We start from the raw sequence: 66,327 nt of genomic DNA on the forward strand, positions 1-66,327 counted from the left end.
ACTTATCATAAAAGGATATACATATGCTCATAAATGAAAAAGTAAAATACATGTCGTCCTCCTTTGTTCTGAGGAGTAGGACAAAAGTGGGTGTTTATAAGAGCACTTCTAGCAGCTAAGGCTGGGCTCAGCTGGGGTTTGGGCAAAAAAAGATTTCCATCAGCAAGGGTCAGCCCTAACAGGATGTGGAGCCCATGAAACCAGCCCTCAAGCAAGATCACCTGAGTTTGTGACGCAAGAACAAAAAAATTAAAAAAATCTGCAAAAATACAAAAAAATTCAGATTTTTTTAAAAATAAATACCAAGTCATAGTTTTCACTTCCCACACCAAAACTCTTTGCTAACGTCAACAACAACAAATTTTTAAAAAATCTTTAAAAAATACAAAAACAATTCTTTTTAAAAAAATAAATAAATACCTAGTCATAGTTTTCATTTCCCACACCAAAACTCTATACAAATTTCTCACCTCATATTTCATGTAAATAGTTGTTGCCATGGCAATTGGTGGAAACACCACAACCTTTTGCAAAGGCAGAAACTATTCACGTGAATAGTAGCTGCCCTAACCCCCCCTCCCTTGTCATGGCAAAGGGACAAACTGCTGGAAGTGCTCTAAGACTTGAGGAAGGCTTTTACCAATTAATCAATGAAGACCAGAGGAAGACTTTTACCAATCAATCAATGAAGACTAGAGGAAGACTTAAATACCAATTAATGGCTCCTTTTTTGATTGGGGGAATGTGTATGTGGGTGTTAAAACTCATTGGAGAAAGACTAGAGGACTATACCACATCATGTGGTAGATAATGTGTCAATTTGCAAATAGCTTTAGTAGCAAGTGGACTATACTAGTCACCTATAGCTTTAAGCCTAATCATTCAGATAATGCTTGCATCCTCTATTTTACCGCGGCTGCTAGAACAGAGAAAACCGATGCTTTCTTTGCCTCTTCTACCTCTACGCGGCATTGCTCTGTCGGGCTTTCTCTCATTGCTGAGAATTCGCTACTACTGCCTTGGGTAGGAGTATAGGATGTGTCTCAATTGCTGTGGTTGATCTTCCTAATTGCCTTAGTTAGCTTTGCCTTACCAACTACCTAATCCGACACAAGGCCCCTCCTTAAAGAGAAAGTTACTATAGCATAACTATATAAGACTTTTAACAGTTGTCACATATGATTATGTGTGTTAAACTCCTTTCAACCTTAACCCTAGAATTACAGAGAGTAACAAGTATTATTTATTGAATATCAAGACAGTACAATATTCTCAACAACTCATTCTTGATACAATAATTGCCTAATATAGTTGTAAGCTCTCATTAACCAATTCGGCATTTATGCTGATACCATGATGCCAAAACATGGAATGGATTTCCATCGGACATTGTTATTGTTACCTAATCTTTTAACTTCAACATTTCGGTATGGATTAGATCGAATCGAAAGAATCAATAATAAAAACTAATAATTTAACTAAACCAAGATTTAAGTGTATATCATTATCAAGAGCCACAGCACAATGATTCATTATTGCCTAAATTATAAACACACCAGCCTATTATTTGGTATTTGATAAAGCTTTGTTTTTCTTTTCTATTTTAATTTTTTGGGATATAATGGTTGAAGTCATGTCAGATCCAAGAACGCCTAAATTATAGACAAAACCCAACCAGCCTATTTCCTCAATGAATTAGGGACTATCTAAGCTAGTGAACAATTTGCCAGCTCTAAGTAAAGGGATGAACTTGTGGATTTGATACATGTCCATTGGCCGGTGACAAATGTGGATTATTATATTGCTGACTAATTGTATAAAATGAGAGGCATATATATATGATAATTGGTGTCTGTTGGCCTTCAACCACCCTTTATTCTCAAGGTTTTTGTCTCATTAATTTGTAATTTAGCACAGACAGATATTGTTCAAAGTTGCAGATAGGTTGTGATCTTTGTAACTTGGAAAGCACCAAATGACACTGTCATTTTCCTATATATTTCCAAGCTTCCACACAACATATGCTTACTAAGCTAACTGGTAAATATATGGACAAAAAATTTACCTCAACACTTTAAATTTCAGAGCAGCATTTTAGATCACCTGTTTGTTTGGTTGCCAAAGTAATTGTGATGACAACCAAGCAACTGCTTGGAAAATGGTGGCAATTTACTCAATCTTTAAAGCCATCTTTCGGTCATTGAAGACTGAAAGTTAGAGAACTCTTGGCAACAGTTTTGTTCTAGATGATATCGTGAAGTCCATAGACATGTAGACAAAAACTGCATTATTGCATTCCATTATCAAAGCAAACATGGACACCATGAACTGTGAAGGGCATGATTTCAAACTTTACAATCATTTATGACTTCACTCTTAAGCCACGCCAGAGTTTACTTGGTCATCAAATTCCAATCACTTCTGGCATAATTCTTTGGCAAGTTTTTAGCCAAAGAATTAAAAAATAATAATCAAAACCATTTGTTTAAAAGTAGGGCAATGATTTCCCCACTCATATTTTATCCACTTACACTCTTTTTTTAGTTATAAAAAAGTCATTATTCATCAAGTAATAAGATTTAGGGGAGATGCCTCTGTTTTAAAAGGTATTATTATTCAGTTATATGTGTAAATTTTTGCATCATCATGATGGTGATTTGGTAGGTAAACCATGGTCAGCTAGTTGCTTTGAAAATACACGATTGTCAGTTTTGCTAAATTATCCAAAGCCATAACCTTCAGCTAAGCACATTATTATTGGACCCATTTATATATATTGCTTGAATCTATCTTGCCTCACAGTTCTCTTCTCCACCATGAAGTTTCATGCCATTGATCTCCCTAATGGAAAATACACACAACCCAACAACACCCACAAAAATCTTTTTCTGCTAGCCCTTACCTTAGTTCTGCTCACTACAATCCCTCTCTGTCTAAACATCCCAAATTCCCCATTGCCGTCTCCTAAGAGCAATCCCAGCGGTTCAAAAAGCATCGAAAAAGAAGATCAATGCCAAATATTTAGTGGGAACTGGGTTCCATATCCTGATGGACCTGCTTACTACACAAATGAAACTTGCAATCTGATCATTGATGAGCAAAACTGCATGAAGTTTGGGAGACCTGATACGGAGTTCATGAAATGGAGGTGGAAGCCTGATGCTTGTGAGTTGCCCTTGTTTGATGCAAGCTCAGTTCTTGGAGCTTGTTAGAGGCAAGTCATTGGCTTTCCTTGGTGACTCTGTGGGAAAGAATCAAATGCAGTCATTGCTTTGCCTCTTAGCCATTGTAAGCATTCAAATTAGCCTACAGAGACTTGAAACAGTCTAAGATTATAGTTTGTTCTAACAAGATTGTGTGTTTTTTGTTTTTCTTTCAGGTAGCTTATCCCGAGGACATTTCTCATAAATATTCCTCAAACACAGATTACTTCAAGCGCTATGTCTACAATGATTACAATTTCACCATAGCAACTCTCTGGTCCCCCTTCTTGGTTAAATCTAGAGACGCAGATCACAGAGGACACGACATCAACAGCCTCATGAGCCTCTACTTAGATGAGCCGGACGAGGCATGGCTAACTCAGGTCGAACAATTCGACTATGTGATCGTCTCAGCAGGACAATGGTTCTTCCGGCCACTGATATACCACGAAAATGGTCGAGTTATCGGGTGTCACAAGTGCGAACAAGACAACATGACGTCATTTGTCACCTCCTACGGATACAGAAAGGCCTTTCGAACGGTGTTTAGAACCCTTCGAAGCCTTAAAAACTACAAGGGGGTGACATTTCTGAGGACGTTTTCTCCCTCACACTTTGAAAACGGGGCATGGAACGAGGGAGGGAATTGTGTGAGGACAAGTCCTTTTACCAAAGAAGAAACGAAGCTAGACGGGTATGTTTTGGAAATGTACTTGACTCAAGTGGAGGAGCTAAAAGCAGCAGAAGAGCAAGGCCTGCAGAGAGGCCTGCAGTTTAGGTTGATGGACACAACAGAAGCTATGTTGCTGAGGCCTGATGGACACCCAAACTTCTATGGACACTCACCTCATAGGAATATGACTCTTGCCGACTGTGTTCACTGGTGCTTGCCAGGCCCCATTGATACGTGGAATGAGATCTTGCTGTATATGTTGAAGACAGGGTACAGGCTATCTCGATGAGAAGAAGCTATGGAGAAATGCTTCATCATGCAAACGTCATATACATGAATTTTTTATAATATATGTATTTATACACACATTATTAATTTTTATTATTTGCATCATACCAAAAAAAAGCGTTTGATGCATGTGAATAGTTGACTTTGAGTTGGAAGAATATTTGATTATGTTGGCAAAACGACAGCGTACTTGCATAAATTTGATTGTGTTTGCTGGCTACTAATAGATTTTAATAATTAATATGATTTATTTAGTGCCTAATTAAGAAAGAATATGGACCAATTGAAGACGACAGAAATTTCGTTGCTCATTCCAGTCTAGTTTCGGTGTATATGAATCTTCTCAAGTGCACCACCTGTTCTGACGGCTAAACAAATATTGAGACTTGCATTGCAAATATTGAAAATAATTCAGATGAGGATTTTAGTAAGCTGAAAATTTCTCACCTGTGGAGAAAGTGTATATGCGAAATCATTGTATGAATTATGGGATCTTGATTGACAGCCTTAACAATATCATTGTAAATGAGTAATTTCATTATGTACTTTCAATATCTGAAACAAAGAATATATCATACAACCACACTGACAACGCCTCTTACAATACAAGACACATCAGGTTGTTTGGCATACAAACAGAATTAGGAAAGACTGATAACATTCGTCAAAATGAGATCTTGATGAAGACCAGGATGTGTAAAGCTAAAATGTAAAGCACAAAACCCGACCTGAGCAGCATGAGCCTTTGCTGACTCTCTGTTCGGCCGTCGGCATATCTATGATGAGCATCAAGAATATAATCAGAGGAAGCAGATCCTTTAAAAGATGTGCTTCGTCCAAACCGGTTTCTAGCAGTATTCATCTCCATGTTGCTGCTTTCAAGCTTTCTCCACAACCCATTCACACTTTCTAGCTCCGTCTCTTTCAAATGAATTTCATTCACCAGGCCTTCTGCTTGTGCCTATAAATATAAGAGAAACAATGAAGAAATTTTCTCCCAAATATGCTCAACAGAGAATAATTTTAAATCCATTAGATAAATAAGAAAATTCAACTATTAATGAAAAGTTACAGAAAGACCTGTTTTGCTGCTAGCTGCTCAATTAAACTGTGAAGTTGTTTATCCAAAATCTTCTCTCTTTGAACTGCACCACCAAAAAAAAAACAAAAAAACAAAAAAAAAAAAAAAAAAAAAAAAAACTTACAGATTAGTCTTACCACTAGCTAGAATGCCCTATAATATGCATACATGGCATTTCAACTAACATTGCAAACAGTTTATGAGTTTATCCCATAGCCACATGCTGCACTATATGCATCACTGAGCAGCCACAAGGCAAGATCCCCTGAATACATGGCGTACAAGCACCTAGGTTTGACTCTACCATAAATTTCTTCCTCATCTGGGACATAATTTGAGGACCCCCTTCCCTTTTCTTTGTCAAAATTTAATGTTTTTAATTCCATACAAACCTTCTTTGGTTGAAACCCCAAGACCAATAAGATGTCTAATATAAAACAAACTGCATTGCTATTGTAAACTGGAAGTATAAATGCATTCGAAGAGCAAGCACACAGAATATACCAAATAAATAGTTTTGATGATGTAAGATTACCTGGAGAAGGGTGACTGAGTGCATTATCTTGAATTTCTGCCCAGCTCCTCTCTAAATGTTTCACTACTTCTTCCATTGAACTCTAAGATAATAAAACATTTTTTCAGCAATCAAGATAAAAAATTTCAAAACCACACAGACCCATACATTAAAAACGGGGAAGGCATGAAAGATCAGTGAGGTAAAAAGGAAAGGTGCAACGGACCAACTCTTTCTTCCTCTCCTCTAACTTGTCAAGTATAGCTTTCTTGGAGGCTTCAATGTCAGGTTCAGTTTCGATTGTCATCTTTGAGTCGCCAATGGAGTCATGTGATTCGCCAGAACGACTCACATCCAATGCAGTTTGTGCATTTTCAAGCTTAACTCTTAAATCCCTCTCAGTTTCCTCCATTTCCTGATAACAATAATCACCAAATTTCAGAAACAATTTAAGTGTGGATTTTCCATTAACCAAAATACAATATCCTTAATGTCATCATATAGAAGACCACAATACATGTATAAGATTAAATGTGAAGAAACTTCTCACCATTAACTTCCTTATAAGTAAATCTGCTTCTTGAATTTTCTCCTTTATTTTAGTTTCACAATTTGAAATAGCCCTTTCATATGCAACATTCTCTTCCTGCAATGTCACCTCTCTCAACTGGGCCTGTCCACAAGTATAAATGGAGACTTTTTAGAAACAAAAATAAACACATCAGCATATCTCCTCCTCCTGAGTACATGAAGCTTAAACTAGAAAGTTTCGTAGGCAACAATAAACAATCACATACACAGATAATTTTAAAAAGTTCCAAAATTTGAATTAAATATGCAACAATTCAGAGTTGTATATAAGAATTACAATCAAAACAAAAGACCCATATATAAAAACGTCCAATTCGAATCAAAATATCCAATTGCACAAGAACCACAATCAAAATCAAGGACCCGGATAAGAAAAAAGCCACATAAATTCAAGAACTAAAAGCCGAACCTGTTCGCGGGTAGTGGAATGGGCATTCAATTGGAGAGCAAGAGCGGCATTAGAAGCGACGGAGTGGGCATGGAGATCAGGGAGCCGTTGGGAGATATCAGAGGGAGGGAGTCTGAGCCGTAGATCTTGGATCGAACGGCTGAGAGAAGTTGCTTTGTGATCCAAGTCTAGAGCATACTTTTGCTGCTCCGGAGTGAATATAAGCGGGATCGAATTGGAACCGTCTTCTTCGTTACCTTGCCCGCCACCACCTCCTACTACGTCTGCTGCCCACGCTAGCAATCCAGCCATCTCTTCTCTCTCTCTCTCACTCTCTGAATTGCAGTGTTGCGGTTTCCGAATTAAAACCGGAAACGACGCGGGTTGGGAGCAATTCGCCAATTGGGTCTCTCTCTCTCTCCCTCCGAATTGCAGTGTTGCGGTTTCAGGAAACGAAGCGGGTCGGACGAACTTGAGGCCTATTCGGCTTTCTACCTTGCCTTGTAAAGTTGTAAGTGAAGTATTGGATTTAAATTTCTTACATTTTCTATTTTTTCTGACTTTTTTTGTTTAATTAAATTTAGCCACTTAGAGCATTTTCAGCCTTGAGATGAAAACTTGGGGATACAAAACCACTTTTTATATGCTCAATTTCATTTCTTGTGGGTGTAAATATGTTTTTGCTCCAATGAAAAGATGTACACTTTGTGATCTATATTGGACTTTCTATCTTACCTTGCAAAGAACCCAAAAACCAAAACAAAATAATAATAATAATAATAATAAAATATTGGATTTAAATTTCTTACATTTTCTATTTTTCTGATTATTTTTGTTTAAAGAATTTTAGCCACTTATAGCATTTTCACCCGTGAATTTGGAGATGTAAAGCCACCTTTATATCGAAGTTTAGAATGAGTCAAATACATCTCCAAGTTTACTTTCTTTGATATAAGTCCAATAACTTACCTAATTTTCTAATATCCCTGTTGTGTAGCTTAGGCACTAAGTAACTCTGTTAAGCTTAGATTCTCTGTATTGTACTGAAATCATTACAGAGATACTTCTTCTCTAAGTGAGCATCACCATTTTTAAAGGATCCTTTCTTCTTTGTGTCTATTTTCATATATACATGTACCACAAACTTTACCCTTTAGAGCAGCCTAAAAGTCATGTTCGTGACTATTTATTCGCTTGGTTTGATCAACAAGGAAGAACTAGACATGACACTGCAGCCATTTCCCGGCATTGCAAATGTTGGCAATTGCTTGCGCGTATGTCCTTCCATCTTCCCCTGTATAATCCTGCACAGCCGCATCACAGTTAAACTACTGTTAAACTAACAAACTAGCTAGAAACTGATATTAGATTAGGAAAATTAGACTTTGGGAACTCCGTTATAAACATCAGTTCCATTTGGCTTTTTGATGATCACACCAGGTCTAGGATGTCGCCTGTCAAACGCAGTATCATCATACATGAACACAATTATGTTTTCATACAGTAAGTAAACTCACTCTTATTAACATTAATGAGATTTGGACAAACTTAAACCTGGTGCCTATAGTTTCCATAACCTTTTGCCCCGGATGCAACTAGAACTTTCCACCCTTTTCCATCACCATCTGTGGTACTTGGAGATCCATTATCACCATGCGTACTGAAATCTGTCACTTCTGCAGATGCTAATTTGAATGCATTTTCGGTGAGACACCAGCTTCGAATAGTAAAACTTGAAAAAGCAAGGGATAGTAACACTCCATTACCTTGACCGGCCAATGCCATTGATCTGCAGAATAAGATTATATGTAGGAATACAATAGGCTTAAGTAGAAGAGTGCTCTTTTAATTACCAATGATCTTCCATATGAGCACCATCATTATTTTGGATTCTGTTCTTTAATATCCCTTCCTTTTTTCTCACTTTCCAAAATTCCATGCATTCAAGCTCATTTAAACAAAAATCCCACAGCCAATTTTATATCTTTCAAGAGAAACAGGACCACTGCCATACCTTAACAGATCCTCTCAATTCATATCCCCCCCCTTTTTTTTTTCTCCTTTTCCTCTCAATTACCATTTATTGAAGCTCATTTAAACAAAATCCAACAGACAATTTTTGTTTCTCAAGAAACACGAAATGCTGCTATATCAAATCTGAAAACTTTAAAGAAAAGAAGAAAGCTTCTTCAATTCAAGAGTCCAGATTAACAATTAAAAGAGTCAAAACTTAATCTAGGATGCAGAGTCTCTGTGTTTCCTTGATCGAATTCCTTAAGTACTTGTTTCTTTTGTTGCCATACGCGTTCAATAATGAACATATCAATAGGCACTTAGCTTGAGAGCTTGTACTGGCTGCTGAACTGATAAAGATCTTGGTCCGCTACAGAGTTAACTTTTTTCGCGCTCTCATTTTATTTCTCATGTTTCAATATAGAGTTTGGTTCATATGATTAGCCTTGCAAGAGCATTAATTAGCAACTAATGACTAGTAAAGACATTATCCAAGACAGAAATGGAACATGTGTTTTAATACTACGTGTTGCAGATCCACAGTCGACATCACATTTTTGAAACACTATTTATTAATTTTCATTTCTTATTTTCATACGAAGACTGTTGCAACATCAACTCCATTAGACCAACATAAAATTCATATATACATAACCGTTTATTTACTTCATCTGATCAGAAAGGAAGTTCTAGACATGGGATTTCTTGGAACAAGCTTGATCAGAAGCTGCAACCATTTTTTCCATGGTTACCCCAGCATTGCATATGTTGGCTATAGCTTGCGTGTATTTCATTCCGTATGCTGATAAATGTCCACAGTACTTCTTATAAATCCTCAGCTGCACAGATAGAATTCAAAACCAATATCTCAGAGATAAGATTTACTGGTTTACTTTAAGTAAACAATTAAATAGATAAGCATTAAACTTGTGTGTCTGTATTAATTTCATGTATGGAATTAGAGGAAGGCTTACAAACTTCTTGAAGCAGTCCCAATCATCTACTACAGGTTGCCCCCGAGACCTAACGTTCATCAACAGGTTTGAGCTCTTCTGGTGTCCAAACAAAAGCTCCCCGATTTTATGGATGCTCTAGTCTACATGTTTCCTATGAGCAATTTCATCAAGCAGCTGCGTTCGAGCTTCCAGTTTCGCACGATATCAGGCAGACTGAAGAATAAAGAGAAATGGTTTGTAGATATAAATCATATTATCAAAATATATGAAAGTTTGTGCAAACTAAAAGACATTTAAGTTTAGGACTCGTAATAAATTAAGAGCAGAAACCTTGTGCTGGAAATAAAGGAGGTTTGTGTCGCGTTGGTTAGCAGCCCTTGAGACTGAGGGTGAAGAGATATCACCGATGGAAGCATAGCTATCCTTCACAAGATCTGCACCCATGTTATGTAAGTGAAGAGGAACTCCTTTCTATGGCTCATATCTCCATACTGCATAACATGAGACTCATTTGTTCTTCTTCGAACCTGTAATTTAGTCAAGATGGTCATATTATTCTAATTTTCCGTGGCATTATACATATACTTTATGATCTGCATCTGACAAGCATTTCAAAATATTTTATCTATTGACTATTGTAATGAAAGCTCCATAAATATCTAAAACTGTGAGAAGTTTCCAATATTTTACCCTTTCATATTGCTTCTCCAAAGTTTCTTTGCGCAAATCATTGCTGTCACTACTGTCAAATGTCACAATACGTTCCAAATTCATTGAAACAACAAAGTAATTAGTACGAGCCAACGATTCAAAATATATTGGAAACTGATAAAGTAATGTACTCTGCATAATAACAGCATCTTAATAAAGGAAAGCATTGCATTACGAATCCTCCAACCAGGAAATACTATACAAGTCTCCCAAACAGGTATCATACTCCTCAGGAACTTCAGGTTCACCTGAACAATATGTTCCATAACTACTGTGGGAGCAAAACCCTAGGTCAAATATTTCCTTCCATTTGGGGATTATTTGACCTAATTGGGAGTTACTCAATTTTGATTGGGAGTTACCCGATTTAATTGGGATTGATTTGATTCCTACCTTAATTAGGGATTTGATTTAAATCAAATCCCTAATTAAGCCAATCTCGCCAAATCATGGAAGAATAATTTCTTTCCATCTGTAGAATTATTCCTCTGAAACCTTAGCCTTCGAGGCCCCTATAAATATATGGCTATACACAAGGGTTGAGGTACATCTAAAATTCTATATGAAACTCTACATAAATTCCCTCTCACAAACCCTAGCTGCCATACTTTTTCTCCCTCATACACAAGGCTCCGGCCACCACACACGGCTTTGGCCACTCGGTTCACACCATACATACAACTCCGTACCCTTTTAGTTAGCTATTGTTTTCCTACAAACTCTCGAACTAACTTAAGCATCAAAGGGCCTTTGGCCAACACCCCCGGGTTTGGTCCTCTTATTCCGATCTATTTTGCAGGGAGAAAGAGGCAACGAAGAAGAAAGAGGAATCAATCAATCCAATATTCTTATGGGAAGCACCAATTTGGGGGAGCGATTTCTTCCCATTAGAATATTCGATTGATTGATTCCTCTTTCTTCTTCGTCGCCTCTTTCTCCTTGCAAAATAGATCGGAACAAGAGGACCACACTCGGGGGTATTTGCCAAAGACCCTCCGATGCCTAAGTTAGTTCGAGAGTTTGTAGGAAAACAATAGCTAACTAAAAGGGTACGGAGCTGTATGTATGGTGTGAACTAGGTGGCCGGAGCCTTGTGTAAGAGGGAGGAGTGTAGCGGCTAAGGTTTGTGAGAGGGAATTTCTGCAGAGTTTCAAATAGAATTTTAGACGTACCTCAACCCTTGTGCATAGCCATCTATTTATAGGGGCCTTGAAGGCTAGGGTTTCAAAGGAATAATTCCGCAGATGGAAAAGAATTATTCTTCTCTGATTTTGTGAGATTTGCTTAATTAGGGATTTGATTTAAATCAAATCCCTAATTAAGGTAGGAATCAAATTAATCCCAATTAAATCAATTAACTTCCAATTAAATTGAGTAACTCCCAATTAGGTCAAATAATCCTCAAATTAAAGGAAATATTTGACCTAGGGTTTTGCTAGAATTTGGTTCCCACAACTACTCTCTTCTGCATTTGGTGCGGTAGTAGCATAAATATTTATTTTATTTGGATGGAGGCCCTCAAATATGCTCCCAGACTCGCAAGCTTCGATGCATAAAAGCCTTAGAAAGTACTGAAACTCAGCAAAGATTGATAGTAAACTAGAGGCTAGATACTTATCAATTGCTATTGAAATGGATATTGATCTTACCATGCTTTTGAAACCTTTACAAAGATGCTTCTTCTTTAGCACATGTATAAGATCTTTAGCAGAAACAGAATCATCCTCACAAGGCATCCCTGAATACAAAATACCACTCACATGTAAATGCAATATCTAATTTCACAGAAATGTTACCCTGTTCCATCTTCTTTCAATTAAGAATAACTTCCACAGAAAACAAGAGTTGGTTCTTCCTTGATTAGATCATGCGCTCACTTATTCCCTTGTTTTTACAAATGTAACTCCAAAAAAAAATCCTATTACATACAATTTAATTTCATTAACTAAATATTTAAAATTTAATTAAAAGCTACCAAGTAATCCTGCAGAACCATCATCTGCATAATAGATGAAAACATGGTCATTTGGACCACTTTTCAGAACCTTGCCACTACCTCCAGTCATGGCCCTTTGGCTTGTTGATGATGACACCTTGTCTAGGGTTTTCCGTGTTGTGTGCAGTATCAGCGTACATGAAAACAATGATGTTCTCTCATCTTTCAGTCCATCTTTCTTCAGTATCTGATATGCATGGCATATATCAGCCTACATGGAAAATTAATCAAATGCACTATTAGTAACATAGCATAATCATTGATACTAATACTATATATATGATGAAATTTGGACAAATTTAAACCTGATGCCTGTAGTTGTAGTAACCATTTGACCCAGCCATTAGAATTGCCCATCTTTTCCCCTTATCCTTAGTGGTACTTGGAGAGCCATTTTCACCATCAGCACTGAAATCAATTTCTTTTACACTTTCAGGGAGGCACAAGCTAATTCCATTACTCAAACTTAGCAAAGCAAGGGATAGTAATACTGAGGGGCGGCCCTGAAGGTGTGCAAGTGGTGCCACCGTACAGGGCCACGGATTTTTGAGGGCTCCGAAATTTTTTTATATTATATATAAAAGTTGACAAATTAATGTACGTACGTATACGTAGTAATGTTGATAAATTTTAATGTACTTTTTTGATGGTATAGGAGCTCATATATGCTTAAAGTGAAGCTCAAACTCTCTAAAGCTCACTAGCTCAGCCTTGAAGAATATTGAGAAAAGGAAATGAAACTAGGAGATATATTATTTAATGAGAAAGACCAACCCTCTTACCAAGAGATTTTCAAAGAAATTGCTCAAAAAGATTTCACTCAAGCTCTCAGTGAGTGCATGCTCTTCCAAATGAACAAAGGACTCAATTTATAGATGCTTTATGGTTGAAATGAACGGTTGAGTGATCCTTGACGTGGCTGAATTCTAACTGTACATCCGAGGCTAAGGTAACAATTTTTCATTTACCAACCTCACACAAAAACTGATCCACAGTGATTAAAAACAAATTAAAAACTTGATCAATGTTGAATTTTTTAACATCTTGATTTAAAAGTTTAACTTCTTGAGCAATAGTCCTACATTGATCTGGTTAAATATCTTATATAAAAAATATATGGGCACACACACACACATATTTTGAGCTAATTACCTAAAAATTTAAGTTTGGGGCTGGATTTTTTAAATGACACTGCTTCCCTCGTTCCAGGGAAGAAAGGAGGCATTCTTACTTTTTGCAAATCACAGATTGACACATATGCGAAAATAATTATCAAAAACACAGAAAGAAAAATCTTTACACACATGTCAAACTGTGATTAGCAGGATAATTGCCAAAGAAGAAGGCAAGTATTTTCCTATTTTAAAATGGTATAATAGCCATTAAGTTTTGGGTTAGGTCATCTCTTAACAAGGATTATCCAAAATAATCCTGGCTGGATCACTCAAAAGAGGGAATTACTTGTGCACAAATTGCTTGACATGAATGGTTTTGGAGCCTATGGTTTTCAAATTTTTTCCATTCAAAAATGCTCCCGTTGATATATTTGCCTTTGTTTGAAATTTTATTTTCTTAGCACCACATAAAACCTCCTTATTAGAGAGAAATGAAAAGATAGTGCTACCGTGTTTTAGCACTTGGTGATCTACATTTCATGTCCTTTCTAATATGGAAAAGCTCAATTTAACAAGGATATTACTCGATTTGAATCATAATTAGTAAGATATCTAAGGCTGTATATAAAGAAGTACAGCAATAGGAAAAAAATTTCCTAGTTAGATTCGGATAAAAAGAAAAAGGAAAGTTGCTGTAATTGATTAAGAAACAAAAAAAGAAACTCGTGCCAACATACGAAAGGCTACAGCATCAGCGGATTCTGAAGTTTTTCTTGTTTGTTTGGTCTTATCACGCTCTTGAATTTTCTCTATCTTGTTTCTTTTTCTTTGTTTGTTTGGTCTTATCAATTTTCTAAAGAAACCCAAAAAAAAAAATATTCATGAAGAAGTAGGAAAATCTTGAAGAAAACTTATAAATATGTGGCTAATTGAAGAGAGAATTTGCCACCACAAGGAGCAATGGCAAACAACATCACTTATGGTTTCTCTTTTGCTCTCATCATTTGCATGTCAGCTTTCTCGCTAATTCCACAGACCACCTCATCATCATCCCCATTCCAATTCCCTCCAACCCAATCCACAATCCTCCCTGAACCGTCAAGCTTCTTCTCTCCAAACCTCCTCTCAACCCCTCTCCCCACTAATTCTTTTTTCCAGAACTTTGCTCTCAACAATGGCGATAAACCCGAATACTTTCACCCGTACAGCATCAACTCCTCCTCCTCCTCTCTATCTCTCTCCTACCCATCTCTCTCCTCCACCTCTGCTTTCATCTCCCAAACCTTTGCCCCTGACCTCACCATCTATGCCTCCCAAACCAGCACCAACATAGATGCAGCAAATAGCAGCCACCGTGTAATCTCTGGCTTCACTGATCTTAGTGTCACCTTGGACTTTCCCTCGTCCAACCTCCGCTTCTTCCTCGCTCGAGGAAGCCCCTATGTCACCTGCAATGTGTCTAGCCCCACTGCGGTTTCTGTCTCAACCATTCACGCAATCCTCGAATCCTATTCGAGCAACTCAAACACCAAGTTCATCGTCCAACTTAACAACAATCAAACATGGGTTCTATACACCTCATCCCCAAGTAATTTGACTAGAAGCAGCCCATCAACCTTAACTTTTGATGGCTATTCTGGGACTATTCGGATTGCATTGGTGCCGGGTTCTGATCCAAAATATGAGTCAATCCTTGACCGGTTTAGTTATGCTTACCCTGTTTCTGGTGAAGCTGTGTTCACAAAGTCATTCACTTTGGAATATAAATGGGAAAAGTATGGACAGGGAGATTTGCTTATGCTAGCTCATCCTCTCCATCTTCAGATTCTGTCTAACGCTACTGTTTTGGATGATTTCAAGTACAAAAGCATTGATGGTGATCTGGTTGGTGTTGTTGGTGATTCGTGGGAGTTGAAATCACATAATGTTTCAGTCACTTGGCACTCAATCGAAGGTGTCAAACAAGGTTCGTACCCTGAAACTGTTTCTGCACTTCGTCACGATGTGGAGGTTCTCAGTTCGACTCCAATAACAACTGCATCGTCATATTTTTATGGGAAATTGGTTGCCAGAGCAGCAAGGTTGGCTTTGATTGCTGAAGAGGTGGATTGCCTTGATGTGGTTCCAGCAATTAAGAAATACTTGATGGACGCAATTGAGCCATGGTTGGATGGTACTTTTAGTGGGAATGGTTTTCTGTATGATCCTAAATGGGGTGGACTTGTCACCAAACAAGGATCAACTGATCGGGGTGCAGATTTCGGGTTTGGAGTTTATAATGATCACCATTACCATCTAGGATATTTTGTGTATGGTATTTCAGTGCTTGCAAAGATTGATCCAGCATGGGGGATCAAGTACAAGGCTCAAGCTTACTCTCTTGCAGCTGATTTCATCAACTTGGGCAACCAATCGAATTCAAACTATCCAAAGTTGAGATGCTTTGATATGTACACACTACACTCTTGGGCTGGAGGACTGACTGAATTTGGAGATGGAAGGAACCAAGAGAGCACAAGTGAGGCAGTGAATGCTTACTATTCAGCTGCATTAATGGGCTTAGCCTATGGAGACACCAATCTTTTTGACAGTGGATCAATGCTTACAGCTTTGGAAATTCAAGCAGCTCAAATGTGGTGGCATGTAAGAGAAGGAGATACACTTTATGAGGAAGCGTTCACAAAGGAAAATAGAATTGTGGGAGTTTTATGGGCAAACAAGAGAGACAGTGGACTTTGGTTTGCTCCTCCAGAGGCAAAAGAAATGAGGCTTGGAATTCAATTACTGCCCATATCCCCAATCACTGAGATCTTGTTCTCTGATGATGGCTTTGCTAAGGAAATTGTGGAATGGGCATTGCCATCTCTGAGTAGAGAAGGAGTTGTGGACGGATGGAAGGGTTTTGTCTATGCCTTGCAAGGGATTTATGATAAGGATGGTGCTTTGGAGAAGATTAAGAGCTTAAAGGGTTTTGATGATGGAAACTCTCTCACTAATCTCCTATGGTGGATTCATAGTAGGAGCTCAGGTTCACAGTAGGATCTTTGATTAGTCTTTAGGTTGTGTTGTTTTCCTTCATTTTTTTTGTAGTTGGTAGCATGCAAATTAACAAATTCTTATGTGACAAAATTTAATCAATTAGAACTACACTCCGATTTGTGTTTTCCATTCCTCAATTTCAGTTTTGAAATTCATGCAGCTAAAGTTTGGTGGCATGTGAAAGAGGGAGGTAAACTTTATGAGGGAGATTTCACGAGGAATAATAGAGTGGTGGGAGTTTTATGGGCTAACAAGAGGGACAGTGGACTTTGGTTTGCTCCTCCAGACTGGAGAGAGTGTAGGCTTGGAATTCAGGTCCTGCCCATATTGCCAATCACTGAGGTCTTGTTCTCTGATGTTGGCTATGTTAAACAACTTGTGAAATGGACATCACCTGCTCTACATACTGAGAAATTAATGCAAAGGGTTTGCTTTTGCCTTGGAAGGGATTTCCAACAAAGAAAATGCATTGAAGAAGAACTGGAAGTTGAAGGGTTTTGATGATGGGAATTCTCTCACTAATCTTTTATGGTGGATTCACAGTAGAGGTGAGGGAAAATGAGAGGGTTGTGGACTTAGAATGGGGGCTTAGACAGAGTTATGTTTTTTTGGTTAATCCTTTCTATGCCATTTTGGATGACTTCTGTTTTTCAATTCAGCTTCTTTGTCTAAGCTATATTCTGTTCACTTTCGTTTGCTTTTCTCAGTGAATTGCACGCTGCTTGCTGGTTGAGCTTCTTTCGGAATGCGCCATATGTTGTTGGCTTCTATTTGTTCTTCCAAGTGAATTGTGTGTTTCTTTGCTGGTTTCTCTCTGTCATTGTTCTTGTGCTTCTCTGAAATGTGACATTCAAGATGCATTTCCAGGTTACGTATAAACAACGTCTACCACTCACTTACCCAAATTAACATCTATATAGCTTGGCAATTCCTTTTCATGCCAAGAAAGATGCTTAGTTTTCTGTTCACAGAAGAGACGTGTGCTCACGAGGAAGCATTATCTTCAAGTAAAAAAAACCAGTACCAGCAGTGTGTTTTTCACAGCATGAAAAGAATTGAACGAAAATGCCATTGTAAAGAAAAATAATAATGTTTCATATGCAAAAAATGAGGTCCTTGATTGATTCATTTTTCTCATTTTTGTTTCTTTAATCAAGTCATCAATCACACATTTCCATTTCATTATACATTTCTTTTGCTTGGCTCTCAAGCATTCTGAAAACCCCCCTAGGTATTTTTATCCCTTCCTTCAAATTCAGGTACTTTTTTGGATATCTTGCAATCCTCTTAAACCCAGAAATTGGGTTTTGTGGGGTTCCAAATTTCTAAGGTATATACGAAACTTTTCTTCGTCCTCCTCCTCCTCCTCCTCCTCCTCCTAGTTTGGTAACTAACAGCTAAAATCCTCCCACCATTTCCTCCTACTTTCCCTCTTGGCTCCATCCATTTCCCACCAACTCATCAAAAATCAATATTTCTATTTTATTTTATTTATTTAATTATTTATTATTATTTCAGAGTCGTTCATTCCGCCTTCTGTTGCATTAATTCGACTCGTTTTCACACCAAATCCAATGTTGAAAAAAATTAAAAGAAAAGTCAAAATCTTAATCACCAAGAGTTTCAAAAAATCTCGCAAGCCCTATAAACCACCTCCATCTTCACCTTCATTTCCATCGCCACCATCTCCTGAAGAATCCGACACCATGCCACCGCCAGCACAGTCAGCCCTCAAGCCACCAACCGCCACCCCTTTCCTCTTCCCTCAAACCCAATCCACAGTCCTCCCTGACCCTTCCCATTTCTTCTCCCCCAATCTCCTCACAACCCCTCTTCCCACCAACTCTTTCTTCCAAAACTTTGCCCTAAAAAATGGCGACCAACCTGAGTATTTTCACCCCTACCAAATCAAATCCTCCTCCTCCTCTCTCACCATCTCTTACCCATCTCGCTTCTTCAACTCTGCTTTTCTGTACCAAATTTTCATAGCTGATCTCACCATCTCTGCCTCACAAAACTCCAATTCCCAAGAGACGCATAAAATCTCTTCATTCAATGATCTCAGTGTCACTCTGGACTTTCCTTCCTCCAATCTCCGCTTCTTTCTCGTCCGGGGAAGCCCCTTTGTCACCTGCTCTGTTTCTAGCCGCACTGAGCTTTCAATCTCCACCATTCATGCAGTTCTCTCTTGTTCTTCCAGTAGCTCACGCACCAAATACACCATCAAGCTCAACAACAATCAAACATGGCTTATCTACACATCATCCCCAATTGATTTGACTAGCAGCAGCCTGTCATTGATCACTTCTGGTGGGTTTTCTGGGATTATTCGGATTGCCATATTGCCGGATTCTGATCCACAATACGAGGCAACCCTCGACCAGTTCAGCTCGTGTTACCCGGTTTCGGGTGAAGCTGTGTTCACGAAGCCATTTTCTTTGGAATATAAATGGGAAAAGAAAGGATGGGGTGATTTGCTTATGCTGGCTCATCCTCTCCATCTTCAGCTGCTTTCTGGTGACGATTGTGATGTTACTATTTTGGAGGATTTTAAGTTCAAAAGCATTGATGGTGATCTTGTTGGTGTTGTTGGTGATTCATGGGTTTTGAAACCAGACCCTGTTTCAGTCACTTGGCATTCAACCAGAGGTGTTAACGAAGATTCATATGCTGAAATTATTTCTGCACTTCGGAAAGATGTTGAAGCTCTGAATTCAACCCCAATAACAACTACATCTTCCTATTTTTATGGAAAATTGATTGCCCGAGCGGCAAGGTTAGCTTTGATTGCTGAGGAGGTGGCTTATCTTGATGTGATTCCGGCAATTAGGAAATATTTGAAGGATACAATTGAGCCATGGCTGGATGGAAGTTTCAGTGGAAATGGTTTCTTGTATGATCGCAAATGGGGTGGAATTGTCACTAAACAAGGAGCAACTGATTCTGGTGCAGATTTTGGTTTTGGAATTTATAATGATCACCACTATCATCTGGGGTACTTTCTTTATGCCATTTCGGTGCTTGCAAAGATTGACCCTGCATGGGGAAGGAAGTACAGGCCTCAAGCTTATTCGCTTGCGGCTGATTTTCTGAGCATTGGTAGGCGATCAAATTCACATTATCCTCGTCTGAGGTGCTTTGATTTGTACAAATTACACTCGTGGGCAGGCGGGCTAACTGAATTTGCAGATGGGCGGAATCAAGAGAGCACAAGTGAGGCAGTGAATGCTTATTATTCAGCTGCATTGATGGGGTTAGCCTATGGAGACACTCATCTTGTGGCCACAGGATCAATGCTTGCAGCATTGGAAATTCAGGCGGCTCAAACGTGGTGGCACGTAAGAGAGGGAGATAGCATGTATGGGGAAGATTTCACAAGAGAAAATAGGGTGGTTGGAGTTCTGTGGGCTACCAAGAGGGACAGTGGTCTTTGGTTTGCTCCTCCAGAGTGGAGAGAATGCAGGCTTGGAATTCAGTTGCTACCACTATTGCCAATCAGCGAGGTCTTGTTCTCTGATGTTGGCTTTGTTAGGGATCTTGTGAAGTGGACCTTACCAGCTCTGAGTAGGGAGGGAGTTGGAGAAGGATGGAAAGGGTTTGTTTATTCCTTGGAAGGGATTTACGACAAAGAAGGTGCTTTGCAGAAGATAAGGAACTTGAACGGTTACGATGATGGTAACTCACTTACAAATTTGTTGTGGTGGATCCACAGCAGAGGTGAGGAAGGAAATGAATTTGAGGCTGGAGGGAACGTATGCTGGTTTAGGCACTATCACTGAGTTTGGTTGTGTTATGATTGTGATTGTGATTGTGATTTTATTCTTTGTTGCAGACAGTGAGCAGTTCTAAATGCCTTGTGATTTACTATCGTGTTTTCATTGGCTTTCATTTGTTCTTCCAACTGATTGTGAGCTTTATATGTATTTCTTTCCTGTCGTTGATGAAACATTTCTCGTTTTAGATGGCTTTTATGAAATAAGTCTACCACTATGCTACCTTTCCATGGCAAGAAATATGTGCTTCACATGACAAAACTAATATGGCATGCTTAACAATTTGATTAAAGGCGAGATCAGTGCCATAAAGCAGCCAAATAAATTGTACAAGTCAAAACATCCACAACCACAGGAGTTTCTTCACAACATGAATAGAACTCAAGACAAACGCCATTAGAAGTGCAATGAACCTGAATAAGGTCTGGGATGTCAAATTGCTATACAAAATCAGCCCTAACTAGTTACTAGTTACTAGTTACGTACTTGATCACAAAGTTGAGCAGTATGGTGAAACAGATGCCTGACAAGAATCCAGACCAAAATTTGTTTGGCTTTTTGGAACTATCACCTTTCATGTTGTCCAAAAATCCGCTAATTTCATTCATTTGTTGTTCGATTTGGCGTATAAAAGCAGTCACTGCATCTCTGCCAGGATATTCATCATGAACTTCACTATCTGGTAGGTCATCTTCCCAATCTTGGTATCGACACATTTTGATTGCTGTTGGTGGTTCCTACATAATATAGTATTTTTTGTTATAAAACAGAGGGGTAAGAGGAAGAAGTATTCATATTCTAAAATAGTATATGGTGCAAACTGGATCTCTTCCTACTTTAGCTCACTAATCTAAATACTAATGTTTGGAAACCATAGACTGTATCATTGACAATACAGATTGCAAGGGCTTAACATTTGCTTCCCCGCCTTCCCTCCTCACCATCCACTGGACAATCCATTAGAAAGGAAAAAATAAAGCATGGGCAAATTCATCTCCTCCTTCAAATGATGTAAAGATTGTGTGTCGTAGTATGAATGCAGTGAGAGAACAGAGAAACGAAACTTATGAATTCAACATTTAGCGTTTAAAAATCTTTCCAAAAAACGAAAAAATGGACATATAATTCTTGAAGCCAGAGTTGTAGTTGAGTTGATAGACAAAGTTTCCACATAAACTCATATACAAAGACATAGTACAAAACAGAATTTGGATAATTTCAGGATGGTGAGACATGGATTTCTATTTACAATTCAAATAGCAACCACTACTAGATTCAAATTTCGCTATGCATACTTTGCTGGACTTCATCACTTCATATTGGGGTTCATTTTCTTTGCGGCATTTTATCAGTAACCAAGCAAACAAAACGCGGCAAAACACAAATTCAGCATTCAACCAAAGAAAATAGGAACAGTATATCAAATTCGAAAGAAGATTACGAAAAATGAGGTCGCAATTAGTAAATTTTCAGTGAGGGAAGACCGAGGATGAAGAAGCGCGTACCTCTGAACCGGAACACAGAGAGTACGCATTCGAAGTCCACGCTTTTATGCACGCGGTTTCTGACTAGGGGAGTACTTTCTGTTTGTTTTTCGGGTCAGGATCCGGATTTTATTCAATGGGATGGCCCAAACGACAATTGGGTTACAAAATGGTTGGAGCCTTTTGGAGGAAGAGGAAGCATTATTAAATATTATTAAGCCCATTTATTCATAGCCCCATAAGAATTTTCCTCTTTATTTAAAATATATATATACAAAGCATGGGTGAAAAATAAATAGATAAACAAACTCGTTTTTATAAATTTTAAAAAAATTCATATTGCTAGAGTTCTATTTGGGAACTTATTAGAAAGGGTCTCATTTTCTTTCAAACTTAGAGATCTCATCTAAAAATATTATTGTTTTCAAATCGTAAAGCAATATAAGCTTAAGAAGCTACCACCATCATCTTCACTCAGAACCCGGACTGCACCATATCGCATTTATTAGTGCCAACTATGTTAGTCATAATATATATACATCAATTTTTACTTTCATCTTACCACTTTACTATATTAATTATTGTCATAAGAATCACAATCATTAAGTGTCATCGCTGTTTATATTACATATATCACATCATCCCTTTTTCTCAAAACTCAAAATTGTGTCATTCTTAACACTCAAAGAACAAATTGCTAAAAGACAGGCAAAAGCTACATTGAGTTGTACACCAACATATATAAAAATCAAAGAGTGGAAGGTGCTACATTTCAATTTCAGTTAGCTTGTCACCATGAGAAGAATGCATGCCATCTTCCATCATTAGGTCAACCAACCAACCTCCTCCCTCATCAAAAGCCTTGGAGTTGAAGATTTCAAGATTATGAGCATGGTTTTTACATTAAACCACCTTATAAAACAACCCAAAAGACAAAGTCCCCTCCTCTTCTCCACCTCAAACAAATTAAACAAGTTAAAAGGCTATGTGTTTTAAGAATTGTTTATTGCCGTTTCATCAACATGCGCGCATTGGGACAACATGGCAGTTGGGAGACTCTGTTGGCAGTGAGAATGAGATCTCACAATCTATTTGATAAATCACCTCTTCTATTATACCCTTAAGCGCTGACTATTGGATTACGCGGCCTCATTCTTTTGACTCTTCTTTTATTTATCCCTTTTTTAATGAGAAAAAAGGTTTTTTTTATTCACCTCCATTGATGCAAAATTACTGCAGACACCCATTATTTTTATTTTTCAAAATCCAGAAAAAGCCATAAGGTTATTGCTTAAGTTTTTTTTTTCTTCCCCTTTTCAAAATATAATTGGGTTATTAAAAAGTGACTAATTGGATAAGACAACAAAAATGAACTCTCACATTTGTACATTGCTTGGTAGAGCTAAAGAGTTTAGCTTTGCCCAAAGAATTTACCATTGTAGTGGTTTGAAGTAATTACTTATGCAAGTAAGGTATTTAGTTCGAGTCATAACATGCGTATAGTATGTCTGAATTTAGTATTCTCGCCCCTCTCAATAGGAAAGGCAAAAGGAGTTTAACTTTGTATCTTATCTTCTTTCTATTGGGTTGATTATATTTTCTAATTTATAACATTCAAAAAGAAAGAAAAATTATAAAACAAATAAAACTCAATTAGAAGAAAAAAAAACATTAGTAACATTACATTGAAAAAGACAAATAGAACAGGAAGTAAACAGCTAAGAAAGGTGTCCCTTCTGGTAAGCTCAAGCATAAAATTTTTGATCATGCGCTATGGTAGGAGTAATTTTACAATGATTGTTTTTGGCTGCCACTTCCGCTCTGCATGTGGAGTCACCAGTGAGGAGGCACTCTTCCGAAGTCGCCCCCACGTTCACTAGCGTGTTTTGTGGCTACACCTTTTTAGAGTCTTCAGCATTTTCCACAAAAATTGCTTTCTCCGGAAAACACTGGTGGCATTCGAAGATTCCATCCTGTAAGAACCCAACTCTCCCAAACAGCAAACCCCATTTCCGTTTCCGGGAGGGAGAGGTATGAATTGCTCCAGTTTTTTAGCTTCTTGGTTTTCTCTATGCGCAGTTTGGTGATCTGGGCTGCTGCATTTGCCCAATAAAGTTATCAGCTTTTACTTCTTGTTGTAAATCTGGGTTTTAAAGTTTGAAGCTTGCGCATGGTGATCTGATATTTCCTCAATTTTTGGGTTTTTGGGTGTTAATGTTGTTCTTTCAAGGGTTTTGTGAACTGGGTAGTGCTTATTTTTTGTGAATTTTGGGTTCATCTGAACTTTCCTGAGTTTTGGGGACCAGTAGAGGATTTAGGAGGCATTGGTTATGCCTGGTCCTTTTGAATTGGGGGTTTCTGGCATTTTCAGTTTTCTGAGAATCGGTTGTTTATAGTTGTTGCTGTGGGGAAGACATTTGGCGATTGTATTTTGTTATGTAGTGTTAGCTGATGTTTGATTTTCAGTGAGAGTGACTTTTCCTGTCACTGATTTTGGCTAGTTTGGTAATGGAATTGATATAATAAAGCAAAAAAAAACAGTAGAGAATTTAGCATTCATTTCATACAAAGATGTCTTCAACAACATCACCTTCTCCAAATTCTTCCCCTTCTGCGGTCCCACCAACTTCATCTGGTACCTCACCACCCCCACCTGCTTCCCCTGCCCCATCAAATTCATCAACTACTACAACCACTGCAACCCCTTCTGACGCTTCATCCCCTCTTCCCCAGTCTCCTCCTCCAGCAACACCAGCTGTTCCCCCTCCAAAATCATCACCACCACCATCAACACCGCCACCAACTTCACCACCGCCTTCGCCTCCTCAGGCTCCACCCCCATCCCCTCCTCGGTCTCCGCCCCCATCATCTCCAACTGCTCCACCCCATTGCCTCCGGCGGCATCACCCCACCATCACCACCCGCATCATCACCACCTTCGCCACCAGCTTCCCCTCCTCCTGCTGCATCTGCACCCCCACCAAATGCGTCCCCACCGCCTCCATCAGGACGTTCCCCTCCTCCCCAATCTTCCCCACCACCTCCAGCAGAATCCTCACCTCCACCTACATCCACCTCAGATTCTCCACCTCCGCCAGCTGATGTACCACCACCTTCGGCCAATTCTTCACCACCACCCCACCACGGGGAAAAGCACCAGAAAAATCCCCTCCATCCCCCACTGGTACACCTCCTCCATCTGGTTCTAAATCTGCTCCTCCACCAGCTGATAACTCCCCCCCTGAACCCACTTTGCAATCACCACCTCCTTCAGTCCCTTCATCTTCTTCACCTCCTCTTAGTTCTCCAGCTCCACCTAGTAATTCATCAAGTCCAACTCCCTTACCACAGAAGCCAACTGCAAAGTCAACTACTAATGCCAATGCAACGGCAAATACCACATCTAGAAATACAAGCGGGTTAAACACGGGAGGAGCTGTGGCAATTGGAATTGCAGTTGGATTTCTGGTGCTCAGTCTTGTTGTTATGGCGGTTTGGTTTGCAAAGAAGCACAAGAAAAGAACTGGATCAAATCTTCGTTACACCATGCCTTCCCCCTTCGCTTCATCCCAGAATTCAGGTAACACAGTGAACATGCACAACAATAATTATTTCATTTTCTTGTTGGGTTGTTGACACTTTTAAGTATTCAAATTTGCTTTGCGGACAAGGAATTGTAGCAGCTGTTCCAAGAGAATTGGAAGAATTATAAATGTTTAATTAACCGTAAAATGCTAATTATTTGCCTTTTAATATTTTCCCAGTTGTGATTTCATTTAAAATGGACATCACATTTGAACATCCAGGAATACAAGGACTATAAGGTTTGATAGGTTATTGGTTGAGGACAAGAAGCGTCTGACACTAGTAAATAGGAACAACATTAGAACAAAAGGAAAATTACTGTAATCATAAATAGATATCTTAATCACTACTAATCACATGCTAGAATCTAAAAGCTTATTACAATAAAGCCTATTTAGATAGGTAATCCCAAAATAATAAAGTACCTAAATTATCCTAATGTTATAGAAAAACTGAATGTAATAGGGAACCTTAAAAATCAGTCCCTAAATTAGTATAAGTAGAGCCAAATAGATAAATACCTCTCTAAATTATAGTATTAGTAGAGGAAACTAAATGGAAAACTCGATTTCTATGCTCTGGCTAAAATATTCTATAAATCTTATTAAAGTCAAGCTTCTGAATTAACTAACAAGCTTTAGATGAATGCAAATGAGGTCATTTAGTTCAAACTAATGGATCTTTTTTCTGCTCTCCAGATTCAGTATTTCTGAAGCCGCATTCTCCAGCTCCGCTTGTAGGAAATGGTTCTGGTAGTGATTTCATGTATGCACAATCAGATCCTGGTGGAGTAAACAATTCAAGATCATGGTTTACATATGAAGAACTACTCCAAGCCACAAATGGTTTTTCGACAAAGAATCTTTTGGGCGAAGGTGGATTTGGTTGTGTATACAAAGGTGTTCTGGAAGATGAAAGGGAAGTTGCTGTAAAACAGCTAAAAATTGGTGGTGGACAAGGGGAACGTGAGTTTAAAGCTGAAGTTGAAATTATTAGTCGTGTACACCATCGCCACTTGGTTTCCCTGGTTGGTTACTGTATATCTGAGCATCAAAGATTGCTTGTCTATGACTTCGTTCCAAATGATACCCTACATTACCATCTTCATGGTGAGCTTTCTGATTTTAAAGGAAGACAAATTTTTAGGCTTGGGAATTCACTGCGTGTAGTTCTCATGTCTACATGCAGTAATTGTGAAGCATAAATTATCTTGCAACATTTGGAGCATTAGTAAATTCGAAGCATAATTCTCGTCTGCATGTAGGTGTCTTGTGAAAATTTGTACATCTTCTAACTTTCCTCTATTGAAAACTGCAGGTGAGGGCAGGCCAGTTCTGGATTGGGCAACCAGAGTCAAGGTTGCTGCTGGTGCAGCTCGTGGAATAGCTTACTTACACGAAGATTGTGAGTTTCTTCTTTGTTTTTTCCTGGACCTCTCAATTTGGGATTCAACTTTTCTAGACCTTGGTTTGTTTGAATACAGACACACAATGAGAAATGTAAACTGTTTTATTATTTGTTAATTCAATGAACAGTACCCTTTCCTTTGTCATAGTTTCCATCCCATCTAAGTACAAATAGTAATTTATCCTATGCGAAACAGCATTAGTCAAAGTTTATATTTGTTTCCAAGGCCTTCAACCCCCTGAGTAGCATTATCAATTGAGAAAGATTTATTTGTTTACAGAATTGACATGTCCAAAACAAACAAGCTTCATTTCTGGAATTTAATCGTGGTCTGTGCTTTTATTTCCAATATGGTAACCCAAAAGAAAAATGATATAAATGAAATGACTATTATACATTAGAAAGGTTGGCTGTTTTTAAAGTTGTGCAAAGTTTGTTACTTCAGTGTTGTATTTAACGTCATGCCTGCTAGCATCTAATTCTCTCTCTCTCTCCTCTTAATATTTTGTTTTAATGTGTTTATTAGGTCATCCCCGCATTATTCACAGAGATATTAAGTCATCAAACATCCTTTTGGATAGCAACTTTGAAGCTCAGGTATTGTACAGCCTTAATTTTCAAGAAAAAAAGAAAAATGCTTCTATCTGGTTATAGTGATTGCTTAAAGTGGCACTCACATGGATGCATTTCCATTTTTTAAATAAGAGCCTTTTTGGAGTCTGATATTTATATATTCATGGAATGACTACAAAGTCCTCTTACAATAACTGGCAGCCAGACCACGTATTTGCTGTCTGTTATTGTTAATCATTTGACAGCAATTAATCTTCTAAAGATTAATTTTCTCTCACTAACAGGTTGCAGATTTTGGGCTTGCAAAGCTATCATTGGATTCAAATACGCATGTAACCACAAGAGTAATGGGAACATTTGGGTAGATACCTTCACTTCTTTGTATCAGGATCCTTCCCATTTCTTCAATCTTTCTATTCATGCTATCATTTGCCTTTATCTGTTCTTCTGATGAATGAAATTGTGTGATTCTCCAGATACATGGCTCCAGAATATGCAACAAGTGGAAAGTTGACAGACAAGTCTGATGTTTACTCTTATGGTGTTGTGCTATTGGAGCTAATTACAGGCCGCAAACCCGTGGATTCTTCTCAGCCATTGGGTGATGAGAGCCTAGTTGAATGGGTAAATTCATAAACATCGTTGTTATCTCCTTGTAGGTGGTGGAAGTTATTCTTTTTCAAATGTGTGTTTATGCAAATCATTGTGGGACTTTTATTCTCAGTAATGCATATGATTATGCTAATTTAGATTACTGATTTTCCATTGGCATGTTTTAAGTGGGTTTTTACCTGTATTATGCCAACTTTGTATGACCAGAATTGTATGGTTGTCTACAATGCCTAGATTATAACAGCTAAACTTTTCCTCCAGGCTCGGCCTTTGCTTTCTCAAGCACTTGAGAATGAAGACTTTGAAGAGTTGGCAGATTCAAGGCTGGAAAAGAATTATGTTGAGAATGAAATGTTTCGAATGATTGAGGCGGCTTCAGCTTGTGTGCGTCATTCAGCTGCGAAAAGGCCACGGATGAGACAGGTATTTACAAAATATGGTATGACCCTTTCCAACATTTTGTTTGTACTTACTGTGAACTAATACACTTTCTCCACTTGCTAGGTGGTAAGGGCTTTTGACTCCTTAGATGAATTATCAGATCTCAGTAACGGAATGAAACCTGGACAAAGTGAAATTTTTGATTCTGCACAACAATCTGCACAAATTAGAATGTTTCAGAGAATGGCATTCGGTAGTCAAGACAACAGTACAAGTTTTTTTAATCACACTCAGAGTAGCTGGAAAAGTAGAGACTCTAGAGAGCACAGGGACAAAACCGGGAGTAGCTGGACAAGTGGAGACTCTAGAGAGCATAGGGACCAAACTCAGAGTAGCTGGAGCAGAGACCAGAGAGACCAAAGTACTGTAATATCCATTGATAGATCTGGGTTATGGAACAACTGAGACGAGTTAAGGGTGCAGGCCATTAATTTCACTTCACTTTTGGGACCCTTTATTGTGCTATTGGAACCAGGCTATGTTGCTCAAATCTTGTAAATCTTACCCAAATCATCATTTTCCATAATTTTTGTATTCTCTGCTAACATGATTTTGTTGTCAGGATGCACATTTCTGTATTCTTTTGTAATCTAGATTCATTGATACAATATTGTATGTATCTGTATTTGTTGTTTTCATATATATATAATATAGTTCATGTTTATGAATTATCCTTCTCTTCAAATGCCATCATCACTGAGGCTCTATCTGACTCTTAAAAACTCAAAATGTTTATTACTACTGTAGGGGGCACCTAATAGTAGCCCAGTTGCTGCGGTGACCCACTGCTATTTAAAACTTCAAATATATTTTAATCCTCTAAGCCAATGGGTCTAGCCTGAGTGAATAAGGGTCTTGACTTGTATTACCAAAAAAAAAAAAAGTAAATTTAGGTTTTAGCAAAAAAAAATTTCACTTTTGAAAAAACCAAAGCTTTTTTAAAAAGACATAAAAACCTCTCAACTTTCAAATCAAAGACATGCAAATATAAAGAATTCCTTAAAAAATCCAAAAATAAATAAGGACAATTTTGTCCATTTTAGCAATTTTGTCATTAAAGCCCCGGCTTTTGCTTTTGGGTGTGAATTATTGTTCTGGTCTGTAAGAAACCCGGATAGACATTGCCGTAGATGACATAGTCCCAAGTCAACCACTGATGGATAAAAAAAAAATTATTAAGTTGGTTAACTGTTTTAATTTCAAATATAAAAATTTCTGATGTACTAACAACTAAAAGTTGCATTTGACCAATAGGATGTCACATTGTCACCGCCTCGACTGGCTGACTCTCTAGTTTGAATACCACTTACCACCCTCGTGCCTTCCATCTAATGTTCTTCAACTACCTTCTGCATTTCAGGCCCCTCATGAAAGACAAGAACAAAAAAGAAAAAGTATAAATCAATTATGAGCAGCCAGCCTTTCTTGTTTTAAATACTCTGCATGAGAGTTTAGAGAGAGAATGAGAAAGATGGCAACGGAAGAATTGGCAGTTCTAAAACCTCAAGTGCGTTGTTTAAGGGAGGAGGAGCAGAAGGTTTGTGTGAACAATGCATTCAGCTGCGGTTCGGATGCAAGAGAGAGGAAGCTGGTTTGTGTGACCAGTGGGAATTCTAACTTGGGTTCTCACATAGTTAAGGCTCTATTGGCACGTGGTTACTTGGTCCGAGTCACAATTCAAAACCAAGGTACCTGGCTGTAGTTTTTCTTGGTAAACCTTCTGTCCATGTCTGCCTCTTAATTTCAACAAGCATGATCATAAAACTTGCAGTTTCTCTTGGATTTTGATGATCAAAATTGTTCTCACCTGTCTTTTTTCTTATTTTCTATCATGGGTTGTTGCATTTTTAGACAAAACAACAATAAATCGGGCCGGCCTTTGAGTCTAAATTGCTTTGAGGCACACAAATATGCAGTCCAATTGTTCTATTTTCTGTTTTTCATATATTGGTTACTATGCTTAATTTTCTTCTTCAAACTATGTCCTATGATGAGCAGTGGATTATGAAGACATGAAGAAGCTAATGAGAGATGAAGAGATAAACCAACTCGAGGGCGTTGTTGTGGCGAAGATGGGTACTCTGGACAGTCTCTGTGAGGCTTTTAGAGGTTGTCATGCAATTTTTCATACCTCCTCCTTCATTGATCCACACGGTATCTCCGGTTATTCGGTAAGTTTTGCCATACGCTTCCATTGCACGCACTGATAGAGAGTGCGTTTTGGTTTTCTTCTGAAGCTGATAGAGAGTGCAATTCAGGAACAAATGGCATTTCTTGAAGCTGAAGCGGCAAGGAATGTTATTGAAGCTTGTGGCAGGGCAGCATATGCAAAGAGATGTATCTTCACTTCCTCTCTTCTTGCTGCCATTTGGACTGGTGACAATGAAAACAAGATCATTGATGAGTTTAGCTGGACCAATGAGGAATTCTGCAGAGAAAACAAGGTATAAAAATAGGTGCTTAAAAATCTTTACAGGCCTTAGAGTCGTTGAATTTTTGCTGATATTTGAAAATTAATCACACCAAACAAATTATGGACATCTCAGTAAAATTCCTCCTCTTATTGTGATCATGAACAGCTTTGGCTAGCCTTAGGAAAGACCACTGCAGAGATGACTTGTTGGAGGAAGTCCAAGGAAATGAAAGTGAATCTTGTTACAGTCTGCCCCGGCCTTCTCATGGATGCATCTTTTCCAAATGCTAACAACTCTGTACCATATCTTAAAGGCAGATACTAAATACATCTCATTGTACCATATATATCTTAAACACATGAAATATTCTCTCATAAGATAGTATGACATTTTAATATGAACAACGGATAGTCCATTAAAATTGACATTTTAACAAACAACTTAACATGTCAAATTGTGTGATAAGATAACACTTTGGGTTAAAAAATGCTTAACCTGCATTTTGTTATGCCTATGTAGGTGGCAAGGTCATGCTCAAACACGGTCACCTAGCCGTTGAGGATGCAAAGAAGGCTGCAGAGGCACATGTGTACGTTTATGAAGCCATGGACTATGGAGCCTGTGGGAGATACCTGTGCTACGGGAAGGTTGTACGAAAAATGAGCGAAGCTATTGAACTAGAAAATGGATTGAAGATTCATGGTTTGTTATCAGGAGGAAGACATGAGGCCTTAGATGAAGAAATACATAGCATGCTTAGTAATGCAAAGCTTGTCCGATTGATTCGAGGTTCTCAAAAGTTATCTTGCAAGTAGTGTAAACCGTGGCTGCATCATATAGGATATTTTATTTTGACAAAGCTCCAAGGAAGAGAGAGAGAGAGAGAGAGAGAGCAGACAAAAGCTTCATGACAGGCTTTGCAAGTTGAGCAAGTTCACAAATCGAAGTAGCTAGGGAGATTGTGAATGGCCAGACAAATTAAGCTGAAACAAAATTCTTGCTCCTTGGTCCTTGCCATAGATAGAAATGTAACCCTATCGAATATTTGAACTTTTAATGAATTTTTCTTACCATTGAGCCTACTGAAATTGTGGAGGACCCTTGTTGCCGCCTAACCAAAAGATTAGCTATCTTATTTTTGTTGCAAATACTTGGAATAGTCTATTGCACGATTCCCCAACAAAGGGGGTAAAACTCCCAAACAACATCGTTCCTAAACAAATCATTGTTCTTAAATAACACTACTAGTGTAACAAATCGACAATGACAACAGAATATTGATATTTTATTTATATTATAGACTAATTGCTATTGGTATAATGAGACAATATCGACAGTATCGACAACATTTGAAGATGATATCGATATAATAAGACTCTTTGCTATATTGATATGCTATTTAAGAGCATTTTCCATAATAATAAAACAACTGTTCTTAAAACAGAAACAGGGAAATTTAGAAGGAAAAAAATTGGGGCTGTGTGGAAAGCAAATATGCAGAGAGCTGTTTCACTTCTGTTTTCAGTGGGTTCTAAACGTTATTGGACCTAATAAAACTACATTGTACCCTTACCTCAGTCCAAGCCCAATGCACCTAATAACATTAAAAAATGTCTCCAGAACGTCGTTTCTCTCGGGTCACCCAAAGGCGAAAACAGAGCAACCCATAGAAAACGACCAAAGGTATTGGAGAGTGTGGAGAGAGAGAGACTTTGGGTTTTTCTGTTGTGCAGTAGCAGCAAGAAAGTAGAACGACCGACTGTGTGTGTGAAAGAAAGGAAGCAATCAGTCAATCAAGCCATCAAGAAATGGGGGAAGAGAGAGAGGACCCACAGAAGCTGAAGAGAATTGCAGCGGCTGCCTACGACTACGAGAACGACTCAAGATGGCCCGACTACTGGTCCAACATCCTCATCCCTCCTCACATGGCCTCTCGCAGCGATGTCGTCGACCATTTCAAGCGCAAGTTCTACCAGCGCTTCATCGTCCGTACTCTCATACCAACTCTTTCTTCTTGTTTTCTTCACAATTTCTGCACCCAGTACTAATTGATTGCTAATTAGCATTTGTTTCTTGGGAATTTGGACTATGGACACTTGAATCTGAAATGGGTTTTTCTGTTTTGTGTATTTGGGGTCACTTTTCCAATTGGGTATTTTGGGTTTTGTTCTGGGTTTCTTTGTTTGTTGATAATTTTGGGTATGAATTTTACTTTCTTTGCTACTGCGATCTTCTGTGAATTGCTTCATTTTCCTTTATGGGAATTTGAAAGGAACAGTTTCTGGTTTCGCTTGCCTATTATGTCTTTTGCATCTCGCTCACTGTCACTTGACTAGATGCACCTCAGACGAATAGAAATTTCATTTAGATTCAATTGATTTTGTCATTCGGGCTTTGATTTTGGAGAGCCTACTTGGGAGCACACCTATTTTTTAGTTGTTCATTCAGCTCAGTTAATTGAGCAATTGAGTTCACATGTAATGGTTAAAACAATAATTTCATCTTAGGCTGACCTGGTTTTGGTTTCCATAAGTTGTCTCTTTTCCCAATTTTATGTTAATTGTTTAAGGACATTTTCTGTATGATTAATTCCATTGATATCCCAGGCAACATAATTTGATCATTTTACCGGGAGATAGATATTTCATTCAATGTTTGCTTGTTAAATTTTCTCACAACTTTTCAAAAAAGAATTTTTACCACATGAGTGCACCTATAAAGTCATTTGGTTGAAGAGTTATGCTATTGGGATTGCGATATGAGAATGGCTTTGTTGGTTGATGTCTTTGGGATTGTAATTGGTAGGCGTTGCATGGCTTTTGGAAGTAGATGAAAATACAAAATATCATATTTTGATTTATCTACACACTAAGTATAGCGTTTTCCTAATTCTTTGCATCTTGATTTCTTGAATAGGATCCTGATCTTATGGTAGACTCAATGTCAACTAGCAGTTCTTCTCAGCCAAAGAGACCATCTGCATCATCCCGACCCACAAATGACCAACCTCAGTCACGGAGTGCTGGTTGGAATACTTTCATTTTCTGTACAAAAAATTCAAAACAGAAGCAAATTGGCCTAAATTGGCATTTTCCCTTAAGAGAAATCAAGTTTATCTGTTTATTTATTTACAAAAAAAACGTTTTAATTGCTTTCAGTAGCCTGAAATTTGCTGATTAAAGTGAATTGAACTTGAATTGGTGCTTGTAGGATCAACTGCCAGAACTTCAGGTACATCAGCAACAAGTCCTCCAACTTCTCTGCGTTGGGATCGACAAACCGTTCAGTTTTCTGTAAACGCTTGGGTATGGTCAAATCTACTCATGCTTTGATATCCACATATACGTACATAGAATCAACTTTGTTTTTATTTTCTTTACTTCTTGTTGAACTTTTCCCTTGCTAGGGTGTATAATGTTTATAAATCAGCCTGATTTTCATGAAATGCTGTACTACTTCGTATAGTTTTTCTATGTTATTGGCTTTCTCCTTTAATCTTGTTCCCTCGAAACCAGGCACTGTGTTGACAGTCATATACATCAACAAACAGTTTTCTGTAGGTTAGAGTTTTTATTAACTGCTGGAGTCAGAGAGGGTGGGGAATGCAACAGTATCCCCTTCCCAAGATGTCCTGAAACTTTTTTCAAATCTGAACTGCTGTAATTTCAAACAAGAATATCTGCATGGTCAAGGTTCTTTCTTTGCAAATCTGATATGCATGGTCCACTAGAATACATTTATGCACTCCTCAAACAACAACAAAAGTAAATGATAATTCTTGAGATCAAAGTATGAAAACTATGTCTGCTTCTTTTGAATTCAAAGTTTTCTCTGATTCAGAAAAAAGTTTTCAGTCACGTATACTTTAGGCACTTGATTCTGTGTTAGTGGGCTTGATAAATCATCATTTTTTTGTGCTTAAAGTTAGTGTATCATACATAACTCTTAACCACTCTTGCTATGTTCTACTTACATTTAAGATTTTTCTGTTGTTATTTGTCCAATGTCTACCTCTTTCTTCCCTGTAGGTGTTTCTAGTGGCTGTGCTTGCAATTTTTCCATTGGTGCCTAAAAACCTTTCAAATAGGGCATATCGGCTTTCCTTTATGGGCACGGCTTGTTCCTCTCTGTATTCCTTGTACTCGCAACATGGGGTAAATCTACTTTTTGAGATTCACTCACTCACTTTGTGATCTTATTCCATTAACTTGTATACGCTGCCCATGTTCCTATTTCATTAACACACCCTTACTATTTCAGAAACCGAGGGCTTGGAACTTGCAGGCTTTGCAAGTTTACTTTCAGTCAATAATCACAACTAAGGATTTTATCTACTTGATTTACTGCCTTACCTTTGTGACATCACATCTTTGCCTCAAATGTGAGCATTCCTTAATCCTCAAGTTCTCTTGTCATTTTTCTATAGGCTCATTTTGTTGTTATTACTAGTATAATGATGTGATCTCCATTGCAGTTGCGCTGATTCCCATTCTCTGTCGGGCTCTTGAACATGTTGCCAAGTTCCTTAGGCGCAATTTTAGTCAATCCTCATTGTACAGGTAGAAGAGTTAATTCTTAACAACGTTGCGTGATATTTTGCATATGTTAGATACCCCCTCCCACAAAAATAGTGATATTTCATTATCATCCTCTGTTATTTGAATTCAATTTTATGATGTTGTGAATTGGTAATTCTGAGTGCTGGGCATGAGGATTGTTTCTTGTTGTGCTTTTCTACTTGTATTCTTTACTGAGCAATATTTTATTTTGTCATGGTGAACAGGAAGTACTTGGAAGAGCTTTGTGTTTGGGTGGAGTCAAATACAACTACCCTCAACATACTATCTTCACATGCTGAGATTGGACTTGGCTTCCTTCTGATTATATCATTGTTCTCGTGAGTTGATTGGAACCATTTTGTGTGCTGCTTTTTTAGTCACAGATACATTCTATTCTTTTCATTTATAACATTTCTTAATTTCTGAATGTATATTTGTAGGTGGCAGCGCAACATTATACAGGCATTCATGTACTGGCAGGTGCAGTTCCTTTCTCTTTGTTCCTGAAGCGTAATTGTTTCAATTATGTTGAATACCACCCACCCACCCATACACACCACTCATGCACAAATGCATACAAGCATGCATGTTAGACATGCATTGAGTCAATACCACTAGTTAGAAATGGTTTGTCTTATTAACTAGATTAGAGATTGAATACCGTTTTCTGCAAACTGTAGCCCCAGTTGATAAGTACTTTGTTCAATTTTGGTTCATGCTCTTGTTGCTACACTTGATAGTAGAGTCGAGAACTGTATTCACTGATTTTTATGTATTTATTTGTTTCCAATATCTGAACCCTATAGCAGAGTCTAATGAGTTACATTCCCTCGTTGGAACACATTTTACAGCTATTGAAGCTCATGTATCACGCCCCTGTGACTTCTGACTACCATCTGAGTGTGTGGACAAAAATTGGAAGGACAGTTCATCCCCTCATCCACCGCTATGCCCCATTCTTGGAAACTCCTCTTTCTGCTGTCCACAGATGGTGGTTAAGGTAGAGAGGCTCAGAGAGGAGGAGGAAGACGATGAGATCTGAAGGGAAGGACGTCAATGGGAACCATCTTGAATTCATATAATCTAAAGATAAACTGACGTCAGATATACTGAATTTACCAAACTGTCATTTTGATGCTAGATGGATGAAAAAGTATATCTCCTACTGAGGTAGTGTTGAATCTATAGTGCTACTACGAATTATTTCTCTTAAAAGCAAATTTTATCCAAATCCAACTATTTTTAATTCTCAGGTTCTCCAAATTTGCTCCTCATGGTTCCAAAATGGCAATTGGACAGTATTTTTTGCGGAGTGAACGTTCTTATGCTGCCCTAATCATACTTGAGAAGTGTTCACCATGTGACTTGTCTATGCATTATATACAAGAATTCTTTAGATTGAGGCAATTGTTATCGGTATTTTAAAAAAGTCATTACGCACTTCTTTATAAGAAAAAAAATAAAAAGAAATTGCATTTTAACGATTTCGCGATGAATTTTTGGAATGTGAATAATAGCATAAATCAAAATCATTTTTATCGGATCTCCAATTTTGCAATAATGTCCAATGCTTTCTTACTAGATCTATATATTATTAGAATCTGGACTATAAATTCATGCACAAGAGTTCAAATAATCTAATGTCCAGATTCTTCTGAGTCAAATAAATAAAGAATATATTTCTCATTATAAAGTTAGAAATAAATCCAGCCTTTTATTTGTCGGGAATGAAATCATTAACGGTGGGGATCGGATAATTTTATTTCTATACGATTCGAGGAAATGCTAGAACAGCTTCCAGCGCGTCTTTTTTTTTCTACTTTTTAATCTTATTTATTTATTTATTTATTTTTGCGTCTGAGAGTTTTCAAACGGGTCGAGTCTCTACCACCAGCTTCAGCTTCAAACATCAACGGTTTAACGGTAAATAGTAAAGCACCGCCCAACCCAATCCACGCAAAATTTAGCAACCGAATCACCAAAAGCCTAAAACCAATCTCAGATCCATCCCTTTTGCCAAATTTCTGAGACATTGCTCGGATTGGAGCTCCCAGCTATGGCGTCGGAAACTGATTGTCTTCTTCGACACGCTTCGTCCTCCGCAGTAGAGGACGTGGCACAAGATATGGACGCGAAGCCCTTACTTTCTAGGTTTTTGAGCTATCCTATTGCCAATACCAATACGAATCCCCAGAGGCGTCGCAGGCTCTCTACGCAGCTCGCCTCCGCGCCTCGGCCTCTTCGGCAACAGTCTTTTGGCCGCGACATCGGCCATGCTGCCAAAGAGACCTACTTGATCACTAGCCTCAGCTTCACGCTCCTTCAATACCTCGGGTAACTCTTCTCCTTCTTCTTCTTCAGCTCCTAGCTCGATAATTGGATGTATTTAGCTCTGTTTGATTGCCGAGAAACTCGATGGAAACAGAAAGAAAATAGAAACGTGGAACAAAAACGAAAGTCTAGGAAATTCATTTTATATTGAATAATATTGAAGGTTATGTATTTATATAATAATGTGCTTCATTACTTTTCTGTGACTCCTTAAAGCTTTAATTTAACCTGAAATTTCACTTCATTCTTTTTTTGCTGCTCAACTTTGAAAATTTGTGTTATTTCTAATCATTTATTTTCATTCAGGGTAGGTTACCGGTGGATGACAAGATTACTTGCTCTTGGATGTTACGCCATGTTACTTATGCCCGGGTTTCTTCAAGGTGTGTGTTATGTTAACTTTTCCTACACTCACTGTCAAAATACGATCAAAATAAAAATAAAAACTTTGTGACTGTGTAATGGCGGAAGGCTCATGGGTATCACCATTGAGGCTAAATTGGCTGTTTGCTAAAAATCCTCAGCCAGTCTTGGAAGATATTATTTAATGTTCATACTGATCAAATCATAATGTCTGCTGATCGAATTATAAGAAAATCTGCAGTTATCTTTGTGTAAAATAAAAAAGGATCTGCATTTAAGATTAGCTTCACTGTCATGATTTGTGTGGTTGGTGCTAATCGAAGAAAGAATGTTCCATCTAGACAGGATTGTGCACCATCTAAATCATCTTTTGGAAAAGGCTCCAAGTTTAATTAGTGTTGATGTTCCACTTCAATATTCCCATCATTATGATAATTAGTATAGACATGTCAGTAGAATCCCCACTGCTGTGCTAAGACATTCTTTGACATAATCAACTTCCTAAACACAGCTTTGTTGTTTGCCATGTGATGAGAGTTTTGTTTACTTTGTTTATTATTTTATTGTAGTGAATAGTAACTTCAGCTGTTCAATGGAGCATAACTTGATTGTTTATTTTTGTCCAGTTGCATTGTGTTATTTCTTTTCAAGCCAGGTCCGGCGTAGTATTGTGTATGGAGATCAACCAAGAAATAGGTCGGTGAATTTTGTTAAAGGTTTCGATTTTGACAAGTTCTGTGAATTCATTTCTTTAAAATTTTATCCTGTATTATTTACAGGTTGGATCTCTATTTACCTGCAAATAGCGATGGAAAAAAGCCAGTAGTGGTATTTGTAACTGGTGGAGCCTGGATTATTGGGTGAGTGATTTTAAATGGATGAGGGCATTGCTTAAAGACAGCTGGAAGCTGTTAGTTCAGCAATTCTTATAAATTTCTTTCGTGAATTGTTACAACGGTCTAGAGATGATATTCTCTGCTTCTTCTTTTTCTTGGGGTATATTATGCGAAGTGTTATTAGGTTAAGTTTCTGGTTATATGACATTTAAGTTTCTATAATTTCATACTGATTTAGGTATAAAGCGTGGGGATCTCTTTTAGGTCTGCAGTTGGCTGAAAGAGACATCATAGTGGCATGTGTTGATTACAGGTAATTGCTTTTAGTTCAAGAAGTACAAGTTGTAATGCACGATTAGATTAACTTTTCTGTGGTGCTTTAAATGAAGTATTTGGAAAATAAGGCACTATTGACTTGGCACATGTTGTTGTGTCGATTATTAGAGGGATGCATTAGTACACTAAACTATTCGTTTGTGTTCTATTCTGTTAAAGAATTGTAGTAACAATACCAATAAAACTGCATAGGCATAAAATATAGACACTTCTTCGACCAAAAAAATAGACCACTTCTGTTGATTCATGTCCAAAAAAGTTGATCAAGCATGGCTAATTTATGCCAGTTTTTCAGTTTAACCATATAAGGATTGCTCCCTGAAACTTGAGTATATGCCATTCTAAAAGTTAAAAAGAGCCTCTTGTTTTGTTATGCTTGTTGTCTATGCATTGAAGATTTGTATTTTGTGTATGTCACCCAAACGAACAGTTTTCACTTTCAGTCTGTCCTGTCCTCTACAAGTTATGTTGATATGACTCATATGATGCATGCAGAAATTTTCCCCAGGGTACCATCAGTGATATGGTGAAAGATGCTTCTGAGGGTATCTCATATATCTGCAACAATATAGCAGATTATGGAGGTGACCCAAACAGGTGAAAGTCTAACAATTTTGTTCTTCCCTTCCCCATCTTGAAACTGATTGATATCTTTTTCTTACTTTGATCCTTCTGTGATTTTTTTGAGTAGAATCTATCTAATGGGACAATCTGCTGGTGCACATATTTCTTCCTGTGCTCTTTGGAGCAAGCAATCAAAGAATCTAAGAAAGAAGAGAGCATTTCTTGGAGCGTCTCCCAGATAAAGGCTTATTTTGGTTTATCTGGCGGGTAAAGTTTTATTTGTCGCATTATCATGAATCTACTGAACTTTACTGAATTTGAAGAAAAAAATTTATGAATTGGTTGCACCATTTGCAAAACTGGGGCTTCACAAAAAGTTCTAAATGTGTCTAAAAATGGGCAAGACAAAATCAGACTTCTAGAAACATAAATTTTTTGAAGCATGGTATATGATAGTGGAAAGAAATCTTTCCATCAGATACTTCACCGTAAACACTACACTGCTGCATTACTTACATGGCTCATTGTAGCATCAAGCTGTATTAGAGACTGATGACCAGTCATTGCTTTGGTACTATGTTGATGGATCTACTCATTGAAGGTTATGGATGGATCAATACAATGAACCTTTTTTTTAATTCTCTTCACAGGTATAATTTGATTAATTTAGTTGATCATTTCGACAATCGTGGACTATATCGTTCCATTTTTTTAAGGTACTTACCATAAGAAATTTTGCTGGCGCTACTATCAATTATATTATGTTTTCTTTCTTGTTTGTTACTTCATGATGCTTTGTTGTGATGTGTCATGCAGCATTATGGAAGGTGAAGAATCCTTGCATCAATTTTCTCCTGAACTTAAAGTGAAGGACCCAAGCAATAGGAATGCTGTTTCTCTCTTGCCTCCTATTACTCTTTTCCATGGAACTGCAGATTATTCAATACCATCAGATGCCAGGTTAGAATGCCCCTGATATAATAAATACATTCATATGGGATTTGATGCATCCTGTGGATATGTTATATGAATAGTACCCTTAATTTAACGCTATGCTCATATTCTTCTGGAGCAATAAAAGAAACTAATATGTAGTAGATGTCTAATTTGAATACTTGGCTTATTATGCCTCCTGTAAATTGAATTCCAAAAATGTTTTCTTAAATTAGAATAGATATAATGCCTGTCATCCATGGCTTGTGCTCTTCCTTTTTATACTATCCGTACAGTACCGATTAAGACCTTGAAAGAAACATTTTGCCTTTAGTGGAAACCTTCAATTCGATCTGTCTTGATACGGACATCTGAATACCACTTGAATCAAAATATATTATGGTTTGATATCTTCAGAAACTAATGTGTCTTTATGTGCAGTAAAATTTTTGTAGACGCGCTTCAAAAGGCAGGCGCTCAAGCCGAGTTAATACTATACAGTGGAAAGACTCATACAGATTTGTTTCTTCAAGTAAGTTATACTTCGAAGTTGAACCTTTTATTGTCACTATTACAAACTTCCGACTCAATTTACTACTCATATTTTGGTGCACGTACACTAGTTTATAGTTTAGACTCTTGGATAGCAATCTGAAATAGGATATCAGGAATTCAATTATATATGGAGCTGCACTTTGCAGGATCCTCTAAGAGGTGGTAAAGATGAATTGTTTGACCTACTAGTTGCTGTGATACATGCTGGTGATAAAGAAGCTCTTGAGAAAGATGCCTTGGCACCCCCCAGAAAACGCCTGGTTCCAGAGATCTTGTTGAAGTTGGCACGCAACATCAGTCCCTTCTAGGTCACACTCTGGTCATTATTTATCATAAAAGCCCATGAAAAAGTGGTTGATTCAACCAGCTCGCGGAGATCTAAATTGTTCGAAAGAGATTATGAGATATTCAATTTGATGAGGTTGCTGCATCGTAATCCCAGAGTTGAATATTGCAGTTGAAGATCAATAGCCTCAGATTTATCCAGAGATGCCCCCCCTTGTAATCCAATTACTTTAGATGATTGGAAGAATTTGCTTTTGTTGTCCATGAATGTAGTCTTAATTCTTAAACGCCTTCAAATATTAAATATTTTATTATAGTCAAAGTTTGATTTAGGGACTATTTCTTTTTCTTTTTCTTTTTTTTCATATTAAACAGTTTCTTTCTTTTTTCTTTCCAATGGCATGAGGTGCAAATAAGAAAGAACAACAAATTTAAGGAGTGTGAGCTTCGCTAAACAAATATTCTAGACTCTAGTAGAGTAAGATAACTAGGCATCAAATCAAACCACCATCCATTTCACTGCATCCTCAAAGCTCACATTACAATGTTTTCCGCAATTCCTTTCTGACAGCAATACAACCACCTATTGACTTAGGGCAAAATAGAAAGTCACCATCATTATTTATAAAATGATGGTGAAGTCTTACAAAATTTGCATATAAGAACCTGTTCTACACAAATGTGTTAAATAAGAGTATCAATTTCTAACATTTTACCCTAAACTACCAATGAATTTGGACTCTCCATTTCTCAGCCACAGTATGAAGTCTCAAGCAATCTTGTGTTCAAACTCAGAAGAACATTTTTCCAGGGTAAAAGAAAGCCGAACGGCATTGATCAATGACCTAACTATTTGGAGATTTTATCAGCAGGTGGTGGAACTGGAACCTTTCTAACTGGTGTGGGAGGGATTGCAGAAGCCTCTTCGGCGGCATAATGCTTGCGTAATCTGTCCTGAAGGGCCCGTACTCGATCCTCAGTCTTGCGAAGCTTTCTCCATCTGTAAGCAGTCCAGAGGGCAAGACCACCATATACAACAATATAGGAACCCCACACATAAGGGTAGGTCTCTGCGTGCTCTTTGATTTGTCGATACTTTTCTACCACGGCTCCTCCCAAACCAGCAGCAGCTTGAGTGCTTGTGGTTTGCTGCTTTTCTTCTCCTTGTTCCTCAGTTGCCATCCCTCAATTTAGCTATTGAAACCACTGCAATATGAAGGAAAGTAGAACAAAAGTTGCAGAAAGATTTAAATATATATGAAATCATAATACAAAGTTACACAATCAGAAGAATGATCTGAGTACGTTAAATCACATCCAAATTTCTTAATAGCAACTAAAAACCCTAAGTCAAAAACCATAATACAAGATACATTGATACACACAAAATTAGCAAATTGAACGCTTTAGCATTAAACATCACACAATCAGATCATGGCAAGCAATCAAAATATAACTAAGGCTTTCGTCATTTAGGTCACAAGATTAAACGACAATTCCTGTACTGCAAATCGAAACATTTCAAGATATTATCAGATTGCAGGACAACACATAGTCAACCGGATTGAACAACTCACCAATTAGCTTTGGCAATCGGAAAATCAAATTTCTAGACATACCCAGATAAGAAAATTCAATGAAAATGGAAGTAGACATTAAAAAATTGAAATCAAAAGTTAGAAATGGGAGCTTACCTATGGTGGGAAACGCTGAGAATCTTCAGAGATGGCAAAGAAGAAGAGGAAGCCTGACCTGACCGAAGTAAAAGAAGGGTTTAAGATCCCCAAACCCAAGCAAAAAAATATGGGCGTGGATCAAACGACAAAAAAATATGGCCCAGCTAGCATGTCAAAAGTGGGCCTGTGGCCAGCAAAACGGCATGACCCGGATCGTCGTATGACGGGTCGCCCTCCTCAAGTCTACATGAACCAAACAGCCCTCCGGTTACTGGGTTTGGTTTCCCCACGTCCAGAGCGGTTAAATAACCGTTACTTTTCAAATGACGAACTATCTCCAAACCAGCAGAGCCCAATAAAACTGCATTTTTCTCTCACATTACCACACAAACACACTGCTCTTTGCTGCAATGGCAGTGCTTCAATCTATTGTCTTCTTGTTCCTAATGGTTTCTTTGGCTTCTACCCATTCTCAGTCTACGCAATTCCAGAACTACCCAGGTAATGAAATGCTGTCAATCTGTTTGGGTTAGAGGAATATGTTGCTCTAAAGGCTAGGCCTTTGAAAGTGATTGTGGTTTTCATTGTTTTCTCTGTTGCAGCTAAAGAGCCAACAAGAAGAAATTCTCGTAGACTTTCGAGGCCTCTGATTGGACATGATGGGAAGGTTTATACTTGCTCTGAGAAAGATTTGCTTGCATTTGAAAGTAATGGGTCCATTGCTTGGACCATGCATTTGAATTATACATGCAATTCTGATATGCCTCCTGTTCATGGTGGTAGAAGAAAGGTATGTGCTTTTCTTAATATGTCATGTCTAATATGATCTGATATCTGGTCCAAGTTTTTCTTTTTCTTGGTTTCTTTTTTCCAATCTGCTACAAAGAAAAGTTGTAAATTTATGCAAATCTTTGCAGATGTATCTGGTTGCAGGATAACAGGGTGATTAAGATCAACTTGTTAAACAATGGAACTTCTGAACCAGCTGCAGAAGTTTTACTTAGTGCAGAACCAACTAAAGAAGGACAAGGTGGGATTGTTGGGCTGGCAGTTAGCACAATGAGTTCATCTGTATTTGTAAATATTAAAAATCGGGGACTCTTTGCATACATGACACGTGGACAGTTGCTCTGGAGTGCTGGACCTGTGATTGATCTATTTGGCTATCGTCAAGGTTGTAGGAAGAACAGTGCAGATTGTTTTTTTAATTCAGTCCCTGTGATTGATGAATGTGAGGCTAGTATCTATGTAAGGTCTGCTCATCCTTGCTTTCTTTCCCCATTTTTCTTTCAGAATTACAATTTAGGGGCATATTACAATGTGATTAGTTTCTCCCCTCAGTATACTATACATAAGTTTGAAGAATGTTTATATAATTCAGGAAAGTAATTTCATTCAGAATTTTTTCGTCAAATCAACAATTTATAGTGTCATAACAATGTGCAGATCTCAAATACTGGAGGAGAATTGTACTCGTTATCAATCCACCATCCACATTTCAAGTGGATCCAGGATTTAAGTTCTTACGACAAAGTTTTCACTATAACTCCTGGAAACAATGGTAGATTGTATGTTACTGTTCCAGTTAAAGCTCTTTTGTTGGCACTAGATGTTTCTTCAGGAAATGTTTTGTGGGAGGGAAGTATTGGGCCATTAAGTACCGCAGATTATGCACCAGTTGTTGATTCTAATGGTAAACTCCATGTTTCTTTATGAACTTTTGCCCAAATTCTGTTTATAACTCATGGTAAATTGATTAGCTTTCTCTGCCACTTCATCTGCTATAATAGGTTGGATATCTATTGGTTCATTAGATGGGTTCCTATACTCATTTTCACCAACTGGTGTTCTCAAGAAATTCTCAAGAACAGCTGTAACAGATTCTGTGATCCAAGTCAGTCCTACCCTTGACTGCACTGGCTTTGCAATTTATATTTCTCTGACAGAGATGGAGGGGAAGATCAGCCGCACAGTAGGCGAATATACTTATGTGTCTGCTATGAAACCCAAAAGTGTTCTTCTTACCTTGTATGTTCCAGCAACTGGGTCCATCTACTGGTCTGAAAGCTATCCTGGTAACTCAATTTATGGGGTGTTTTCTTCCTTTTTCACACCATTTTTATTGCTTAGCACACCCTAATTCTTCGGTCGGTTGTACCAGGCCAATTCTCATCTTTTATGTCTCAGAGTGATCTTTGCCATTTTATACTAGACGAGAGGATTCTTCTTGCATTTGTGGCAGCTTCAAGTGAGATTCTAATAGTAAAGCACATATACTTCTCAACAATAGTTCATCAGTCATACAATATTTCGGTGTGTAGAAATATTGATTGCCACTGTAGTCTATTGAGAAACATGAGAAAGAAGAGTGTCTTATCATTCTTTTACCATAGAGACATATTAGATGTGCACACCAATCCAAAACTCCTTTGAGGTTGACAACCACCCTATAATGTATTTAGATGATATTATTATGTATATCTTCTGTGGAGCTAGCAGCATTTGGACTCACATATTGATATGTCTTCGTTGAATGAATGCAGAGACTGGAAACCCACTGGCATGCCGTTCTACACGTAAGAACTAACTCCACAATTGACTTGGCACTCATTTATCTCACAGTGATTATAATTCTCTACTCATACTCAGGTCAGAAGCTGATGTCTAGCTGCTCCCAAGTAAGGCCGAAGCTTGTCAGCATCTACACTGGTAAGTAGCAACACTATGCAAATGCCATAATTGTAAATCTTCACTTGAAAGTTTTGAGTTGCCAGTGCTTTCTTGTTTTTGTTCCCATCAGGTAATGAAAGGGCAATACTCTGGTTCCTGCTTTTTGAATCTGCAATGATGGTAGTACTAGCTGGACTTGTGCGATTTTGTTGTATATTTTGGAGTAAAAAGAAGCTTAAAGGTGAAAACCTTGGAAGTTTTCTTGAAAAGAGAGTAAGCTTTAAATCCTTATCATATGGTTCCTTAAAGTGTAAGTTTTCCATTAAAGAAAGGGATAGAGGTGAGGCAGATCAAAGATGCTTAAACTTAGACTAGATTAGCATTTATCAGTTAACAGTTCTTGCACTATAATTCTTGTAAAGCCATGTTCCCCTCACTTTCTCAAATATGCTTGCGGCTCTTTTTATCCTTAATCCCAGCGTTCTCTTCGACTAAAAAAGAAGGCATTTGATAGAACCATTACAGAACTTGAGCAAAAAGCTGCAGTTGAAGCAATGGCCAATGAAGAGGTGCTTGAGAAATTGGGCAATCTGCTACAAAAAAGGGAAGGCATAGAGAGAAAGCTATCAACAACTTATAGCTTGGGCAGAGATGGAGGCAGCTCAAGGTCAAAAACTCTTCTTCCACTATACGACGGAAAAACCAGAAGCTATTATCTTCAAGGTGGAAAGAAAGAGAGTGTTGCTGTCTTCCACACATTAAGTGACACATCAGCTTCGATAGAAAGCAGCAGTGGAGGAGGAGAGGCTGGCTGGACTTCTTGTGAAGACAAAGGGAAGGCACCATTGGAAGAAGAAGAGAGCTCAAGTGATGGTGGGTTCTTTACAAGAGAATACAAGAAAAGCCCATCAGAGCCAACTTCAAGCTCAAGAAGATTGGTGAATCCATTGCTTGGGGAAAAAGAATGGACAGGCAAGAAGTTGCATTATGAGGATGAAGTGGATTCAGAGCCAAAGATAATGATTGGTAGCAGGAGCTTATCATTAAAAAGAAGAAGGGCTTTATCTTCAACTAATTAGAAAATAGATCACATAATTACACATACCACATACGCGGATGACTTGCAAATTACAAGGCTGCAGTGGTTGTTTATCTTTTTCTAGTGCAAGAGGCACAGTGTGGCTTTTGTATTTCACATTGCAAGCCTCTAGTGCAAATTACAAGCCTCTTATTTTATATTGGTAGCACCAATTTTTATGTAAATGGCAAGTTTTTTTTGTCTTTGTCAGACAAGTTCCCATATTATATGTGAAAACAACAAACACAGATACATACAATACTGTATCAATGAATCTAGATTACAAAGAATACAGAAATGTGCATCCTGACAACGAAATCATGTTTTGTCCAGCTACTCCCGGTTTTGTCCCCGTGCTCTCTAGAGTCTCTACTTTTCCAGCGACTCTGAGTGTGATTAAAAAAACATGTACTGTAGTCTTGACTACCAAATGCCATTCTCTGAAACATTATAGTTTGTGCAGATTGTTGTGCGGAATCAAAAATTTCATTTTGTCCAGGCTTCATTCCGTTACTGAGATCTGATAATTCATCTAAGTAGTCAAAAGCCCTTACCACCTAGCAAGTGGAGAAAGTGTATTAGTTCTCAGCAGTACAAACAAAATGATGGAAAGGGTCATACCATATTTTGTAAATACCTGTCTCATCCATGGCCTTTTCGCAGCTGAATGACGCACACAAGCTGAAGCCGCCTCGATCGTTCGAAACATTTCATTCTCAACATAATTCTTTTCCAGCCTTGGATCTGCCAACCTTTCAAAGTCTTCATTCTCAAGTGCTTGAGAAAGCAAAGTCGCCTGAGTTTAGCTGTTATAATCTAGGCATTGTAGACAACCATACAATTCTGGTCATACAAAGTTAGCATATGATACAGGTAAAAATTTGGTTGTCTTCAGTTGTTGTGACATGATCTTTCCTCACCTCCCTTTGGGAGATAGGACGTGCACGAAATCCTACATTTTTATGTACATTTGTAAATACCTGTCTCATCCGTGGCCTTTTCACAGCTGAATGACGCACACAAGCTGAAGCCAGCTCGATCATTTGAAACATTTCATTCTCAACATAATTATTTTCCAGCCTTGGATCTGCCAACCCTTCAAAGTCTTCATTCTCAAGTGCTTGAGAAAGCAAAGGCAGAGCCTGGAGAAAAAGTTTAGCTGCTATAATCCAGGCATTGTAGACAAACCATACAATTCTGGTCATGCAAAATTAGCATAATACAGGTAAAAATTTGGTTGTCTTCAGTTGTGACTGATCTTTGAATTTCTGTTCTCCATAATTCAACATTGCCAGCTATATCAGGTGTTAGAGAGCCCGAATAACAGTTGATGAGCCGCAACGTTCAGTGCATGGAACAAATATAAATCGTTAACAAGGTTGGGCTGGAGTAATCGTTGTTGCATGTTAATGTTTTGATATAATCTTAAGCCAACAAATATTACAAAGTACATATATGTTTATATAGATATTGGTAATGTGGTTAGTTCTGCATTTGTCAACTTCTCTGCTTATTTGTTTGATATTACAGAACTAGTAAACATAAGCTTGAAGAACTATTACAGCAGTGGTCAGAGTGGCATGCTCAACATGTTCCTTCATCTCAAGTCAGACTCCTCATTTACACCAGGGATGGGTTTTTCTATAAAGGATCTTTATGACCTGGTATATTCAGTTTGTATTAAAAAGTTCCAAGGATGAACCTAGCCCTCAAACAGAATATTAAAAAGTTCCTGTAAAGGATCGTTAGCTCTTCTGTTTTGCAGGTTCTGGAGGACGACTTGGTTGGTCACATTGACTTTAGTCCGGAAGAATTGTCCAACCTCGATCTCAAAGAAGATCATTTTTGTTGAACCAAATTTAGGCATCAACAATTCATATATATGAACATATATTATATACTGTCAAATTGGATCTATATAACACATCCAAACAAAATTGTACATATCAAAGAAGAATTTTACTAATATGAATCGTATGAATAACATAGCATGTCAAAATATCTAATAAGAAAACATTTTCAACTGTAATTATGTTGTGAAGTAATTTTATCTGTTATAAAATAATTGTGACACGAGGCCTTGAAATTTGCCTTAAGATCGGATAACAATTTTTTCAAAAAAATTCATTTGATTGGATAGCAAATTTTATTTTAAGGGCAAACTATTTTGTGTGTCGCTTTGAGATTGGTTTAGTGGGAAAGCAACCCGTTAATCTCATATCTAAAAAAGTAGGGGTGGTTGCGGTTCGGTAACCGCGAATTTTTACTCAAACCGCAAACCGACCGACTATTTACGGTTTGGTGATTTTTGAAACCGCAAACCAACCGCGTTTTGCGGTTTACTGCATTGCTGTAAACCGCAAAATGCAGTCGATTACCGCGAATAAGCGGTTTAAAACAGCAAGTTCTCAAGCATTCACAAAAATATAAATTCATAACCTAAATAAATAAATACACAATCTCAATTTCTCAAGTATATATAAATTCATAATCTCCTCAACTTCTCAAGTATTCACAACCTAAGAAAATTAAAGTTACAATTCCAAGCATTCCAATTAAAGTTAAACTTCTCAAGCATTCCAATTCCAAATCCTTTAAAGTTACAAACTAAAAGGAAAATGCAAAGCAAAATGAATTAAAGTTACAACTAAAAAGAAAAATCAAATTCAAAGTTAATTAAAGTTACAAACTAAAAGGAAAATGCAATGCACCAATGTTACAAACTAAAGTTACAAACTCAAGTGTTGGTGATGAGTGGATTTGGAGAACCCCGTTGTATTGTTTGAGCACCAATGTTATCTACAAATAAAACAACATAGTTTAGTACATTTTATTATAAGAAGAAGAATAAATAACATTAGCATAAATAAACTAATTACTTACAAGTTGTCATATGTTTCATTTCATTGTAGAATTCAACTTCATCATCCAAATGCTATACTTTGCGGTTTGCAGTAACCACAAGTTTTGAAAATCAAATACAACCGCAACCGCAAATGCGGTTCGGTTCTTAATACCGCAAATGCGGTTTGATTTACCGTGATTGTGGTTTCATTACGGATAAATTGTCGGTTGATTTTTGCGATTTTTCGATTTTTCGATTTAAAATGCCACCCCTGTACAAACAAGGTAAGAAAAGAACAAAAAAAATAAAGAAAAAAAGGTCAATGATTTCTCTACACTAGAAATAGCAAAACAAATAGCTGCGGCGGCGAGCCCGAGTTGTACCGTACGCCGCAGCGCATTCAATCATTCTCTCTCTCTCTCTCTCTCTCTCGGAATCCGAGATATCTCCTGGAGTTCGATTCAAGCTGCTCTGCATTCTAACAAAACCCTAATCTCACTCAACTCAAGGTAATTGCACTCTTCAAATCCCTAATTTCGGGTCCCTTTCTATATATTTTCTCATCTCCGTTTGGCTGCCGAGAAACCTTGGAATTAGCTTTGAGGCTTTAGTTCTATTGCGTGTTTGTTTTCCCGGCAACTAAACAGAGCTTGAATTCATTGACAATCATATGCTTACCTTCCTCTTTCCTTCTGTTTTAAATGGTATTTTCTTTTATTGTTGTTGTAAAGATTTGTGATAATTGATTGTGATGTCTGTTTCAAGATTGAATATTTGAGTTGAGGTAGTGTGGTGTCTGGATAATTGATTCTACTACCAGATTGTGGTTATTTAAGTCTTGGTCAAATTAATTTTAATACTGGTGGTTTAATGATGGTGTTCTTGACTCTTCAAGCTTTATTTTTATCTCGTAGTCTTGTATATCTGTACCTGAATACCAAATTTAAGGCATTTTTGTCTACATACAAATATATACCGGTATACATGTGTTTGTGCGCTTGAATGTACTTTAGTAGTAGTATTTGAGTTTTATATCATACTTGGTTTTCTGATTGTTCATGTAATGCAGGAGTTTCCGTGTAGTCTGTTACAAAAGAAGTTGCTTCTTCGTTGAATATGGAATCTGAGGATTTTATCGGTCTCCCTCCTTCTGGAGATTCTCTTTGTGGGAGTGTGAATGATGAACCTAACAATTCTATTTTCGACTCTAAAGAGGTTGATTCTCAACCCACTAATTCGGAGGATAGAGAAGATAAACCGAAAAGTGAGAATCTGGGGAATGACAGTGATGTTCAAAATGAAGTTAGCCATTGCATACCAGAAGAAAACCTTGAAAATGATTTGGTCGGTAGCGGTTCAGATATGGAAATTGAGGACATAAGCAACCTCCCTGCTTTTAACAGTTCTGGTTCTGCAAATGAAGAAATCAAAATAAAGGGTAACAAGGAGGGAGACGCTCATTGCCTACGGCAAGCAAATCATAACAATGATTTATTTGACGAATCATCTTTGCTAAGTGTTGCACAGTCTGAAACTGTTACAGTTGCACAGGAGTCAAATATCTTCTGCTCAAAGGTGCACAAGAATGGTTGCCTTCCTATCCAAGATGCAAGTCCCTTTGGAACCCATAAAACCGGTGGCACTAGTATCCTTCTTCCACGTTTGTCATCTTATTGTTTTCATCTTGCACATATTCCAGCTCTTTCCAACTGAGAAACTGGAAAATACATGCAAATAGGTTTACCTCTTAACCTTATGATGCATGTTAATTTTTAGGATGCTGAAAATTTGGTTATCTTCGGTTGTGACATGATCTTTGAATTTCTGTTCTCCATAATTCAACATTGCCAGCTATATCAGGTGTTAAGAGAGCCCGAATAACAGTTGATGAGCGGCAACCTTCAGTGCGTGTAACATATAAATCGTTAACAAGGTTGGGCTGGAGTAATCATTGTTGCATAATGTTTTGATATAACCTTAAGCCAACAAATACTACAAAGTACATATGTGTTTATATAGATATTTGTAATGTGGTTAGTTCTCCATTTGTCAACTTCTCAGCTTATTTGTTTAATATTACAGAGCTAGTAAACATAAGCTTGAAGAACTATTACAGCAGTGGTCAGAGTGGCATGCTCAACATGTTCCTTCATCTCAAGTAAGACTCCTCATTTATACTAGGGATGGGTTTTCCCATAAAGGATCTTTATGACCTGGGTATATTCAGTTTGAGTTGTATTAAAAAGTTCCAAGGATCAGAAGTCATCCTTGTTTCAAATTATTAGACTTGACAATATCTTATGTTCATATAGTTTCCTTCAACAGAAAAACAAAATCAATTCTTATGCTCATATTAGTAAGATGTATTGATAAATCATTGTTTTTAACAAAAAACAATATCAATGTAGGCAAGAAACTAATACAAACTATAAAAAGAAAAGGAAAACAAAAAAAATCCTCTAATGAGAATGAATATAAATGTCTGGATTTTAGCTGGCTCAACATCTTGAATATTTTATTTTGTGACATCATTTTCAATGGGATAGATTATCCAATGTGTTAAGTTGTAAACAAAGCGCTTAAGTTCCATTTTCTTTGCCTCTGAAGACTTAAGTCAAAACATGGGGTGGGTTTGGGCTTTGGAAGTACTTTTAAACATTCAACTCTGAGAGGTGATTTGTGAAGTGGACTAAGCTTTGGAGAATGATTTCTCTGGTTATATTTATGGTCGTATGGAATGAAAACAAGAGTATCTTGGAGAGTGGAAGTCTTCAATTGGCTGTTACCTGTTTTGATTTGTTGACTCAATTATAATGCTGTGTTTTTATGTAATATATTTTGTCTATCGTTTGGCTGTATTGGGTGTATGAATACTACTTGAATTTCTTAATCATTCAGGATCCTATTGAAGTGGTGGAATCAGGTGAAGACACGTTCTTTCCAGCTCTCCATGTTGGCACGGAGAAGATGTCTGCAGTGGTGAGGGTCCCATTATTGTATCTATGCTTTATATACATCCTGTGTGCTTGATTTGTGGCGTTTTTCCAATTACTTACCAAAAGCTTGGAGGCAAGGGGGTGTTTACCATGCTTGGTTGCTAAACTTATGCAACCACTACTTGTGGCAGCATCTCCTGGTTTAACTTTCCTCACCTCCCTTTTGGAGATAGGACATTCCCGAAATCCCACATTTTTTTGTACACTTGTACTACAACGATGATAAAATAATGGTGCCCAAGATGTGTTTAATGATTTCTTCAGTTTTTTAATTTTTCTGTTTGTCACAAAAACAGGAAAAAAGGAATGTTGTTTGTGATATTTTTTTTCTTAGTACTTTGCCATTAGTTCTTCTGAAGTATTCTTTCATGTGCAGTCTTTTTGGATGGACAACCAAACAAGGAATGCAGAGAGCAAGGAATCCACTCCTTTGGATAGCAATTATGTGCCTCTATATGATCGTGGTTATGCCTTAGGCTTGACTTTGGCTGGTGGCTCAAGTAATTTGGAGGGGTAAACACTTCCCCCCCCTATATTATGTGATCTCAAGTACAATAGGAATTTAGACCAAAAAAAAAAAGTAAAATAGGAATGTAGCAATGTCAACAAAGCTGACTGATAATAAAATGCCTGCTCGATGAGACATTGTATTGGCATGTCTACTTAAAATATGCGCTGATAGAAATCAAGGATCTATGGTTCAGGACAAGGCAGAATGACTACTACCTTCGCACTAGAAGGATTCTAATCATCACCCTAGGACTCGATTGACACAATCCTACACTGCAGCATATGCTGCTGAAAAGAATTCTATAAATTCTTTCTTCTCTTCTCTTGCCTTTAAGTACTTACAAATATGCATAACTGAAGATGCCTCCCTCTTAGACTAGCATTATAGGTCTCTCAATTACAATGAGAACCTTTCAACTCCCCAACAAATTTTTGATACATGTAATATTCCTTGAAGATGGTGATGGATTGATTATATGATCTCTTCTTCGATCTTTTCCTCCCACAAAACCTAGACCTGATCTCTTCTTTCAAGTGCACTTATTGCAAATAGCAAACTTGGTTTTGTTAATTACAAATATGTTTGTGCTCTTGCTAAGTTTCATTCAGCTCTAATAATACATTAGCATTGTGCCATTGGTTTTTTCTTGTGTGATGGCAGTATTACTTTATTTAGCTGTTGAAAGTTTTGTATTGGGTTCCTTATTTACCATGTTTTGATTTAATCTTCTCATAGACATTTATGTCCTTGATCTTTTGGATGGTAGTAACAACCAGACCAAAAAAAAAAAATGATAATGAATAGGTAAAGGGTGAGTGGGCTTCTTGAATCAGGTGTCTAAGTAGAGGCCTTCATTAAATCCTTAATCTCGTCATTGCATGACATATAGGCTGCTTCATATGGTACTCTTGTTGGTGAAATATTTGATTCCATTTTATGGCTGTCTTGAGCATCACTTCTATTTTAAAGTAAAATTTGTGTTTGTTAGAATGCCTTACAGATCTTTTTCATTCTTATTTAATGTTGTAGAGGCTTGGAGATTATAGATGATGCAAGCCGTTGTTTCAATTGCGGTTCTTACAATCATTCGTTGAAGGATTGCCCTAAGCCTCGTAACCATGTTGCTGTCAATAATGCCCGCAAACAGCTCAAGTTCAAACGAAATCAGAATGCTAATTCTCGCAATTCAACACGATATTATCAGAATTCTCCAGCTGGAAAATATGATGGTTTAAGGCCTGGTGCTCTCGATGCTGAGACAAGGAAGCTTTTGGGTATTGGGGTAAATGATAACTCTTTGTGTTTAGTATAGAAGACTTGTTAATTTCTAGTGGTGCTTCTTATAATTGCAAGGCAAATATTGATAATTGAATATTAAGCTCCTATGCCTGATTTTATTAGTTTAAAAGGTAATGTTTGACGTGTCCGTATGACTTGAATTTGGATATACCGTACAGTGTGTTGCACTTTTAAGAAGCTAACAGCTTACAAGAGAATATGTGGCTGTGGATAAAAGTAGTCTAATTGGAATGCAAGATTTGCCGATAAGGGTTATACTATTACATTTCTATTAAATACAGTAAGTTTAGTTGAGTTCAAATTGCTTCGCAAATATATTAAGTTTCACATTGCTGAAGCTGTATAACTACTGTCACCCTCATTTCTTTGGTTGAGATTACAACCTTCTTAGCAACCAAACATGCTGTGGCTTTTTTAATTTATTATATCAAGTTAACATGTGAAGATGAATTTGATGAATCTACCAAGGTTAATGTTAGAGTTTGGTTCTTTTTTTTTTCTTTTGGTCCGATAGAGTTTGGTTTCCTTTCTAGAAGTTGTTGTTTTGTCAAAAAGAAAGTTCTATTTAAATTTGTTTCAGTTATATATGCATCTATTTATTTATTTATCTATTGGGTTTTGTGCAGGAGCTTGATCCACCTCCTTGGCTTAACAGAATGCGAGAAATTGGTTACCCACCAGGATATCTAGGTATTTGAATATATTTTACTGACTTTAGTCACTTAAAACAACCAGTTAGGAATACTTATCATAGTCCACAAGCAGTCTGGGTGTGCATTTCCTGGAGAGACCCAGTTCAAATGTTTCAGATTCATTGCTAAGTTTATGGAGAGTATTGTGCTAATCTCCTGACCCTTGACCATCCTGTTTTCTGGAAATTATCAAACTTAGGGTTTTAGTTTCAACAAGCTACTTGCTAGTCATAGTCTTAGTTTATTGGACTTGTTCCCTTTTTGTTTTCCATTTAAAATGGGAGCTGAAATTATAAAAAAACCCAACACCCAAAACACTTTATAAAAACACATAAAACCCATTATTACACACACTCAAAACCCATTTATAAACACACCCAAAAAATATACAATTGTTGACTTTGGGGTTGATTTTGGGTGTGTTTCTATGTTTAAATAGTGTTTGGGTTTTTTTATAAATACATGTCTAGAATTGGGTTTATTTATAAATTTGTATTCTTTTTTCTAGCCTTGACGCTTTATCTTAACATTTTTAGATCCAGATGACGAGGATCAGCCATCAGGGATTATAATTTATGCTGATGAGGAAATTAAGGGAGAACAGGAGGATGGGGAAATTATTGAAACCGATTATCCTGAACCACAGAGGAAAATGACAGTCGAATTTCCAGGATTGAACGGACCAATCCCAGAAAATGCTGATGAGAGACTTTGGGCAACTGCACCTTCGTTTTCTGATCACTCTAGGAACCGCTCATACAGCAGATCGAACCATTATTCAGAACCTGTCAGCAGAGGGCATCACCGTGAGCAAAGGTGGTCCAGGGATTATAGAGATGACGGGCCTCCTGGCGTTGAACCAGGTTCTGGCCCATCTAGTTACCCCCCAAGATATAGTAGTTACGATTATGGTTACAACTTACCAAGAAGCCCTACCTTTGGAAGGTCCCAATCAGACAGAGGTAGAAGAATCCCTTTGTCCAATGAAGGTTCTTTTGCATACTCAAATCCTCATCATTCGCCCAAGGATTATGACTCGGCCAATTTCGAAAATTGGAATGATGAAAGCAGGAGTGACTACGACCTTGATAGTTCAACTAGGGATAGGCTAGACAGGCATCGCCATCACCGTAGGAGGTAATGAGAATGACATGTAACTAGTAAAGATGCTAGTTGTGATGGATGTAGAGATGATTTAATTTACCCAAGGAGGGATTTGTACAAATAACTAGATAGAGCTTGATGAGTTTAGATGGCTCTTTAATCAGCTGTTGTTGTATGCTACTCTAATTGTATGTACTGCTTCCATTCTTTCCTTGTTTCTGTTGCTGTGGCTTCGTTTAAAAAGTTATGAGATGTTGCGTTGATTTCATGCTATTTGTTTCTTGAAGAAATCTTTTGTTTATTTGTTAACTAGAATTTTCCTGCATAAGTGGTAGAAATACCATTCGAATTTAAGCATCGCAAAACTCATAGAAAGGCGAGATTTGATTTGATCTGATCTTTTTAATTTCATTCAGGGGGAAGGAGGAATCAAACTTAAGATCTCGGATGCATGGTTAAATGCTTTTTAACTAATTGAGATGGCCCTTGCGATAAAGGTGAGAATTGATGCCAACAATTTTCAACAAAACTAAAAATCACTTTAGTTGTTGTGAACTCCAGTGGATGGTGGTGGGTTCGGGTTTATAATTGTTGAGAATAGGTCGTCTCGTAAGGTGAATTGCTGGGCAAAGAGAAGGAAAATAGTTGAATTTCATTGCTTTGTTTATGAATTTGTCATTAAATAATATGACTCTTGTTTGCTCAAATAAATTATGTCTAGAATTGGTTTACATATAAATAAATAAGATATTCTCAAATCATTATATGCAAAATTTGAAATTTTCTATGTTTTGTGAGTGTAAATAACAATTACACTTTACAGCATATCTTATTAAAATATTATGGTGGAGTCATATTGAAGTAGGTAGTTAAATTTAGGTGTACACTAATTTTTACATACATATGTGCCTTAAGAAACTTTTGAAACAATAATTTATTTATTTTTGAATGGAAGCGATAGTCTAAATTACAAAGGGTTTCTCACACACACTGCTAAGTGTCGTAAAGGGTTTGAACATGAGATTATTGATTTGCAAGCTGAAGTCTTTCTCTATTGAGCCAAATCCCGTTGGCAAAACAACATTATTTTGGAAAGAATATCAATGCTAAGATATTATTTCAGCCTATGAGATAAAAATAGGTCCATTTCCATCCAGCCCTAACTAATTGGGCTTTTTGTTTGTATTTTGTTGGGTTTTGTAACTAATGACCAAACTAGAGAGAGAAAAAAATGGGCCTATTTTTCTATTTAATATTGGAAACTTGGGGCTCAAGTTTAACAAGTTCTATTTCTATTTTCTGAAAAGATTAAATATAAATTTCAGATAAGCTTCCAGGTTGAAAAATATATGGAAGGGTGGTTTCGTAATATAGACACCCGTCTCCTCCTGTGGTAAAGAAAGTCACCTTAGTTTAAAAGTCGTAGCTATTCCTATTAGACTCTGGCTTTGCTTTGTACTTCCAAACTTCACAGTACTTATAAAATCATTAAAAAAGCTTCGTGGCCCACCACCCATGGTAATGTCGTGGAGGCAAACTTCAACTTCAAACAGCCAATAAAGAAAAGCAAAGAAAACAGGTTTCTTTCCTTAAACCCTTATTTCCAATTTTAGGGTTTTTCGCTCTCGCCCTTTTCTTTCTGGTTCTGCTGTTTTTAGGGTTTATGAATTCGGCGACGTTTATTCTGAATTCTTGTATCTGCCTCTCTGACAATTCGGTTGCGTAATCTGACAATTTGACCGATTTAACGGTCCCTTAGTGAAGTAATTTGAGCGACAAATTACTGAATTTTGGATTGGGGTTTGGGGGAATTGGTTTTATTAGGTCTCACCTCAGCAAGGTAAAGATTCCTAATTTGTTAGAATGCTTTGGACTTTGATGGGTTTTCAAGGATATCGTTCGTTTTGTGATGATTGTGTTTGCAAATTTGGGATTTCAGCGGATTAATTTTGTAAGTTTTCAGAAGAATAAAAATTTGTTATTCATTAAAATTTGTTGGACGTTGATGGTTTCACGAGGAAGTAATTAGTGTTATAACAATTACTTGCACGCAAATACTGACGAGGATAATTTCGAATAAGCAGAGCAATAATGATCTAGGACTCGAGAAATATTGGTGCAGTAAATCAAGCACTAGCTGGTTGCCAAACTGTAATATGGAAAATTGCAGTGAACTATTATTGAGGAACAGACAGTGTTAGTTTGTCAATGATGTAATGATCTAAGCAATTAGATTCTGCCAAAAGTTGCGGTGAAACTTAAATAATTGCACAGTGTTCATGCACACTCAAACATTCTGTTAGTTTTAGATAATCAAGCTCCTTAAGTTATTTTGATGAATTCTGTGTATTTAGCTATTTTAATTACACTTTTCACAACTCTTATGATTGATTCTTCCTTCCCTTTCGTACTCAACTCTTGGTAATTTACAGTTTCAGCATGAATGAAGTCTCATAAAATCAGCAAGATGGATGTACAGAGATACAATTCAGACCAAACCTTTGGCCATATATCTAACTACCCGGTGCTGAATTCAAGTCCGTTTTTGCTGGGAGGGGATGGTTTACGTCGTCAGTCAATAAAATGCCAACTAGGCTACTTGAGTGATTGGCACAAAGGTCCTAGAGTTAGCAGCGTTCGTAATTTGTTTAGGAAAAAAATGTAAGTCTTGTAAGTTTTCATTTTGAATGTAAGTGGATATATTAGACTAAACTTGTGAAATCTTAATCACTACTAGTATATTTGTTCTGACTTTTGGAATTCTTCCGCAGTTCTGACATCTTCTTTCTAAGTACCAATTATGTGTTGGGAGAGCTAGCATCTGATTTTGTGGGTGTCCTGGAAAACCAGCTATTTATGGAGGCTACTTCAGAGGTCTGCTATTCTACATTACATTGAATATTTATTTAGAGAAGTTTGTTTGTTTATTTAACTAGATTTTGTTCTTGTTCCTGTTACATTGAATCTTATAGGATATAATTCTGCTATATCTTCTCTAGTTGAAAATTTATGAATGCACATGTTAAATATCCTGAACTTTTAACTTTTGGATATATTCTAGGAGGAGTATGTGAATGAGGAGACACTGTCTCATCGGCTGCAAATTTTACTCCAGCATAAACTATATGATGCAAACTCCAATGAACAAGTAGGTTTGCCTTTGTGTTCGCCAATGCCAACTTCAGGGCTGCCTCACGGTTGTTGCGATTCAGGTGCTGCAGAAACACCGTCTAACTGCTTAAGTGGTACTAGTAAATATGACTCCATTGGTCATAATGCTTTCATAGCTAACAATGCTGATCACGTTAACCTCATAAAAGGTGGGCCATTTTAACTTTCCAAAACAAACTCATTTAACAATTGGTTAGTTTAGACATATTTATCTAATGGAGTAATGAATTTTCTGTTGTAGGGTCACCTTTTAATGGTTATAAGCAGGGATATGCCAATAGATTCATTGCTTCCAATGAATTGGATATGTCTTTTTCGTCAGGCCTAATGCAGGTTGCTTCTGAGATTTTTCTTCCTCTTGAGGATGCCTCAGCATCAATCACTGCATATTCCAATGCCAATGAGTTCTCTGTTATTGGAGGTTTTGATGATGGGACATTCGCTCCTCAAGGGAATCTGAATTACAGTTCTGATATATTGTTTGATTGTCATGTTCAACAGCAACATCTTGACCATGGTATGCTTTTGCACGCATTATGTTTAACCTCTTCCAGTTTATGAAGTCATGAATCATACTTGAGTTTTAGTTGCATGATTGACAGAATGTGTTATTTTGTAACTTCTGTTTGTTTTAAGTCCTCAGATCATGTATAGTTTCTTGGTGTTAGACTACTTTATAGTTTCTGCAGTGCCTGATGAGAAAATTATTGATACCAGATTTAGCTATAGGCTACAATATAGTATCTGATTTTTTATTTATTTATTTATAAAAACTAAGAAATATGGCATACTTCTTTCTGATTTTGGATGGCTTGACTCAGATGTCTTAGTTCACTCACTGGACTGGGGTAGAAGTGGCATTCTTGTACTCATATTATGTAACCACATAGTTGGATCCAAGTTCTCCCATCTTATGTTTGATCAACTTGATTGATGAATTGTATGTTCATTGATTCAATATGTGCTTTTGAAGCAGGTATCTGTTCACCAATCTGCATAGAGTCATGTAGAGTTATTTTTGAAACTATGTTAGAGGATCTAGATTTCTATAAATAAATATATTGTAATGGAAAACATACTTACGCATAACAAGTCTATCCACTCAAACATATGGTCTCGTTTTCTATTGGGTTCTTTCTTGGTCTCATTTCTGTATACTGTTTTCCTGTTCTGACAAGTACTTTTTCTTGTGAAATTGAATCCTATGAATTCAAAGCTCGTTTGGGGAATGCTCAATCCATGGTTTTTCCATCTACAGTGGGAGAATTTTCAGCGGTTTCCTCTTCTAATTTTCTGATCCCCCAACATATTCCAATAGAAGTTCCTGAAGTTTCTAATATTCTTCCTGGCAGAATCTTCAGCCAAGAGATCTCAACTCTTGAGGATATAGTGCAATCTTGTTCCCTGATAATGAAGTCTCAGCATAACCAAAACCGACCCCATCCTTCATATTTGCAACCTCGGGTTCCTCCAGAACAGTCACATGCTGCTCAACAGTGTGCTTCAGATAGTCCTAGTTCAGGAAACATTGAAGATATTCTTCCTTCGTCGAAAAGGTTGAAGATGGAGAAAAAAAATGGAAGTGTTCATCTTTTGGCCCCTTCAGTTGTTCAACATTGTGCTTCTGAAGGACTATCATATCTGCAGCACCAATCTGAATCTCCTCTATCTATTAATTCTGAGGATACAGTGCAATCTTGTTCCCGGATGATAAAGTCTCAACATAACCAAAAACGACCCCTTTGTCCATATTTGCAGCCACAGGTTCCTCCAGAACAGTCACATGGTGCTCAAGAGTACGCTTCAGATGGACCCAGTTCAGGAAATATTGAAGATATTCCGCCTTCGTCAAAAAGGTTGAAGATGGAGAATAAAAATGAGAGTTCTCATCTTTTGGCTCCTTCAGTTGTTCAACATTGTGCTCGTGAAGGACTTCCATATCTGCAGCACCAATCTGAATCTCCTCTATCTATTAATTCTGAGGATATAGTGCAATCTTGTTCCCAGATGATAAAGTCTCAACATAACCAAAAACGACCCCTTCATCCATATTTGCAGCCTCAGGTTCCTCCAGGACAGTCAAATGGTGCTCAAGAGTATGCTTCAGATGAACCCAGTTCAGGAAATATTGAAGATATGTCACCTTCGTCAAAAAGGTTGAAGATGGAGAATATAAATGAAAATTCTCATCTATTGGCTCCTTCAGTTGTCCAGCCTTGTGCTCCTAAAGGACTTTCATATCTGCAGCAACAGTCAAAATCTCCTGTATCTATTAATTCTGAAGTAACGCATGTGGAAATAGAACCAGCTAAAAATTCTATACAAGATTCCACGGGGATCAGTGATGTTAGAAAATGTGATTCTGATAATATCAATAAACTGGATTCCGAAAGTGTGCCTCTTCCTTCTGTAGGAGTATTTATTTGTCATGAGATGCAGCAATTAGACCCTACTAGCACTAGTGAAATTATAGACAATGTGAAAAAAGTTCCCGGAGGAATGGGGTTCAAGAGTTTATCTTTGCTCTCAGAAGAGCCTAGTGTTGAATTTAAAGAGGGGGAAGAAAGGACTGAGTTCAACCAAACGGAGCCAATACCAGACTCTGATCTTAAGGAAGTGATAAAGCCACAGAATCCAGAGACAAAGGGTGCCCTTTTAACTGAAATTTTCACAGAAGAGCAAATCAAGGAACATTTATCAAGTCTTGGGCAGAGCATTGATCAGGTAGTAATTTTTCCATTCACCGTTATTGCTTTTTTTTAAGTTTCTCCAAGAGTTTCAACTAATTTATATTTGTCTAGGTTTGCATTGATTGAACATGAACAATACTATTCTTATGCCTTTATTTGAAAACAGAGTATCGTGACGGAAGAAAGAGAAAACAGTGAGAAAGTGTGTCAGTTGTGTGTGTCGGGTAAGCTTTTTTTTGCCCCCACACCAATCTATTGCTCATTCTGTGGTGCCCGTATCAAGCGCAGTGTAAACTATTACTGCACACTAGACGAGCATGATACACAATATTGTGTTTGTACATTGTGCTATAAGGAGTCTCGAGGTGGAAATATCTCATTTCGTGGTATTCACATTTCAAAGGCAAAACTCAGTAAAAAGAAGAATGATGAAGAAACCGAAGAATCTGTAAGTTTAAGTCATTTGGTCTTTTTATTTATGAAATCTTGAAATTAGTGACTCAATTCCTGAGGCTTTTTATGTACTTGCAGTGGGTTCAATGTGATAAATGCAATGGCTGGCAACATCAGATATGTGCTCTCTTTAATGATAAAAGTGCTTTGGAAGGCAAAGCTGAATGCATATGTCTCAAATGCTTGTCAAAAGAGACAGAATGTGGAGAGCTCAAGAACTTATCAAATAATGCTGTTTTCAGTGCAAAAGATCTACCAACTACCATGCTTAGCGACCACATAGAACAAAGACTCTTTAGGCGCCTCAAGCAAGAGAGAGAAGAGAGAGCAAAGGTCGAAGGAAAAGAATTTTTTGAGGTAAGAATAAAACTCTGTTTAGGATGCACTTTCAGTTTATCAATTTATTTTGCATTTTAAGAGAATTTTTTATGTTTTGAGAGTTGGACAAAAATATTGTGACCACTAAGATCCGTCTTGAGGTCAATGCCTAGCGGTTATGTCCTAATCAATTCAATCATGGGCCTAGCGGTTATAAAGTTTCTTGTTTGAAGCTGCTTGTCTTCATACAGAGATGGTTCATAATCTAGAGTCCTTTGAAGCTTCTTGTTTGTTATTACTATGTTTCTTTCAATGAGATGTTAGGTTCCAGGAACAAAGGATTTTGTTGTCTCAGTGGTTTATTATGTTGAAAATGTAGAAAAAGGACATTCGAATCTAATAAGACACTCAATATAAATTAAATTCGCATCTGAAATTCCTGTTTATATATTCACAGGGAATGTGTTTATGATATACAATCCCTTCTATCTGCTAACTTCTTTTGTTTGATTTGATGGGTTGTTAGGTTCCAGGAGTCGAAGATCTTGTTGTCAGAGTGGTTTTATCTGTTCAAAAAACACTAAAAGTGAAGCAAAAGTTTTTGGATCTCTTTCATGACGAGAATTACCCTGCTGAATTCCCATACATATCAAAGGTGGGAAAATTTTAACCAATCCATAGATTTATTTGTTGATTTATTATAGACTTTCCTCCTGTCTCACTCTGAATCAATTCTATTTTAGTGTCACTGCTTGTTTATTACAGTTAACCTAATACCATTTTTATTTTTTTTGCATTCAGGTTATTCTTTTGTTTCAGAAGATTGAAGGGGTAGATGTATGCCTTTTTGGAATGTATGTGCAAGAGTTCGGCTCAGAATGTAGTCATCCGAATAAGCGTTGTGTTTATATATCATATCTGGATTCTATTAAGTACTTCAGGCCAGAGACAAAAACTGTGAATGGAGAAGCTCTTCGTACATTTGTTTATCATGAATTATTGGTAGTTACTTCTTTTCCCTATCATTATTTAAGCCTATGTTACTGGTACAGCTAATTGACAAATGGTAACTCAAATTTTCTTTTTACTAATTTTTGTCTTCAGATAGCTTACCTTGAGTTTTGCAAGAAAAGAGGTTTTATTACCTCCTATATATGGGCGTGCCCTCCTGTGAAGGGAGAAGATTATATTTTATACTGCCATCCAGAAATGCAGAAAACACCCAAGCCTGATAAGCTGCGGCAATGGTCTCTCTCTCTCTCTCTCTCTCTCTCTCTGTGCACACAATTCCCCTATCTTGTGTGTTTGTCTCTCTGTGCATGTGTGCATTCATTTCTGCATCTGTGCCTTCACTGATTTTAACTAGTTCACTTGTGCAGGTATCAGTCAATGATAAAAAAAGCAGCAAATGAAAAAATTGTGGTCAGTTTCACTAATTTATATGATCGCTTTTTTATCCCTACTGGGGAATGCAACTCCAAGGTAACAGCAGCTCGTTTGCCATATTTTGATGGTGACTATTGGTCTGCCACTGCTGAGGATGTGATCAGGAACATTGAAAAAGAAAGGATGACAGACTCAAAGAAGAAAGCAAAGAAAACAATAACAAAGAGAACTTTAAAAGCCATGGGACATACCAGTCCTTCTGATGGCTCTACCAAAGATATTCTACTGATGCAGAAAGTAAATATTCTTAACCTTTCCCTTTCTAATTCTTCCTACTAAATTGGTGGCTTAAAAGCAACCTTCTAATATTCTAATTCTTCACTTTGCATACTATAGATGAAGCAAACTTGGTGGCTTAATAAGTAAATATACAAAGTGACAAGTGTGCAAATTCTGATAGATAAGGTTACAAATAAAGCAGATAACTAATGCTTGATTCATATACTCGCCTTCAACTTTTAGTTGCTACTTCCCTGGGATTTAATGAGGGCAATAAGTTATCCAAATGCTGAGGCATGCCTGGGTAATATGTCCATTCCTTGATTGCAATATCACTAGTGAAGCAAGTGTAGTGGCCGCCTTAATTTTTAACAATGATATAATGAATAGGTCTTGGGCAGGAAGAAACATCTGCACCAGCATTGTCAATTTCATTAATACTATTAATATTTACCCTATTTCCCCCTGTTAGACATCTACTTACTCTCCAGTTTGTTTTGGTGTCTCTTCCTTTTTAGCTGGGGCAGACCATTTTACCAAATAAGGAGGACTTCATAATTGTCGACATGCAGTATGTTTGCTCCCACTGCCATGAAGCAATCTTATCTGGGGGACGCTGGTCTTGCAGTCAGTGCAAAAATTTTCACCTCTGTGAAAGGTACCAAATTTCTCTCAGGTCTTTCCTGCTCTTCAAATTTTTTATCCCTCCTTTAATCAGAATGGTTATGGTGCCTGGAGGTTCTGAGGTCCCTCTTGTAGTCTTATGTTATTGATATCTTATTCCCAACAATGTGCAGTACATTGAGAATTGAAAGTGATGGAGATGTGTCTGTATGTGGTTTGAGTAAATACTACATCATAGGTTGAACAAGTAATTCAAATAATAATAAATAAATAAATATGAAATCGTTACAGTAACTGAGTTTGTTGAACAAGGGTGCACAAGTTATCCCTGAAGCTTTATAATACTTGTATAGTACTTCAGTGTTCTACTAGCTTTATAGGTTGAACTGATTGACTATCTTTTTTTTTTTTTTTTTTTTTGGTCTCTCAATAATTGAATCTTCTCTTCGCCTGTGAATTATGTGCGGCACATTGTTTGTCTTTCTTGCCAAGAATCTGTTGTCCAGAAGTATGGTATTTCTGGGTTTAAGAACTTGATTGAAGTGGAAATTTTTTAATTTAAATTTGTATTTATTGTTCCTTTAATTTGTATGCTGTAGATGCCATGAAGCTGAGCGCAAAATTTCTGGGAGGGACATGCACATATCAGTCAACATGGAACAACATGTGCTTTCTCAGGTGAATCCCAAACCTTATAGGCCCGTATGGTAGTTTTGCCCTTCTAGTAAAAATCTAAACCAGTCAATTAGTGTTCTAATAATATGTGGCAAATATCAGATACTACAAACCAGCCTAGCAACAATTCTTCAAATAATTACTCTCCTTGAAGTTAGAGTAGCATATCTTTGCTCATTTCTTTGGCTTTTGCCCTTTTTCAGGTTCTGGTGGAGAATGTGCTTTCTGATACTAAGGACGA

At 37.4% G+C, this 66,327-nt stretch overlaps 11 protein-coding genes, 1 long non-coding RNA gene and 3 pseudogenes across 21 annotated transcripts in view; 11 read left to right on the forward strand and 4 right to left on the reverse strand.

Moving 5' to 3' along the window:
- Positions 1 to 2,749: 2,749 nt before the first annotated feature.
- Positions 2,750 to 4,340, forward strand: LOC103329648 (protein trichome birefringence-like 19; annotated as a pseudogene). The gene is made up of 2 exons (XR_016126158.1): positions 2,750 to 3,288; positions 3,380 to 4,340. The product of XR_016126158.1 is annotated as a protein trichome birefringence-like 19 (transcript).
- A 340-nt stretch (positions 4,341 to 4,680) lies between these two features.
- LOC103329649 (golgin family A protein) lies at positions 4,681 to 7,250 on the reverse strand. Its single transcript, XM_008232147.3, has 6 exons — positions 6,760 to 7,250; positions 6,310 to 6,432; positions 5,986 to 6,174; positions 5,781 to 5,862; positions 5,245 to 5,309; positions 4,681 to 5,125 (listed from the first exon to the last, which is right to left on the reverse strand). Exons 1-6 carry the CDS (start codon positions 7,048 to 7,050, stop codon positions 4,829 to 4,831), a joined length of 1,047 nt encoding a protein of 348 aa, XP_008230369.1. The 5' UTR covers positions 7,051 to 7,250; the 3' UTR covers positions 4,681 to 4,828.
- Positions 7,251 to 9,440: 2,190 nt separating this feature from the next.
- LOC103329697 (vacuolar-processing enzyme-like) lies at positions 9,441 to 13,639 on the reverse strand (annotated as a pseudogene).
- A 605-nt stretch (positions 13,640 to 14,244) lies between these two features.
- On the forward strand, positions 14,245 to 16,697 carry LOC103329698 (glucan endo-1,3-beta-D-glucosidase-like). The gene has a single exon (XM_016793522.2). It carries the CDS (start codon positions 14,490 to 14,492, stop codon positions 16,566 to 16,568), a length of 2,079 nt encoding a protein of 692 aa, XP_016649008.2. The 5' UTR covers positions 14,245 to 14,489; the 3' UTR covers positions 16,569 to 16,697.
- Positions 16,698 to 17,601: 904 nt separating this feature from the next.
- Positions 17,602 to 20,547, forward strand: LOC103329650 (glucan endo-1,3-beta-D-glucosidase-like). The gene has a single exon (XM_008232148.3). It carries the CDS (start codon positions 18,143 to 18,145, stop codon positions 20,345 to 20,347), a length of 2,205 nt encoding a protein of 734 aa, XP_008230370.1. The 5' UTR covers positions 17,602 to 18,142; the 3' UTR covers positions 20,348 to 20,547.
- Positions 20,548 to 20,623: 76 nt separating this feature from the next.
- Positions 20,624 to 22,029, reverse strand: LOC103329651 (uncharacterized). Its single transcript, XR_513920.3, has 2 exons — positions 21,847 to 22,029; positions 20,624 to 21,078 (listed from the first exon to the last, which is right to left on the reverse strand). It is a non-coding gene; the product is annotated as an uncharacterized LOC103329651 (long non-coding RNA).
- Positions 22,030 to 23,582: 1,553 nt separating this feature from the next.
- On the forward strand, positions 23,583 to 25,249 carry LOC148918130 (uncharacterized; annotated as a pseudogene). Its single transcript, XR_016126002.1, has one exon. The product of XR_016126002.1 is annotated as an uncharacterized LOC148918130 (transcript).
- On the forward strand, positions 24,749 to 29,114 carry LOC103329652 (proline-rich receptor-like protein kinase PERK8). Its single transcript, XM_089050088.1, has 8 exons — positions 24,749 to 25,405; positions 26,109 to 26,519; positions 26,728 to 26,814; positions 27,344 to 27,414; positions 27,675 to 27,751; positions 27,867 to 28,014; positions 28,264 to 28,425; positions 28,507 to 29,114. The coding sequence occupies exons 1-8, from the start codon at positions 25,312 to 25,314 to the stop codon at positions 28,846 to 28,848; spliced, it is 1,392 nt and encodes a 463-aa protein (XP_088906214.1). The 5' UTR covers positions 24,749 to 25,311; the 3' UTR covers positions 28,849 to 29,114.
- Positions 29,115 to 29,836: 722 nt separating this feature from the next.
- Positions 29,837 to 31,934, forward strand: LOC103329653 (cinnamoyl-CoA reductase-like SNL6). Its single transcript, XM_008232151.2, has 5 exons — positions 29,837 to 30,131; positions 30,442 to 30,614; positions 30,702 to 30,887; positions 31,023 to 31,170; positions 31,377 to 31,934. Exons 1-5 carry the CDS (start codon positions 29,906 to 29,908, stop codon positions 31,670 to 31,672), a joined length of 1,029 nt encoding a protein of 342 aa, XP_008230373.1. The 5' UTR covers positions 29,837 to 29,905; the 3' UTR covers positions 31,673 to 31,934.
- A 510-nt stretch (positions 31,935 to 32,444) lies between these two features.
- LOC103329654 (dihydroflavonol 4-reductase/flavanone protein) lies at positions 32,445 to 36,662 on the forward strand. Its single transcript, XM_008232152.3, has 9 exons — positions 32,445 to 32,842; positions 33,774 to 33,882; positions 34,068 to 34,162; positions 34,886 to 35,011; positions 35,118 to 35,238; positions 35,332 to 35,416; positions 35,641 to 35,754; positions 35,857 to 35,896; positions 36,268 to 36,662. Exons 1-9 carry the CDS (start codon positions 32,666 to 32,668, stop codon positions 36,418 to 36,420), a joined length of 1,020 nt encoding a protein of 339 aa, XP_008230374.1. The 5' UTR covers positions 32,445 to 32,665; the 3' UTR covers positions 36,421 to 36,662.
- Positions 36,663 to 37,157: 495 nt separating this feature from the next.
- On the forward strand, positions 37,158 to 41,958 carry LOC103329655 (isoprenylcysteine alpha-carbonyl methylesterase ICME-like). 4 transcript variants are annotated; one of them, XM_089049821.1, is made up of 11 exons: positions 37,158 to 37,750; positions 38,059 to 38,130; positions 38,737 to 38,806; positions 38,890 to 38,970; positions 39,185 to 39,259; positions 39,778 to 39,879; positions 39,974 to 40,113; positions 40,497 to 40,562; positions 40,663 to 40,806; positions 41,221 to 41,311; positions 41,481 to 41,958. In XM_089049821.1, the coding sequence occupies exons 2-7, from the start codon at positions 38,070 to 38,072 to the stop codon at positions 40,086 to 40,088; spliced, it is 504 nt and encodes a 167-aa protein (XP_088905947.1). In that variant the 5' UTR covers positions 37,158 to 37,750; positions 38,059 to 38,069; the 3' UTR covers positions 40,089 to 40,113; positions 40,497 to 40,562; positions 40,663 to 40,806; positions 41,221 to 41,311; positions 41,481 to 41,958. The 4 variants fall into 4 exon arrangements, with proteins under 4 accessions (XP_088905947.1, XP_088905946.1, XP_008230375.2 ...); XM_089049820.1 differs by having other exon boundaries at positions 37,160 to 37,750; positions 38,054 to 38,130; XM_008232153.3 differs by having other exon boundaries at positions 37,202 to 37,750; positions 38,054 to 38,130.
- A 155-nt stretch (positions 41,959 to 42,113) lies between these two features.
- On the reverse strand, positions 42,114 to 43,460 carry LOC103329656 (uncharacterized). The gene is made up of 2 exons (XM_008232154.3): positions 43,314 to 43,460; positions 42,114 to 42,825 (listed from the first exon to the last, which is right to left on the reverse strand). The coding sequence occupies exon 2, from the start codon at positions 42,799 to 42,801 to the stop codon at positions 42,469 to 42,471; it is 333 nt and encodes a 110-aa protein (XP_008230376.1). The 5' UTR covers positions 42,802 to 42,825; positions 43,314 to 43,460; the 3' UTR covers positions 42,114 to 42,468.
- Positions 43,461 to 43,664: 204 nt separating this feature from the next.
- On the forward strand, positions 43,665 to 47,338 carry GEX3 (gamete-expressed 3). Its single transcript, XM_008232198.2, is given in 11 exon segments — positions 43,665 to 43,796; positions 43,898 to 44,085; positions 44,213 to 44,230; positions 44,232 to 44,543; positions 44,742 to 44,988; positions 45,086 to 45,370; positions 45,457 to 45,543; positions 45,839 to 45,871; positions 45,945 to 46,004; positions 46,096 to 46,238; positions 46,445 to 47,338. Coding segments are annotated over 11 exon segments (2,064 nt in total). The 5' UTR covers positions 43,665 to 43,705; the 3' UTR covers positions 47,045 to 47,338.
- A 2,840-nt stretch (positions 47,339 to 50,178) lies between these two features.
- Positions 50,179 to 56,761, forward strand: LOC103329657 (Proline-rich spliceosome-associated (PSP) family protein / zinc knuckle (CCHC-type) family protein). Of its 2 annotated transcripts, none has more exons than XM_008232155.3 (9): positions 50,179 to 50,397; positions 50,958 to 51,533; positions 51,740 to 51,821; positions 51,971 to 52,046; positions 52,787 to 52,867; positions 53,261 to 53,397; positions 54,425 to 54,677; positions 55,321 to 55,384; positions 55,923 to 56,761. In XM_008232155.3, exons 2-9 carry the CDS (start codon positions 51,005 to 51,007, stop codon positions 56,525 to 56,527), a joined length of 1,827 nt encoding a protein of 608 aa, XP_008230377.2. In that variant the 5' UTR covers positions 50,179 to 50,397; positions 50,958 to 51,004; the 3' UTR covers positions 56,528 to 56,761. The 2 variants fall into 2 exon arrangements, with proteins under 2 accessions (XP_008230377.2, XP_008230378.2); XM_008232156.3 differs by having other exon boundaries at positions 50,233 to 50,397; positions 50,958 to 51,626.
- Positions 56,762 to 57,934: 1,173 nt separating this feature from the next.
- LOC103329701 (histone acetyltransferase HAC12-like) overlaps positions 57,935 to 66,327 on the forward strand; it is a 9,523-nt gene continuing 1,130 nt past the window's right edge. Inside the window, exons 1-15 of one of the 4 annotated variants that reach the window (XM_089050954.1) lie at positions 57,935 to 58,069; positions 58,923 to 59,151; positions 59,262 to 59,364; positions 59,552 to 59,810; positions 59,903 to 60,178; positions 60,878 to 62,385; positions 62,518 to 62,799; positions 62,883 to 63,161; positions 63,649 to 63,777; positions 63,924 to 64,124; positions 64,227 to 64,369; positions 64,502 to 64,805; positions 65,306 to 65,445; positions 66,011 to 66,089; positions 66,290 to 66,327. The exon at positions 66,290 to 66,327 is cut by the window's right edge and continues 352 nt beyond it. In XM_089050954.1, the coding sequence (XP_088907080.1) occupies positions 58,934 to 59,151; positions 59,262 to 59,364; positions 59,552 to 59,810; positions 59,903 to 60,178; positions 60,878 to 62,385; positions 62,518 to 62,799; positions 62,883 to 63,161; positions 63,649 to 63,777; positions 63,924 to 64,124; positions 64,227 to 64,369; positions 64,502 to 64,805; positions 65,306 to 65,445; positions 66,011 to 66,089; positions 66,290 to 66,327 (3,959 nt within the window). In that variant the 5' untranslated portion in view covers positions 57,935 to 58,069; positions 58,923 to 58,933. Of the gene's footprint in view, positions 58,442 to 58,922; positions 59,152 to 59,261; positions 59,365 to 59,551; positions 59,811 to 59,902; positions 60,179 to 60,877; positions 62,386 to 62,517; positions 62,800 to 62,882; positions 63,162 to 63,648; positions 63,778 to 63,923; positions 64,125 to 64,226; positions 64,370 to 64,501; positions 64,806 to 65,305; positions 65,446 to 66,010; positions 66,090 to 66,289 lie in introns of all 4 variants that reach the window. The other 3 variants (XM_089050953.1, XM_089050956.1, XM_089050955.1) reach the window with 3 other exon arrangements.

The sequence above is a fragment of the Prunus mume genome, linkage group LG4 (genome assembly GCF_029339155.1).
Source record: "Prunus mume cultivar Tortuosa linkage group LG4, ASM2933915v1, whole genome shotgun sequence".
Classification (NCBI taxonomy): domain Eukaryota; kingdom Viridiplantae; phylum Streptophyta; class Magnoliopsida; order Rosales; family Rosaceae; genus Prunus; species Prunus mume.

What these genes read in the sequence shown, in the direction of transcription:
- LOC103329649 (XM_008232147.3), bottom strand. Translation starts at nt 7,050, where the DNA reads ATGGCTGGATTGCTAGCGTGGGCAGCAGACGTAGTAGGAGGTGGTGGC. An exon ending in ATTCCACTACCCGCGAACAG is followed by an intron (nt 6,433 to 6,759) that starts GTTCGGCTTTTA and finishes ACTTGTGGACAG; the next exon opens with GCCCAGTTGAGAGAGGTGAC. An exon ending in ACTCAGTCACCCTTCTCCAG is followed by an intron (nt 5,310 to 5,780) that starts GTAATCTTACAT and finishes TTGGTGGTGCAG; the next exon opens with TTCAAAGAGAGAAGATTTTG.
- LOC103329698 (XM_016793522.2), top strand. Translation starts at nt 14,490, where the DNA reads ATGGCAAACAACATCACTTATGGTTTCTCTTTTGCTCTCATCATTTGC.
- LOC103329650 (XM_008232148.3), top strand. Translation starts at nt 18,143, where the DNA reads ATGTTGAAAAAAATTAAAAGAAAAGTCAAAATCTTAATCACCAAGAGT.
- LOC103329652 (XM_089050088.1), top strand. Translation starts at nt 25,312, where the DNA reads ATGGCGGTTTGGTTTGCAAAGAAGCACAAGAAAAGAACTGGATCAAAT. An exon ending in CGCTTCATCCCAGAATTCAG is followed by an intron (nt 25,406 to 26,108) that starts GTAACACAGTGA and finishes TCTGCTCTCCAG; the next exon opens with ATTCAGTATTTCTGAAGCCG. An exon ending in ATAGCAACTTTGAAGCTCAG is followed by an intron (nt 27,415 to 27,674) that starts GTATTGTACAGC and finishes TCTCACTAACAG; the next exon opens with GTTGCAGATTTTGGGCTTGC.
- LOC103329653 (XM_008232151.2), top strand. Translation starts at nt 29,906, where the DNA reads ATGAGAAAGATGGCAACGGAAGAATTGGCAGTTCTAAAACCTCAAGTG. An exon ending in ACGGTATCTCCGGTTATTCG is followed by an intron (nt 30,615 to 30,701) that starts GTAAGTTTTGCC and finishes AGTGCAATTCAG; the next exon opens with GAACAAATGGCATTTCTTGA. An exon ending in CTCTGTACCATATCTTAAAG is followed by an intron (nt 31,171 to 31,376) that starts GCAGATACTAAA and finishes ATGCCTATGTAG; the next exon opens with GTGGCAAGGTCATGCTCAAA.
- LOC103329654 (XM_008232152.3), top strand. Translation starts at nt 32,666, where the DNA reads ATGGGGGAAGAGAGAGAGGACCCACAGAAGCTGAAGAGAATTGCAGCG. An exon ending in AGTTTTCTGTAAACGCTTGG is followed by an intron (nt 34,163 to 34,885) that starts GTATGGTCAAAT and finishes TCTTCCCTGTAG; the next exon opens with GTGTTTCTAGTGGCTGTGCT. An exon ending in AGTCAATCCTCATTGTACAG is followed by an intron (nt 35,417 to 35,640) that starts GTAGAAGAGTTA and finishes CATGGTGAACAG; the next exon opens with GAAGTACTTGGAAGAGCTTT.
- LOC103329655 (XM_089049820.1), top strand. Translation starts at nt 37,473, where the DNA reads ATGGCGTCGGAAACTGATTGTCTTCTTCGACACGCTTCGTCCTCCGCA. An exon ending in GGAGATCAACCAAGAAATAG is followed by an intron (nt 38,807 to 38,889) that starts GTCGGTGAATTT and finishes TATTATTTACAG; the next exon opens with GTTGGATCTCTATTTACCTG. An exon ending in TATGGAGGTGACCCAAACAG is followed by an intron (nt 39,880 to 39,973) that starts GTGAAAGTCTAA and finishes TTTTTTGAGTAG; the next exon opens with AATCTATCTAATGGGACAAT.
- LOC103329656 (XM_008232154.3), bottom strand. Translation starts at nt 42,801, where the DNA reads ATGGCAACTGAGGAACAAGGAGAAGAAAAGCAGCAAACCACAAGCACT.
- LOC103329657 (XM_008232155.3), top strand. Translation starts at nt 51,005, where the DNA reads ATGGAATCTGAGGATTTTATCGGTCTCCCTCCTTCTGGAGATTCTCTT. An exon ending in ACATATAAATCGTTAACAAG is followed by an intron (nt 51,822 to 51,970) that starts GTTGGGCTGGAG and finishes TTAATATTACAG; the next exon opens with AGCTAGTAAACATAAGCTTG. An exon ending in GGCTCAAGTAATTTGGAGGG is followed by an intron (nt 53,398 to 54,424) that starts GTAAACACTTCC and finishes TTAATGTTGTAG; the next exon opens with AGGCTTGGAGATTATAGATG.